General features: G+C 38.0%; 1 long non-coding RNA gene across 1 annotated transcript; it reads left to right on the forward strand.

The window, feature by feature from the left end:
* The first annotated feature begins 16,564 nt into the window (after positions 1-16,564).
* On the forward strand, positions 16,565-54,074 carry LOC130708864 (uncharacterized). The gene is made up of 3 exons (XR_009009286.1): positions 16,565-16,688; positions 28,566-28,943; positions 52,920-54,074. It is a non-coding gene; the product is annotated as an uncharacterized LOC130708864 (long non-coding RNA).
* Positions 54,075-72,089: the final 18,015 nt, after the last annotated feature.

The following is a 72,089-nucleotide window of genomic DNA, read 5'->3' on the forward strand; positions in this document are numbered from 1 at the left end:
ACACTAAGACTTGCTGAGAAAAAAATATTAAAAATTTTTTCTGGCCCCTTGATGCTCGATTGGTACAACGAACTTGGTAAGCAGAAGTCAAAATCCGTGCAAAGTCAGTCCGTAGGCTTGGGGCTGGAAAATGCACCCCCTTCTTCCCCATCTACCCTCCACAGCATTCCTACCTGTAGAGACAAAAGAACTGACTGAAAAGAAAATCTTGTCTCTGAGTCCTTGGCCCCAGTAGATTTTGGGTTCTTTGTCACTACCATCTCCTGAAGGAATGATAGTACTGGTCTCTCACCTAGATTCTCTTTGTTTTCAAAGAATAATCTGATTTTTTTTAAAATTTTATTTATTTATTTATTTATTTATTTATGGCTGTGTTGGGTCTTCGTTTCTGTGCGAGGGCTTTCTCTAGTTGCGGCGAGCGGGGGCCACTCTTCATCGCAGTGCGCGGGCTTCTCACTATCGCGGCCTCTCTTGCTGCGGAGCACAGGCTCCAGACGCGCAGGCTCAGCAATTGTGGCTCACGGGCCTAGTTACTCCGCGGCATGTGGATCTTCCCGGACCAGGGCTCGAACCCGTGTCCCCTGCATTGGCAGGCATATTCTCAACCACTGCGCCACCAGGGAAGCCCGAATAATCTGATTTTTTTCACCTCTTGATTTAAGCCATCTTGCCTATCAGAAAAAAATAAAATAAAATAAAATAATAAAATTTAAAAAATAAAATAAAATGCCTTAGTATGGCCTTCATGGTCCTTGGTCTGTACCCTGCTCCCCTCTCCAACCGCATCTGAGAGCCCTGTTCCCTTCATTGTCAGTGTTCCAGCCACACTGGCCTTCCAGATTCTAGTATAAACCATTTTCTTTCCAGCCTCAGGGCCTTTGGATATTCTTTCCCTTCTTCCTGAAACTCCATTCACTCTTCAACTTTTCCAACTTAACTCTTTCACCCTTCATCTTTCACCTCAAATGCTACTGCCTTAGGGAAGGAATTCATAGTCATACAAGAAACGTTCTCTTTTGTAGCACATTGTTTGTTTCCTGCATAACACTTGATCCCAGTTTGAAGCACTTATTTATTTAACTGAGTGTTGTCACCTATTCCACCTCCAGACAGGAAACTTTATGAAAGCGTAACTTTTTAATGTTTTTGTTCACAATTGTATGCTGAGTTACAAGAAGTTCAGTACACCTTAGATGAAGAAGGGAAGGAATGAATGAATTTATGAATACTTGAAAACCAGTTCTGAGTCCTGGAGCCTATTCCGGACAATTCTTTATTGTTGTTCTATTGATACTTCAGTTTCCTTTATCTCTGATGCATATTTATTCTTTTTTGTGTGAATGTAAGACTGGTACAGTGTGTCTATTTAGCATTGAATGTTTCTTGGAAAACCTTATATTTTGGAAACAAATGTAGAAAAACACATTCAATTGGCAGAATGTTTTATTATAATCAACAATCTCAAGGACACATCCATTTTTGTGAATTGACATGCATTTCTACTTGAAGGATAGAATGAACATAAATGTGACAAGAATAGAATTGGGGATTATAGGCAGAGGTGATGGGAATTCTAGGCTATTCCAAGGTTTTAGGGGACCCTTGGTCCTTATCAAGGTCAATTTAAATACACATTTCTTCTATTTTCTGGGTATCCTTGGTATTTTCCCAGTAGTACCACCATAAAATCTGACCACTAAAATGTCTTCAAAACACGTGAAAAGCCAGGATGAGTATTGTCTACAATTTATAAAAAATTTAGAAGTACTTTCACTACTTTTCCTTCTGGGTGTTAAACATTTGAAACAAACATATTCCAAGAGAGCTTTGAAAAAAAATTTGGAAAAAGAATATGAACAGGGAGAAGGAATCCTCTCCTTCCTTTGTTGTCACTGAACTGCTTATCCTGAATCAAGTTCATAGAAAATTTACTCAATGAAGAAAGTATCCTGAATTTACTGTTTTCCTTTTACTCATTTTGACCTATTAAGACTTTTTAAAAAATCATCAATAAAAAATGTATACCTCTGGATAATTACTCCCTCACCATCTTCAATATTTAGATTTTGTCAAAGAACTCTCCATTTCATTCTTGAATGTGCAGCTTGGCATTTCCTCTTATAAAAACTCAATACAATTTCTTTTTTTAAATTTTTTATTTTATATTGGAGTATAGCCAACTAACTACATTGTGATAGTTTCAGGTGCAGAGCAAAGCGACTCAGCCATACGTATACATGTATCCATTCTCCCCCAAACTCCCCTCCCATCCAGCCTGCCACATAACATTGAGCAGAGTTCCCTGTGCTATACAGTAGGTCAATACTATTTCTGAGCTTATGGGTGATGCTATACATTTATAGGTATTGTTGGACACCTCCTTGCTTTTTGGAAAGTTCCTCGCCTTTGATCCAGTTGGGCAAGTTAGGCCTTCACTTTCTACTCCTCCCTTTTAGTACTTTTGGAATTTATAATGCTAGATTGAACTATATGAAATCATATAAAGCTGCCAATGTTTGAACATTTGTCATACAAAATGACAATTTCATGTGGTTTAACCTAATATAATAATGGCTAACATTTACTGAGTAATTACTATATTTCAAGTATTATATAAACACTTTGTATGCATTATTTTATTTACATTTCTCATTTTACAAACTAGGAAATTAAATATCAGAAGAGTTAAAATAAATTACTTGTAGTAGAATCACTATTAAATGGTGAAACAGGGATTTAAACCTAGATCTACCTCACTAAAAAGCCCAAGTTGTTCAGCACTCACTGTCTCTTCAAAAGGGGGAGCTATCATTAACTCAGATAAAAGTGATAACTTCAGACAAATCTCTCCATGACTCATACACACAAAACCAAATATAATATTATTTCAAGAAGCCATACTTAGACAAATATCTGTATATTTCCAAATAGCTGAACAATAAATTGCATTTTCACTTTTCATTGGAATGGTTTGTCATTTTGTAGATCAAAAAATTTATGTGTTCATTCCTAAAGCAATTTATTTTTCTTAGAAAATAGTGACCTGCAGCCTTTAGAAACAGGGTTCAATCCCTAATAGCTAAAACCATTTTAACTTCCCCTAGTTAGTACGGAAGGAGAATATAAATGTCTGGGGAAAATAACCATTCATGCCACTTACTTGCCTTCACAAATCATCCTAGAAATAAATCTGTGTTCTCTGCTAGAAGTTTTTTAGAAGTCTTTAAAAGTCATCTTTAATAACAGAGAATGGGGCTTATATGTGGCTTTAGTAATTTTTTTTAAAATGTGAAAACTGTAAGTTCAAAACCCAAATCAAATGGCTTTGTGAGCTTTAGAATACGGGATTGTGCATCCATCTGGCCTCCAGGCCATCTCTGCATATAAGACATTAATAACATTTTTAATTTAAGTAATAGATAAATCTGTTTCAAGTGCCTCAGCATCCATTCTCAACATCGCCTGCAGATCTGTTGATCCTAAATAATATTTTCAAGCTGTGGTAAGGTTATTGGTGTTCTGAAGCAATCTGGAAATACCAAGTTCTTATGCCAGGAAGTAGGTCAAACTGTAATCTCTTCATGTTACTGTTTTGATTTCAGAAATAGCTCTGTCCTTCACACAGTGAGAGCCTGTACACTTTACCCTTCTCATGGATTTGATTTCAGCTGCCATTCTGTGTTTCAATGAAAACTTTATTAAATATCTACTTTTAATTAATCTCTCTGGCACTGGAACCTCTCCCCAACGTCAATCTATTTTTAGTTTCTCAGAACAGTTTCACTTTTCTCCTTAAATAGTCATTCTATAATATGCCATTCTCTAGTAATTATTACAAAATAGCATTATACTTGCTCAGCCAAGAGAGACCAGAAAGTGCAAGCTTTTAGAGTCAGAGAGATTTACATTTGGATCTTACCTCTGCCACATGAAGCTACATGATCCTGGGTGAGTTACATTCTATCTCCTGATGTCCTCACTGGTGAAATTGAGCCCTCATGGGTTGTTAGAAGGACCTCACGCTATAAGCAATTGCCCTCAGTGCCCAGAACCCAGTTATTTGTTTTAGATGCTAATTCCTTTCCTTTCTATTCAGTGTGTGCATAAGTCTCATAAACAAATAGATGAAACAATTATTTTCTTTCATCCCTTACTCTTTTACATTCCCTTTTGGAAGATGCTTGTATTTCTTAGGTTGTTTTATTTGAGAATGGTGCAAAGTCCAGTTTGCCCTATTTTACTTTTTTTTAAGATGTAGAAATGCTTCTTTTTAGATGATTCTTCTAACAGTGGGCCAAGCAAGTGCATTTACTCCATAAGTATCTCTATCATTTGGGTACCTGATGGCATTTGTGGCTTTCTCATTTGCTTCTCTCTTCATGATACTGGTGTGGACTAAAAGTCAGTACCCAGACATGAGCAGGGACACAGACATCTGAAAAAAGAGAATGGATTCTCCTGTCCAAGCAGCAAAATAAATCAACAACACTTTACTCACCTACTTTGTTCTTTTAATAAATGGCACAATAAAACCTCTGGCCATGATACACTCATGTCCATGATACTGGATGTGGCTGAATTTTTTCATCCATTCATGCATTCAAAGAATGTTACGCTAAGCAAATGGGAAACCATAAAAGTGAATCTAACCTGAATCCTTGTTCTCAAGGAGCTTCCAGTCTGGTAAAGAAAATGAAACACACGCTCCAATGGTTTTCATGGAAAATAGAATGTGAGAACCCAAGAGAACAACCCAAGGAGTTCTTGATGGTTTGGAGGGAAAGTTTCCTCTTGGTTGCAGAAAGAACATAAATATATCTGGAGGGTGACCCACATCGTTGTTATTTCAGCTTGACCTTGAAACATTATCTTTGTGTTTTTTTTTTTTTTTTTTTGGCCGTGCTGCACGGCATGTGCGATCTTAGTTCCCCAACCAGGGATCAAACCCATGCCCCTTGCATTGGTAGGACAGAGTGTTAACAACTGGACCACCAGGGAACTCCCTTGAAACATTATCTTGAAACAGCTTAGAAGTAGTTTAGAAGTAGTGATCAGTTGAAGGGTTAGCTGAGAAGTTACCCCACCTAGGTGAGTTGTCCTGGGGTTATGTTTGCAGAGCAAGTACTTGCTATTTAATTTACATGGTGGGCCACTGCCCAACTAGTGATAGGCCCAGTGGTGCAGTTAGAAATAGAATGCAAGAGCATGTAAATCTGATGTAGTAAAAAGTTCATATATGCTAATAAGTGCACCCTTGACTCCTGATATTATCTGTCCTCCAGGCACATACGACAGACTTCATGAGTTTGTGGCTCTGAGCTACTCTGATCAAGTAGACTCGATATTCTAATGAGCTAATCAATGACCTAAATTTCAGTGTACATCTCTGAAGAACAGGAAGGGCATTAGAGAAGCTCATCTCCTTGCTTGTATCCTTGGTCTTGTGTTCCCTTTTGCTTATTTGCAGTTGAGTAGTCAATGCTAGTAAACCTCATAATGCTAGTAAACCTCATAATGCGTAGAGTGTTATCAGTCTCCCAACCTGCACCAGCATTTGCATTTATTTCAGTTTAGAAAGTGTGTTTATTTGGGCTCACTTATGGGAACCAATAGGTGTTATGTCTAATTGTGCTTATTGGAACTATCAGTTGGTGCTGTCACTGCCTTTCAGGATGAGCAGGTTTTGAAGAGAATCCCATGTGAAGAGAGCAGCGTAAGCAAATAGCAATATATCAAATCAGAGGCCACATTTGAAGGGAAGAGTGGAAGATCATGCTGAAATGGGGAGTTTAATGAGATCCTAGAAGGTCTGGAATGCCTACCTGGAGAAAAAAACCCAGACTTATTTGCCCTGTCAATAAGGAGTCCCTGGAAGTAAATATACATGGAGTAATATGGTCTTAACAAAGAGATCAGTGTTGTGCTCTGGAAAAAGAAACCTAGAACCCTGCCATGTGCGGGGGTAACACTAATAGCAACAACAACAGCAAGCAGCTCATATCCATCTAGTAAGGGCAGAAGCAATTTCATCATCAAATGACAAATTTTCATGTGGTTCTCTGGACTCATTTGATATTTATAGCACATAATCAAATAAAATTTAAGGCTTTGCAACAAAATTTTATTTTACTAAATAGCTGTCAGATATCAGCATTTATTTACAAAGTCAGACTATTTATACACATACTTTACAAGAGTCAATAATTAAGTCTACATACTCAGGCTTATTTTGATAGTTGTTTCCATGGTGTAGTGATTTTTTTTTTTTTTTAATCTTAGAGCTCTCAGTTCTGTTAGGTGGGTTATTTTTTTTTTTTCCATAATGGATGAATTGTAGGTTATTATTCAAATGATTTAATCATCAAACTAAATTGGCAGTTTTAAATGTGGTAATTTATGATTTAATGACTGTTTTTCAAACAACCAACTCTTTTATTCAATAGTAAGATTACATGAAATGTATTACTGTCATTCCCATTCTGTAAACCCCTGATAGAATATTTCCAACATAATAACATCCAGTTATGCTTTAGGGAGGATTGGTCAGGTTGTGCGCTTACCAGTGTATGCTTTGGAAGATCTACTTCCAAATGGAGCATAAGCCAGAAGATTTATTGTTGGATCAAACACTGGTTTGAAATGACAGAGTTCTGAAGCTGCTCTTTAGATGGATTTGTTGATTTTAAGCTTCTTAAAGAAAGATTGTTTGGGGAGGTCCTTCAAGATGGTGGAGGAGTAAGACGTGGAGATCACCTTCCTCCCCACAAATACATCAGAAATACATCTACATGTGGAACAACTCCTACAAAACACCTACTGAATGCTGGCAGAAGACCTCAGACTTCCCAAAAGGCAAGAAAATCCCCACATACCTGGGTAAGGCAAAAGAAAAAAGAAAAAACAGAGACAAAAGAATAGGGACAGGACCTGCACCTCTGGGAGGGAGCTGTGAAGGAGGAAATGTTTCTACACACTAGGAAGCCCCTTCACTGGCAGACACAGGGGGTGGGTGGGGGGGATGCTTCAGAGCCACAGAGGAGAGCACAGCAACAGGGGTGCAGGGGGCAAAGCAGGGAGATTCCCACACAGGGGACCTCTGCCGACCAGCACTCACCAGCCTGAGAGGCTTGTCTGCTCACCCACCAGGGCGGGTGGGGCCTGGGAGCCGAGGCTTGGGTTTTGGAGGTCGTATCCCAGGGAGATGATTGGGGTTGACTGCATGAACACAGCCTGAAGGGAGCTAGTGCACCACAGCTAGCCAGAAGGGAGTCCGGGAAAAAGTCTGGAACTGCCTAAGAGGCAAGAGACCATTGTTTTGGGGTGCGCAAGGAGAGGGGATTCAGATCACCACCTAAACGAGCTCCAGAGACGGGCGCGAGCTACAGCTATCAGCGTGGACACCAGAGATGGGCATGAAACACTAAGGCTGCTGCTGCAGCTACCAAGAATCTTGTGTGCAAGCACAGGTCACTCTCCACACCTCCCCTCCCAGGAGCCTGTGCAGCCCACCACTGCCAGGGTCCCATGATCCAGGGACAACTTCCCCGGGAGAACACACAGTGTGCCTCAGGCTGTTGCAATGTCATGCTGGCCTCTGCCACCGCAGGCTCTCCCTGCATTCTGTACCCCTCCCTCCCCCAGGCCTGAGTGAGCCAGAGCCCCTGAATCAGCCGCTCCTTTAATCCCCTCCTGTCTGGGCAAAGAACAGATACCAGAGGGTGACCTACATGCAGTGGTGGGGCCAAATCCAAAGCTGAACCCCAGGAGCTGTGCGAACAAAGAAGAGAAAGGGAAACCTCTCCCAGCAGCCTTAGGAGCAGTGGATTAAGTCACCACAATCAACTTGATGTGCCCTGCACATCTCTGGAATACCTGAATAGACAACAATCATACAAAAATAGAGGTGGTGGACTTTGGGAGCAACTGTAGACGTGGGGTTTTCTGTGTGTGACTGACTAGTTTCTGATTTATATAGTTATCTGAGTTTAGTTTTTAGTGCTTGTTATCAGTGGTGGATTTGTTTATTGGTTTGGTTGCTCTCTTTTTATTATTACATTTTTATTTTTTTATTTTAATAATATTTTTAAAATTTTTTATTTTAATAACTTTATTTCACTTTATTTTTCTTTCTTTTTTTTCTCCCTTTTATTCTGAGCCATGTGGCTGACAGGGTCTTGGTGCTCTGGCTGGGTGTCAGGCCTGAGCCTTTGAGGTGGGAGAGCCAAGTTCAGGATATTGGGCCACCAGAGACCTCCTGCACCCAAGTAACATCAATCAGTGAGATTTCTCCCAGAGATCTCCATCTCAAAGCTAAGACCCAGCTCCACTGAACAACCAGCAAGCTCCAGTGCTGAACACCCCATACCAAACAACTAGCAAGACAGGAACACAACCCAACCCATTAGCAGAGAGGCTGTCTAAAATCATACTAAGTTCACAGATACCCCAAAACACAATGCCAGACGCAGCCCTGCCCACCAGAAAGACAAGATCCAGCTTCATCCACCAGAACAGAGGCACCAGTCCCCTCCACCAGGAAGTCTACACAACCCACCGAACCAACCTTACCCACTGGGGGCAGACACCAAAAACAATGGGAACTATGAACCTGCAGCCTGTGAAAAGGAGACCCCAAACACAGTAAGTTAAGCAAAATGGGAAGACAGAGAAACACAGAGCAGATGAAGGAGCAAGGTAAAAACCCGCCAGACCAAACAAACGAGGAAGAAATAGGCAATCTACCTGAAAAAGAATTCAGAGTAATGATAGTAAAGATGATCCAAAGTCTTGGAAATAGAATGGAGAAAATACAAAAACGTTTAACAAGGACCTAGAAGAATTAAAGAGCAAACAAACAATGATGAACAACACAATAAATGAAATTAAAAATTCTCTAGAAGGACTCAATAGCAGAATAACTAAGGCAGAAGAATGGATAAATGACCTGGAAGATAAAATAGTGAAAATAACTACTGCAGAGCAGAATAAAGTAAAAAGAATGAAAACAATTGAGGACAGTCTCAGAAACCTCGGGGACAAAATTAAACACACCAAAATTTGAATTATAGGGGACCCAGAAGAAGAGAAGAAAAAGAAAGGGTTTGAGAAAATATTTCAAGAGTTTATAGTTGAAAACTTCTCTAATATGGGAAAGGAAATAGTCAAGTCCAGGAACCTCAGAGAATCCCATACAGGATAAATCCAAGGAGAAACATTCAAAGACACATATTAATCAAACTATCCAAAATTAAATACAGAGAAAAAGTGTTAAAAGCAGCAATGGAAAGGCAACAAATAAAATACAAGGGAATCCCCATAAGGTTAATAGCTGATCTTTTAGCAGAAACTCTGCAAGCCAGAAGGGAGTGGCAGGACATATTTAAAGTGATGAAAGGGAAAAACCTACAACCAAGATTACTCTACCCAGCAAGGATCTCATTCAGATTCGACAGAGAAATTACAACCTTTACAGACAAGCAAAAGCTAGGAGAATTCAGCACCACAAAACCAGCTTTACAACAAATGCTAGAGGAACTTCTCTAGGCAGGAAACACAAGAGAAGAAAAAGACCTACAAAAACAAACCCAAAACAATTAAGAAAATGGTGATAGGAACATACATATTGATAATTACCTTAAATGTAAATGGATTAAACGCTCCAACTAAAAGATATAGACTGGCTGAATGGATACAAAAACAAGACCCGTGTATGTGCTGTCTATAAGAGAGCCACTTTACACCTAGGGACACATACAGACTGAAAGTGAGGGGATGGAAAAAGATATCCCACACAAATGGAAATCAAAAGAAAGCTGGGTAGCAATTCTCATAACAGACAAAATAGACTTTAAAATAAAGACTATTACAAGAGACAAAGACACTACATAATGATCAAGGAATCAATCCAAGAAGAAGACATAAGAATTGTAAATAATTATGCACCCAACATAGGATCACCTCAATACATAGACAAAAGCTAACAGACATAAAAGGGGAAATCTACAGTAACACAATAATAGTAGGGGACTTTAACACCCCACTTTCACCAATGGACAGCTCAACTAAAATGAAAATAAATAAGGAAACACAAGCTTTAAATGACACATTAAACAAGATGGACTTAATTGATATTTATAGAACACTCCATTCAAAAACAACAGAATAAACTTTCTTCTCAAGTGCTCATGGAACATTCTCCAGGATAGATCATTCCTTGGGTCACAAATCAAGCTCTGGTAAATTTAAGAAAATTGAAATCGTATCAAGTATCTTTTCTGACCACAAGGGTATGAGACTAGGCATCAATTACAAGAAAAATACTGTAAAAAATACAAACAAATGGAGGCTAAACAATACACTACCAAATAACCAAGAGATCACTGAAGAAATTAAAGAGGAAATCAAAAAATCCTAGAAACAAATGACAATGAAAACACGATGGCTCAAAACCTATGGGATGCAGCAAAAACAGTTCTAAGAGGGAAGTTTACAGCAATGCAATCCTACCTCAGGAAACATGAAAAATCTCAAATAAACAACCAAACCTTACACCTAAAGCAATTAGAGAAAGAAGAACAAAAAAACCCCATAAAGTTAGCAGAAGGAAAGTAATAATAAAGATCAGATCAGAAATAAATGAAGAAGAAATGAAGGAAATGATAGCAAAGATCAATAAAACTAAAAGCTGGTTTGTTGAGAAGATAAAATTGATAAACAATTAGCCAGACTTATTAAGAAAAAAAACATCAAGACTCAAATCAACAGAATTAGAAATGAAAAAGGAGAAGTAACAACTGGCACTGCAGAAATACAAAGGATCATGAGAGATTACAACAAGCAACTATATGCCAATAAAATGCACAGCCTGGAAGAAATGGACAAATTCTTAGAGAACCACAACCTTCCGAGACAGAACCAGGAAGAAATAGAAAATTTAAACAGAACAATCACAAGCACTGAAATTGAAACTGTGATTAAAAATCTTCCAACAAACAAAAGCCCAGGACAAGGTGGCTTCACAGGTGAATTCTATGAAACATTTTGAGAAGAGCTAACACCTATCCTTCTCAAACTCTTCCAAAATATATCAGATGGAGGAACATTCGCAAACTCTTTCCATGAGGCCACCATCACCCTGATACCCAAACCAAACATGCTACAAAAAAAGAAAATTACAGGCCAATATCACAGATGAATATAGATGCCCAAATCCTCAACAAAATACTAGCAAACAGAATCCAGCAGCACATTAAAAGGATCATACACTATGATCAAGTGGGGTTTATCCCAGGAATGAAAGGATCCTTCAAATTACTCAAATCAATAAATGTGATACACCATATTAACAAACTGAAGGAGAAAAACCATATGATCATCTCAATAGATGCAGAAAAAGCTTTCAACAAAGTTCAACACCTATTTATGATAGAAACCCTCCAGAAAGTAGGCATAGAGGGAACTTACCTCAACATAATAGAGGCCATATATGACAAACCCACAGCCAACATCATTCTCAATGGTGAAAAATTGAAACAATTTCCACTAAGATCAGGAACAAGACAAGGTTGCCCACTCTCACCACTGTTATTCAACATAGTTTTGGAAGTGTTAGCCACAGCAATCAGAGAAGACAAAGAAATAAAAGGAATCCAAATCAGAAAAGAAGAAGTAAAACTGTCACTTTTTGCAGATGACATGATACAATACATAGAGAATCCTAAAGATGCTACCAGAAAACTACTAGAGCTAATCAATGAATTTGGTAAAGTAGCAGGATACAAAATTAATGCACAGAAATCTCTTGCATTCCTATACAGTAATATGATAAATCTGAAGGAGAGATTAAGGAAACACTCCCGTTTACCATTGCAACAAAAAGAATAAAATACCTAGGAATAAACCTACCTAAGGAGACAAAAGACCTGTAGGCAGAAATCTGTTAAGACACTGATGAAAGAAATCAAATATGATACAAACAGATGTACAGATATATCATGTTCTTGGATTGGAAGAATCAACATTGTGAAAATGACTATATTACTCAAAACAATCTACAGATTCAACACAATCCCTATCAAACTACCAATGGCATTTTTCACAGAACTAGAACTAAAAATTTCACAATTTTTATGGAAACACAAAAGACCCCGAATACCCAAAGCAATCTTGAGAAAGAAAAATGGAGCTGGAGGAATCAGGCTCCCTGCCTTCAGACTATACTACAAAGCTACAGTAATCAAGAGAGTTGGTACTGGCACAAAAAACAGAAATATAGATCAATGGAACAGGATAGGAAGCCCAGAGATAAAGCCATGTACATATGGTCACCTTATTTTTGATAAAGGAGGCAAGAATATACAATGGAGAAAAGACAGCCTCTTCAATAAGTGGTGTTGGGAAAACTGGACAGCTACATGTAAAAGAGTGAAATTAGAACACTTCCAAACACCATACACAGAAATAAACTCAAAATGGATTGAAGACCTAAATGTAAGGCCAGACACTATAAAACTCTTAAAGGAAAACATAGGCAGAACACTCTATGACATAAATCACAGCAAGATCCTTTTTGACCCACCTCCTAGAGAAATGGAAATAAAAACAAAAGTAAACAAATGGGACCTAATGAAACGTAAAAGCTTTTTCACAACAGAAGAAACCATAAAGAAGATGAAAAGACAACCCTCAGAATGGGAGAAAATATTTGCAAACGAAGCAACTGACAAAGGATTAATCTCCAAAATATACAAGCAGCTCATACAGCTCAATATCAAAAAAACAAACAACCCAATCCAAAAATGGGCAGAAGACCTAAATAGACATTTCTCCAAAGAAGATATACAGATTGCCAAGAAACACATGAAAGGATGCTCAGCATCACTCATCATTAGAGAAATGCAAATCAAAACTACAATGAGGTGTCACCTCACACCAGTCAGAATGGCCATCGTCAAAAAATCTACAAACAATAAATGCTGGAGAGGGTGTGGAGAAAAGGGAACCCTCTTGCACTGTTGCTGGGAATGTAAATTGATAACAGCCACTATGGAGAACAGTATGGAGGTTCCTTAAAAAACTAAAAATAGAACTACCATATGACCCAGCAATCCCACTACAGAGCATATACCCTGAGAAAACCATAATTCAAAAATAGTCATGTACCACAATGTTCATTGCAGCACTATTTACAATATCCAAGACATGGAAGCAACCTGTGTCCGACAGTTGAATGGATAAAGAAGAAGTGGAACATACATACAATGGAATATTGCTCAGCCATAAAAAGAAACAAAACTGAGTTGAGTTTTTTGTAGTGAGGGGGATGGACCTAGAGAGTCATACAGAGTGAAGTAAGTCAGAAAGAGAAAAACAAATACCATATGCTAAAACATATGTATGGAATCTAAAAAAAAAAAAAAAGGTTCTGAAGAGCCTAGGGGCAGGACAGGAATAAACATGCAGATGTAGAGAATGGACTTGAGGACATGGGGAGGGGGAAAGGTAAGCTGAGACGAAGTGAGAGAGTGGCATGGACATATCTACACTACCAAATGTAAAATAGATAGCTAGTGGGAAGCAGCCGCATAGCACAGGGAGATCACCTTGGTGCTTTGTTACCACCTAGAAGGGTGGGATAGGGAGGGTGGAAGGGACACGCAAGAGGGAGGGGATATAGAGATATATATATACGTATAGCTGAATCACTTTGTTATACAGCAGCAACTAACACAACAATGTAAAGCGATTATACTCAAATAAAGATTTTTTTTTTTAAAAAATAGAGAACTAACATGAGGCCTGGCCTGAGAAGACCCGGGATGCTCAAAGATAGGAAAAGGTAAGGGGGGTTGTGTCCCAAACCCCTTATCTGAAGCTCTGCATCGTCTTGGAAATCAAGGCTGCTTCTCTGCACCCGAATGACCCACGAGGCTCAGATCCTGCAGGCAGTAAAGGCATGTTCCACTCTTATTACAGCAAAGGTTTTACAGAAGGAGGTTTCTCAGCAGGGTGTCTGATGCTAATTAGCAAAAGGAGTGGCTGCAGGTTCAAACTACTGCCCCCAGGAGTCTTACCCATCAAGGCAATGGTGCTCCTCCTTATAGAGCAACCCTGATTAGCTCCCTCTACATGAACTGTAACAATGAAGTTTGACTGCAACGTAACTCTTGTACCAATAACAACAAGAGCCACATGGCTTACTGAACATTTACTGTTTTCCAGGTACTGGCCATACAGCTGACAAGGCACATCTTATTTCATGATCCCGAAACCGAGCAGGACCCTAAGGGGCCTTTCAGGGACAGACCCCTCCCCCATGTCCTCTGCTGTAGTTCCTCTCAGAAGTACCCAGATAATAGTATTTGATGCACATTTCCTGAGTTGTTTTACAGATGCTAGAACCACCACTAAATGGAAGAAATTAACTACTTGAAGACCATGAGCACATAGCCCCCAGACCTACTGGAGCCTAAGGACTGATAATGTTAACCCCTGTGACACCGCCCTGTTACCTCACCATCAACCAATCAGAGAATTGTGCACTAGCTGATCACATACCCTGGGTTGCTCCCTCCCTCACTTGGCCTTTAAAAATGTTTTGCTGAAGCCCATCAGGGAGTTCAGGCTTTCTGAGCACTAGCTCCCCTGGACTCCTTGCTTGGTGCCTGCAATAAATGCTGAACTTTCCTTCACCCCAAAAAAATAAAAATAAAAAGAGAGATCGTTTTGTCCCCCACCCCCACTGCCCTTTCTGTTTTTCTTTCTGTATTCTTTAGGCCTAGAACAATGCTAGACCAATAGTAGGCACTCATTAAATAAAGGTATGATTGAAAAAAGACTGCTCATATTTTGCAATTGTTATGATGTTGGAAGAGGTTCCTACTTCCAGGAGGAGCTCTGCATGGTAGGATATTAGTATCCTTTGGATCACATTACTCAACTCCTACCCTTCCTTTAATTTAGGAAAGAGGAGATCAGGTTTGTATTAATGAATTTAAAATACAGCTCTGGCATTTTAACTATGAGATCATGGGCTAGTTGTTTCCCTTTCCTGAGCATCACTTTCTTTCGTCCTTAACATGGGGATAACAACATGTCAGAGCTAAGATTACCATCAAATGAAATGAACATATATAAAGTACCAAGTTCAGCATCTTGAATATAAAGGTACACAACAGATCATTCTGTGCCTTAGTAAAACAATGTTTAAGACTGAAATGTATGGGTCCCTGATCCTATATCATTGTTCTACTTCTATCCATGTATAAATTCACACTTGGAGGATGGGATCTACTAGCCTTCTTCAGCCAATGCATGCTGGAGATGTCCCACATAGGCTTTGACATTTTCATAGATGTCCAAGTTTATCAACACCTTGAAAATCATAAAAGCACAATGCACTAGATCTCTTCACATACACTATATATTAGTTGTTTTATTATACCTAAAACTATATATTCTGGTAGCTCTGATAGCTTATCAAATGTTTGCTATTTCCCTCTATGATGATTAACAAATTTTCTTGAACCTCTTTCTAGGTAGCTTTTGATCAGAAACATCTCTAGCAGTATGGTTGGAAGAGAACAGTTACCCGCCCCCCACTCCCCCCACCCCCACCGCCACCAGATTATGCTGTCATTTGAAGAGTGTTACCTGACTAATTACCACTTGAAGATTTCTTCCCATCATATCTGGAGCCATTTTTTTAAAATGTCATCTCCATCCGTTTTTACACAGACATAATGCCATGCATTGTCCTTTGCATGACTATAAAGCATATTAAAATGATGCCATAAACTATTCTCAGACATTAATATGCAATCTCAGATGTCTCCGTAGAAGTAGGGAGGAGCATATTCTTATTTTTGACACTGTTGGCACATTTGTTATATACTCAAAAGCATATGTTTGGTAGTTGTAGCCTAGAACTTTGGGATGTGCTTCACCACATGAAATTGAGTGAGTCAACAGGAATCACACCCATGTTGTAGACTTAATAACAAGAATGCTAAGAAGTATTCATTGTGCCAATACGAGGTACCAAACACAGTATTAAGCACTTTTATGAATTAGCTTGGTTAATTTTCATAAAAATCCAATCAAGTACATTCAATTTTTTCCCCTTTTTTTCAGATGTGAAGGCTGGGTTTCAGACATTAAGTACATAACTTGTAAAGGACACACTTCAACTGAGGTCATTCAAATTCCAAAGCCCAGAGTATAATGCAACATTATAACTTCTGATTTCCATGAAGGTTTGGCAGTGCACACTTGGCATCATGTAAGTTTCCCAACTCTGAATCCATCCCCAACAGGCTGTGATGATCATGAATTTCTGTACAGAGCCCTATTGTACATGAGCGTTCCCAGCCTGTGGTTTTAGTTGTCTGTGAGCAGTCACGCACTGACTGGGTTGGCAAAGAACATTCCTATAGCATTCTCCAGCCCCAGAGAGCTGTAGCTGAAGGACTCCTTCCCAGCTGTAGAAAGGCAATTATTTCTAAACCAGCCCACTCATGTTAAACTCTTGTATGAACATAATAAATGACAAAGGAGTTTGAATCATCTACAGTACATCTGTGGAACTTGAGGAAACTTTGCCACAAGATAGATCAGACAAAGCCAACCAGCATCCCTGATGAAAAGTGATTTCTGCTTTAATTGAAATGAGCACTATGAACAGCTGCCAGGTGAGGTGGGTGAGTGGGAGTGGGAGGCGAATGGGACAGTCTCCACAGCTGAGACCAGATTCATTTATATTTACTTATTTATTTATTTCTCCTTTGGGGGAAAGAAAGGACAGGCAAGTATATATTGCAGAGTAATTTATTGAACCAATGAAAATGTCACGAAAACATTTCAGAATTGGACTGTGTGGGAGACAAACATGACTCTAGATTCTGGAAGAGAGGGTCGATATTCAGTTTCCACATAGGCAAATGGAAATTCTTCACAAAACTTAAAATAAGCAGATAAGGAATATAAGAAAGACAAATCTTTTTTTTAAAAAAAACTCTAGGATGATTAATTAAAGGGGAAGTTAAGTTACACAGTTTTTCCTTTTTTTGGCTAAGAAAAAAAAAAATATATATATAAATTTTTGTCCAGCTGGACTACACACTAGAGAGGTCTTAGCTTAATTTTCCTTAGCTTGAGTGGGTAATAGGAACTTAGAACTACATAGATGGCCATAGATGTCATGTCATCCGACCCGCTCATTTTATAGAAAACTGAGACCCCCAGAGAAAGGAAGAGAATTATCCATTTGTATAAATCCTTGGTGAAACAAGCAGAAATAAATATTAAATAGATTGAGCCAATTGAGATGATACATTTTGGATCACCATGGTGACTTTGTATGTGCCCTGGTTTTCTTGCTCTTCTTCAATTAATGTGCTGAGTGTGAATTATGCTATTTGATTTGACCATAATTCCATTGTTTCTCCAGTCTAAGAGAAGAAAAGTAACCACTCTGGATTAGTTGTGTTTTGTGTTTTGTTTTCTCTCATGCATATTAAGCATTTGTAGCCCTTCTCTTACTATTTAATTTTCCCAGGCTGATGACCTATTATTCCATTGCTTTTGATGAAGTAGAAATACTGGAAGAAAAGCATGAAGTTGTAATTTGAATATAATTATAATTATAGATAATAGTTGGCATGTATTGAGGGATTGCTATGTGCTGGGCATTGTACTAAATAATATATATATATATATATATATATATATATGCACACTAACTTTTTAAATCCTCAGAGCAATTCTATAATATATGTACAACTGGTGTCTCCAGTTTGTAGTTAAGGAATCCAAGGCCCAGAGAGGTTTGGTTACTTGGCTATGGACACACAACCATTTATTTATTGATGATAGTTCAATTTATGCAATTTGACTGCAAAGATTGCATTTTTACAAGTTTGCTCTACTGTTCCACCAGTGTGGACTCATTTTTCAGAAGGAAGAAAAAACTGATGTAAGAAATTAAATCACTTGTCAAGCCCACAGAGTCAGGAAGTAGTGTGGCTGAGATATGAATGTGGGTCTCTCTCCTACTGTGATACTGATCACCATAAGCGACTAAGATCATCAGATGTCGTTGAGTGGACAGAGCAAAAGGGAAAGGCCAGCAGGGTGTGAAGTGAGATCTTACAGGAAGTTGCTTCGGGTGAAGGTGTAGTTCTGGCTTTGGAGGATGGGTCCTAGATTTTGTACCACCACCGCATTGTTACATGCTTGGAAAGGCAATCAGTCTCATGAGACACAAATCGGCTTCAATCTAATCCTAGTTTATTTCGTTTTAGATGAAAGGAGGTTCAGCAGCTATGCCATCTTCATCTCAAGGGAAGCCTGCAGATCTCTAAGTTCACAGATTCTTTAGTCCCCACGCCCACAGAGAGTGAGCATAGCTGTCTCCCTTAAGAGTCAATAAGTGTGTGGGTCATTTTGACTCAGAGAAACTCCTTAATTTTCTAGCAATTTTTTATAACTCTATTTACATAGGCCCGAGGCCTGTGTGCCCAATTCCAGCTGCTCTAATCCAGATGTAGTTCCACACAACAGATGAGGCAGACTCAACATTCCACATTTATCTTAACTCTGTAGTTTCCAAGGAAACAGTACAGAAAGAAGACAAACACTGAGTTCCCAATTCTGTATCAACCCAGGCCGGATACTAAACCTTTACACACTGTTAGCACATCAAAGTAATACTTGGCATAGTGCTGACACCTAGTAGGCATTCAAGAAATACCAGGAAGAATGAATGAATGTGTGAATGAGTGGATATGCCAATAAATACAGCCAGCCTCATGGTTATCATTTCACAGTAACCAAACTCAAGGAACTGATTTATAAATCGATTAATATATAGTCAAGAATGTTTCTGGCAGATGACTCAGCTCTGGATATCTGCACAGGATATTCTTGCTTCCTGTGTATGTTAATCAAGGAAACCAAATTCCAAATCAGGTCTCTGAGTGACCAGGAAACTAGAGCAAACAATAACAAAAAATGTACTCTTTTTTTTTTTTTTTTAAACTTTTTGACTATACCTTTTTTTTTTAATTAATTAATTAATTTATTTATTTTTATTTATTTATGGCTGTGTTGGGTCTTCGTTTCTGTGCGAGGGCTTTCTCCAGTTGTGGCAAGTGGGGACCACTCTTCATCGCGGTGCCTGGGCCTCTCACTATCGCGGCCTCTCTTGTCGCGGACCACAGGCTCCAGACGCACAGGCTCAGTAGTTGTGGCTCACGGGCCCAGCTGCTCCGCGGCATGTGGGATCCTCCCAGACCAGGGCTCGAACCCATGTCCCCTGCATTAGCAGGCGGATTCTCAACCACTGCGCCACCAGGGAAGCCCCAAAAATGTACTCTTAATGGATCATTCCCACCAATTTTAAAAGTTTAGTGAATTTCCTTTTACATTTCTAAATAGGTAGTCATTACCTATAAATGAAATATATCCTTTCCATGAACAATATTCAAGTATTGTTGGCAATTTCTTATTCTTTGAATCTCTTATTTTATTTATAAAAAGTTAGTCACTAGTCATTAACTCAGTAAATCACTATTGAATTCTTTTGGTAAGCCAGACATTCTGCTAGACCCTGAGGACAGAGTGATTAGCAAGACCATTCAGGGCCCCTGCCATCATTGGGAAAATACATTAAGAAAATATATACAATGATGCATAAAAGTATGAAGGTTTTAAGTGCTGTGAGAGAGGTTAGTAGACATACAGGAGCATGCAACGGGAGGATTTGGATTTGTGAGTGGCCAAGGAATGTTGTCTGAGGAGGTGATACATTACCAGATGTTGGAATGGGAAGTAGTAGCCGCTCATGAATTCACTGGGGAAAGAATTCTGGGCTTAGGGAATCGAATATATAAAAGTCTTGTGGCAGGAGAGAAACTATGGTTCATTCACTAAAAGTCTGTCGTTATAATGTGACATCATAATTTATGTGTACAATTTCTAAGATTATAATACATTTTACATGTAAATTTTCAATGTCATTCAACAATTTATTTTTCAAATTGGGAACATACTATGTATCAAGCACTGTGCTATGCTTGATACATAGGGGACAATACATAGGGTACAATGAGCAAGACAGAATGGTTCATTTCTTAAAATTTAATGGAAAATCAAACAAACATGATGATGGTAACTATTGGGGATCACAGGAACATAGATAAAAGTCATATGATCCAGATTGAGGAATGTTAGGCAAATCTTGGAGGAAGTGACCTTTCAGTTGAGATGTGAGGGTGGATTAAAGACTGGGCAACTGGGAAGCTCCAGAAACTCTTGCATAGGCTGAGGCAGAACCCAACTCTTGTGAACAACAGTTTTCAAATCATATTTTAGGTAGATTTTTAAATTTATTTCCCAAGTGAATGTTTTACAGATGGTTAATTTCATGTATTTCATGAACGTAATGTTAATTTTGATAGCTTTAGGCTTGGCTAGAGATCTATTTCTGACTTTGTCTCTAAATACGTAGCCCATAATTTTTCCACTTATTGATATATATGTACACACACAGATATGTATGTGTGTATATATATATATATGTGATATAGAAACAGATACAGATATATAGAGAGAGAGACATATTGTCAAAAAACCATTTCAATCCACATAATGTCTTTTTGAAATAGTCATATTGTTTCTCTTTGAAATAGTCAAAACTTCATCTCGGAAATGTTGAGCAACTGTTGGTTAATGGCAGAGCCAAGACTAGGACACTTGGTCTGGTGTTATAAATGCCTTGTCTTGAAAGGAAAAAGAGCAGCCCCCTTGAAAGAATTGCTATTGATTGGGTTTTTTCTTTGAATTGCTTAAAAACTGAAGTTGCTAGCAGAGATGTTAAGAAGGATTTGCTGGAATCAACTTTGGTGAGATTTTCTTGGGAGAAATTTTGCAGCATATTTAATCAGGCAACCAAGAAACAACAGCTGCTTGTGTATGAAGCATCAGTAAAGCTGCTAAGATTTATATAATCTTTAGTGTTCAACAGATTGCTAGCATTTATAGGACAGTCAATGTTTGCCTATGCTCACATGCAGTCATATATGCTACCTTTCCCACTGCCTCTGAACTGAGGGGTTTCTGAAGAGGGAAATACTTTGGAGCGAGATGGAATAAGGACTAAAAGACAGAAGACTTGGTGGTCAAGTTATTGGAAATTTGCCCAATAAAAGACAATGATAGCAGCTCCTACTTATGATGGAAAAAAAATAGTTATTTAATTTAGCCTGTAGATGTGTCGATATCTATCCCCACAGTAGAAGAATCATTCCTCTGACATTACACCTTGTGGCAAAATCAGTGTAATAATATTTATATATTCTGGTCTAATAAGGGAACATTTCTAACTCTAGATGATTATTAGCCACTTCATTAGAAAGCTGATGGTTATCAAGTGTCATTGGTTCTAATTTCCCCAAAATAGAACAACTAATGAATCCGCACAAAGGAACTTTGAGATGTAGACGTGAAGAAACAGAGAACTGGAAAGGAACTTAGAGATTATTCAGGATATACCTCACATGTAAGAAAAGAAGGTGCTCATGTTTAACAGAGATGAAGTGACTGATAACAGCATGAAAAACTTGACTCTCAGTCCAGTGCTTTCTCCATCATTTTCCTGTCTTAAAATTCCTCAGGCTGACATTGACATTCCCAAGAAAATCTCTCCTCTTCCACTCTAATCTTATTCTGTGGTTTCCTAATGTATCTATCTCCTCCTCAAATGGACTGTTCTCACGCCCACCTCAAAGGCCTGGTTTCACACAGCTTCCTTTTGTTTTTATTGATAGTCCCCTACCTCCTTCACCATTTATTTCAAGATCCAAGTCAAAGCCCACCTCCTTACAATCAGGACTCTGAGTTAAAGATGAGATCTACTTTAATCTGAGTTTATAGAATATACAGTCTTAGTCACCACCATCAGCAGTGGTTTACATTGCTTATTAGAGGCAGTATGATAGAGTGGAAAGAGCTTGGTCTTTGGAGTCAGGCAAGTATAGATTACAATATCTACCTCAACCCTTTGCCCACTGTATATTCTATATATCAGTAAGGACAGGCTCTACTTTTCTGTAGAAGTAAATAAATCCTGAAGCCTCAGTTATTTACAGCAAGAAAGATTTATTTCTTATTCATACTAGGTCTAATGTGGATTAGGCAGTCCTTGAGAGTCAGACAGCTCTTCCAAACAATGACTCAAGGATGCAGGTTGTTTCCATCCTGTGTCTCTCCCATCTTCATCTGTGGCCTCCGAATTTGTTCAGAAGAGAAAAAGAGGGTGTGGAGGTGTCATACAAGCTCATACTACCTTGTCCAGAAAGTGGCTCTTTTCGTTTCCACTCACATTTCATTGGCTAGAACTGGTCATATGGCTCTTCTGACTGCAAGGCACCTGGGGACTGTAGTCTTCCTGGGCACCAGGAAGGAGATGGGAGCTGGATGTGAGTGAGCACTAATGATCTCTCTCACAATAGTCATTTAAATTTGCTGACATGCCCCTGATTGTTTCTATCAGAATAAAATGGGGTAATACATTGTAAAGTGCCCACTATCTGGCACATAGAAGTTTCTCAAGAAATGATAATTGATCAATTCTCCTCTAAAAGAGCTTCTTAAGGCCCAGCACATCTCCCTTGTTTGCTTCTCTTTGGTGTTGAGCCCATGCCTGGCTGAATATCACTAAATTTGCAAATTAAAACAGAATAGTCCTCTGGGAATGCCTCCCGTCATGCCAGCCCTTGACTTGGTCCCATCTTCTCTTCAGATTTCTGTTCCTTGTACCCAAGACATAACATATCTGATTCTGAGACGTTCACTTAATGACTGTCTTACAACCTTGCTTCCAGCGTAAACTCTTGTCTTAAGATTGTACACTTAATTATATATTTTCAGTTTGTCTATATTTGTTCTTATCTGCCTACCTTGGAAACCACAGTTATATATGGGTTACTCTGTGTGTACGACTTTTATGATAAGTACCCTAGGGTTATAATGTCCTAAATAAGAGCAGTGAAATGAGATTTTTTCTTAAAGAAGACATATTTCATATAACATTCCAAATTTTAGGTTTTTTTAATGCAGTATATAGATAAGTTGGAAGTCTATTTGTAAACTCAGTGAGGTTATACATATATAATCTTGTGTTATATATACCTTGTGTTATGTACACTTTATATCATATATACCTATCTTAAAACTCATTAATTACAAATCCACTTAATTGAACCAAATTTAAAGTAGATACATTCAACAATAAATTTGGTTCCATCTACATGTATCCCTTTGTATGTCAATTTCCCTTCAATTTAAAGCATATTAATAAAGCCATAGAAAAATTAAAAATAAAAATGATTAACCAATAATTCTTCCACTCTGATAAACTGTTTTAAAATTATTATTAATGTATTTTAGTTTTCTTGTTTTTCTTCCAGTCTTCATTCCTGAGAAGAAATCAGTTTACATTGTGATCAGAAAGGGGCAGTGGTTCATGGAAGACTTGAGCTCAAGGGACATTAGGAAAACACTGTGCTTTTAACTTCTTTCTTTTTTTACTATCTTTACCTTTTGCATCACTTCAACCTTTTTTTTGAGAAGCCCTTCAGTTGGAGAAAAACTCAGAAATGTCCAGGCCCTTCATGATCTCCAAAAGAGGGAGGGAGCCTTAGCTGCATCCTTGCGGAACAGAATCCTCTCCTCATCTTCACTTAATATTTCTTTCCTTTTGCATCTTTTACTTCCTTGGCTTGTAATCGCCTTAGCTCCTTCTCCCTTTCTGAAATCATTTTGATTTGTTTTTCATTCTTTCCCAGCATCTATGCCTCAGACAAAATGAAGCAGAGTTGGGAGAGGCAGGGGACTGAAGAGACTTGGATTTTAGGTATTTTGCTGTTATAATTTGGACCGAACACAACAGTCCATTTAGAGGCAGTCATTTCTAGTCATGAAGGGGTGTATGTCTCCATTTAGGCCAGAAGATAAGGACGTTCTCATAGCTTAGAGAAATTGCTTTGAGACTTTCCAGGAAATACACTATAAAAAAGAGACATTAACACAGAAAGTGTAGTGAGAGAAACCTTCAGTATTTCTGCTGAATAAAGAGCTCCTGGGCCCAAATGATATCAGTGATCACATTGGTGCCTTCAGTGCAGAATGGCTGAGAGGTGACTAATATAAGTCATGGCCAGAGTCTGTCATCTTTTACCTATTACCACAAAGCCATTGTAATTTATTTCAACATTTTCCTCTATGAAAAGGCTGTTTGCTCCAGATTCTTAACAGAGAAGTCCTGAGGCCCTTACAAAAATTATTTCTAAACATATCCTTAGAAATACTGTTGAAGGCAGATTAATCTTCTACCCAGAATTTTCTGACTCTGACCTTCAGAATTGCTTGGGTTGATGGGAAGGCAGCCCCAGATCTTCTATGCTTCTCTGACTTGAGAGAAAACAGTAAGCCTTCTCAATAAAGGGTATGCCTCCTCATTTCAATACAAAAAAATAATTCAGATCACAGGGTTCTCCTGATTCTAAACCTCCAAAGGCTTCTGTCACACTAAAACTGCAGTCTCTCTACCAGAGTCTAAAGGTTCCACATTACCCAGCCCCTGCCCACCTCACTAAACTCACTTCCCACCACTTGGTCTGCTCTTCATCCACTCTGGTCAGAGCGGCTTTCCAAGTAGGATGACTAATTTAGCCCCGTTTTTCCATGAACATCCCAGGAATCCTCTCAGTCCTTGGCACACTGGAACAATTGGTCATCCCTCTTCCAAGAGTTCTTGGAATGCACCTAGTTCCTCCTCTGGATCTTTGCACCTGTGAGCCTCTCTCCCTGGAATGGCATTTCCCCATATCTTCACAAAGCCCTTCTCTCACTTTTTATGAACTTTGCTCAAACGTCACTCCTTCACCAGTTTATCTCAGAAATAGCCTTTCCTCTTATCACTTGCCATTGCCTAAATCTGTCCCTCTCCTGCACCTTTGAACACCTATTGTTATCTGAAATTGTGCTCAGTTTATGTTTGTTTGTTGTTGCTTTCAACAAGTTTTATGAGTTCAAGGACTTTTAGTAAATTTTGCTCATTTCTGTTTCCTAGCATCTAGAAGAGTGCTGTGAGCTTAGTAGGTACTCAACAAATAGTAGTTGAAAGAATAAGTGAATACAAATTGAGAAATTTCATTTGTAATTTGGTGACAAAAGTCAGCTTCCTGTACTCAGTTTACTTTCTAAGTACTTTGCTGTAAAATTTAGATAAATTACATAATTTGCAACAAATAGGAAACTAGAAATAATCAACAAAACAATATCTCCCGAAGAGATGACTGGTAGAGATCTTTCACAATTTTAGAATACAAAGACTTCACAAATTTCCAATGTGCAATTATTTTTTTTCCTCCAAACTATTTGTCATGCTGGTAGAATGAATGACCTTTATTGTATGGTATTTCTGAGATTACAAATGGCAAGAGTAAAGCCATATAAGGCATCAATACAGTAACCAAAGTTGGTCTCCTATTCTGAGCCATACTTTGACTAGCAAGTAGGAATAAAGAAAAGAAAAAAAAATCATGCTGATTGTATGTAGCCCACTGGGTGGAAGAGCTTGGAAGACAGGGTTAGTGAAAGAAAATTATATACGGATTCTTTTGTTCTAAATGCCTTGGCAAATTTCCTTTGATTGCAAAGCACCGATCCTGATAAATTGATTGTAAAAATGTGATAAATGGTAACGATTAATCTCTTCCTCCCCATGGTCCCATGGCACTTGGTGTGTGTCTTTATCAGAGCACTTAACAATCTATCTGGAACAAGAGATACATGTAAGAGGGTCTTCTTCATCCAACAGATTGTGCAGTCCAGAAAACTAACAGGGCTCTGATTCACTGTTTTAAAAAATATTATATTTACTTTTTTTTTTTTTTTTGCTATATCATTTATAATTGGGAGGCAGTAAGTAGTCAATAAAAGTTGGTTGAGTTGATAAGAGTAATTGGAACCAAGGAAAGAATGGGATCTGTCTCAGAAAGAGGAGAGCACTTTTTATAAATATGCCCTCTGAATTTCTTCCTCCTCTCATTTAAAAAGAAATAAAAATGAAACAAAAACAGGAGGTTTTGAGCCTTCTGGGTTTATAAGCAATATTCAAAAGAGAGTGGCAGGGGAGTCATTAAATAAATAGTTTCAAAAAGTCTTCACCCATTATTCTGGGGTGTATGATATATTTCTATTTCCCTACATCTTTATTGATACTCCAGCTTGACCATCTTTTTAAACTTTTTAACATTAGATGTGTAAAGTAATGATTTCTCTCTTGCAGTTCGAATTTCCTTGATTATTAGTGAGATTAAATGTTTTTATATTTAGTTGTCTTTCTTCTTTTTTTTTTTTCTATAAACCATAGTTTCATATATTTCGCCCCCTGGGAGGCTTGTCTTTTTCTTTTTTTTTTCTCCTGATTTGAAGGAGCTCTTTATGAATCCTGGATGTTTACCCAGAATGTTAATGATGCCTTTAATAACCTATTTTTTAAAATTGTTTGTGTTCATTTTTATGATGGCAAAGGAGGTAATTTACTTCTTCGGCTTTCTAGGTTTTATATTTTTCTTAAGGAAGCCCTTATTTACTGTAAAATTGTAAGATAGTCTCCTGCATTTTTCACAATATTTATGTAGTTTAGTTTTAGCTCTTTGATCCATCAGAAATTGAACTTGGTGTATGTCTGAGTTACAGTCTTACTTTATTATTTTCTTAATAAATAGCCAATTATCTGCACATGATTTATTTAAGAGTCCATCTTTTCCCAAGAGGTTTGAAATGTCATGGATCTGGTCTATTCCTGCAATAATAATATTATCTCTCTTTCTCTCTCTCTCTCTTTTTTATCCTTTGGTAAAAGTGTATTGAATATACTTAATTATTTTTCTTCTATTTGAACTTGAAATAAATTGTCAAATTCTATGGAAGTCCTTTTTACATTTTGGTTCAATGCATTAAAATCATCATTTACCCTGGGGATATTTTCTATCTATAATAATACGTTTTCCTATTCCTAAACTTGGTATGATACTCTATTTAAGATGTTCTGTTTGATAGCTTTCTTAATAGAAACCTTGAACTTTTTAAATTAGATGTGTTCCTAGGCATTTTATTCCATTTTTTGATATTGCAAATAGGATCCTTTTCTGTCCGTCACTTTTTCTAAAATTTGGTTATTTTGGTACATAGAAAAATTATTCATTTTTAAAATATATATATTGAGAGTGAATCTGCCCTTTTAGTTATTATTAAATAAAACAATAGAAAATTCCCTACATTCATGGAGTTTATATTCTTGTGGGAGTGATGCACAATACATAATACACATAATAAATATGTAAATTAAATAAAAGGTTAGAAGGTGAAATTACTATGGTTAAAGACAAAGTAGCACAGGATAGATAAATAAAATAATGGAGGTTTCAGGTATTAGTGAGATGATGCAAGATAAAAGGCAGTGAGGAAGTGATGTTTGAGTAAGGTCCAAAGGTGGTAAGAGAGTTAGCCATGTGGATACTGGGGAAAAGAGTGTAAAGGTTCAAGTATGAGGGTGTGCCCGCTGCAGTAACCAGGCCAGTGTGACTGAGGCAGAGTGAACAACAGGCAGAGAGGAGATGAAGGCAGGTCGTGGGGAAGACCACACGAAGCCTTGGAGAAAGGAACACTGGCTGTAACTTTGTGTGGAATGGAGAGCCAGTACAGTATTTGGAGAGAAAGGTGACATTATCCGCCTTACATTTTAAAAGGATCACTCTGATTGCTATTTGAAGATTTCGTGGTAGAGACCAAAGAATTTGTAAAATCAGGGAGACCACATGGGAGATTGTTTCACTAATGCAGGGAAGAGATGACATGGGTCCAGGCCAGATTGGTGACAGTGGGAGTATTGAGAAATGCCCAAAGTGAGGGGATACTTTGAAGGCAGAGTACACAGTTTGTCTTGCTGGACCAGCAGTGAAACGTGAAAGAGAGGCATCACCGCTGACATCCTCATGTCACTTTTTTTTTTTTCCCTCACAACTTGAAGCTTGACTTTTAATCAACTGAGATTACTCAAGTTTGGAGGTGGGATAGACATTCTGTTTTTAATGTGGTGAATTTGTGATGACTGTAAACAGCCCGATGAAAATGTCAGGTACGTAGTTGGATACATGGGTCTGGAGTACAGCCAAGGATGCAAAATTGGGACACATCAGCATAGATGATGTTCAGAACTGTGAATGTGAATGAAATCTCCAAGGATGTGCAGATAAGAAAGAGAAGTGACCTTAGGAATGAGGTATGAGACATTCTAATGAGCAAAAGAGACCAACAGGAAGTGACCAGTGAGATGGGAGGAAAACCAGCAGAATGTGTTATCCTGGACGCCAAGTGAGGAAAGCGTATCAATGAACAGGAAGAACAATTCTCATATACTTTTGATTTGAAATGTGTTGGAAATTTAAAATCCCTATTTCAAAAGAAACTTTATCAATCTTTTTTTTTTTTTTTCACAGAAACTTCTCATGGTAGAGAAACTGCCAGCAGCCAGATGAAGACACCTGTCCCGATCTGCATGTGGAGCCATGAGCAGTCATTTCCTAACTTGGCAGTGCTCCTTGCAGTGACATTTCCAACACCACCTAGAGGACCAGGAAATTCAGTCAGGTTGGCAACACCAGAGGTGGGCCTGATCAGATCTTTCTCGGCAAGTTCTTATTCAAGAAATAAGAGAAAATGGAGGACGCTGGGCATTAATCCCGAGATGCTATAGAGAATTTTTTTGGAGGTTAACTGCTGATTTGCAAATATGCAAACTTTTCAAGCTTTGGTCTATGTGGATTTGGAAGAAAACTGAAAAAAGATATTGAGGATAGTTTCATTCCTTTCCTACTGTAAGTACCCACACGAAATGAAGAGGAGAATTGAGGAAGTTAATCTTAATGATTCAAACCACTCCCCTCTAGAAAACACATTTTCCTCTATTACACGGGTATTTCAAATAATCAGATCCCCAAATGACTTCAGTTCTCCTCCTTTTCATGGCTTGGTAGCTTTCCTCTTTCTCTTCCTTCCTTCCCACCCTCCTTCTCTTTCTCTCTCCTTCTTTCTCTCTCTCTTTCTCTCTTTCTTAACAAATAATTATTGAATACACAGAATATTCCAGGCCCTAAGGATATACCATTTAAACTTTACAGACACTGTCCCTGCCCTCATGGAACTTAGTCTGGTGAGGAGATCGGGCAAGAAATTGAAACTTACACAAAGTGTTATATAATCACAGTAATAATAATATGTGCTATAAAATGTGATACCATATTATTTTAATGTTTAACAATTCTGTAAGGTTAGGAAGGGCTTTCCCAAAGGAAACAATATTTAAGCTGAGATCAAAAGGATAGATAGCTCATAAAGGAATCCCAATTATAAAAGCTTTCCAGAAAATGGAAACAGCCTATGTGAACACACAGAAGATGAACAAAACAATCTCTAATATACTCTCGATTTAGATCCACAACCATGACTCTAGCAGAGAGTGAAAGATACTCTTTCTGCCATCTCCTTTTGGAATCCTATTCTAGAAGAAAAAGACCTGCTGTTAAACATCACGAAAATTGTCAATGATATAAATAAATAAACCAAATATATTTTTACCCCAAAACTTAGATGACTTGTAAGCTAAAAGAACAAATAGCAGTAAATAATGCTCACAGGGTCTTTAATGTGGCTATAAAAATTAACCTACTGCTCCAATTTATATTATATAAAACATGATTGTTTGGTCCAAACATCATTATTTGCATCCCCAGTGTAGAAGTACATTTGTTAGGGTATAAGTTTGACTGCCATCATAGAGACTCAAAGCAATAGATGTTTAAACATGGTGGAAGTTTGACTTTCTCTTGTCTAACAGTCTGAGTATAAGCATACCAGAATTAGGACGGTGGCTCGGTGGTGTGGAGGGTACAGTCTCCTCATATCATGTTGCTCCATGCTCTCTAGAATGTTGCCCTCAGCTTCATGTTTCAAGATGACTCATAGGAAGAGAAGTTAGAGAAAAGTAAAAATTTTCCTTTTAAGAGGCACAGTCCAGAGTTTTCTCACGTCATCTCTGTTGTTAAATCACTACCTGGATGGACTTTGTCACAGGGCCACACCTAGGCTGGGAAATATAGTTGTTATTGTGGGCAGTCATACGCCCAAGTGAAAAATAGGAAGAAGGTGCTACCTGATAATTAGAGGAAGCAAGCATGCACCACCACGGTGAGAAAGGATAAAAGCGCTATGATAAACTAAAGGATCCAAGAACGAGTGAGACTAGGTTCCTGACCTCAAGGATGCTGGGATCCAATAGGTGAGAAAGACAGCAGAAATGTCGAAGAGAGGCAGTGTTTTGGGAATGAAGAGTATCCATAAATTGATTCTGTTTGGGGAATTATCATGATAGAAAACGTAACAACTGAGCTGGACTTTGAAGTACATGTATGTGTCAGATTTCAACTGGAAAAAAGGGGTAAGAACCTTTCAGGAAGAAGAAACCGTATTACAGCAACTTCTCTGATGAACTTACATGTGCTTACTGTGCTTAATGCTGTATCCACACTTAGTCTGTAGTCAGATGATTTAAATAATAATCTTAGCTGCAAGTCTTAGTCAAAATAATGAGTCTTATCTAGGTTAATGTAAAAGTGAATTCTGAACGTTTTGAATCATAACTAGCGCATTCCTAAGTGTTGAGATTGTACTTGATAGAACTAACAGAAAGATAAAGCTGATATTCTTCTAAGAACTACTAATCCACAAAACATGTAGCCATAAACATAACTTTTCCTTTTATATTCTGAAGACGTACCCAAAGGAAGGTAAAGAGTGAAGTAGGATCTGTAAACTAATCCATCTCAGGAACATCACAACTCATAAAAATTGGATTAACTAAACTCTGGCATGATGAGAAAACAATAATCATAATTTCCATTAGTATATCAATTTGGTTTCTTTGAAGTATATTTTACATAAATTTTCAGTTGACCCTCAATATAAATCTATGATGTAGGTATAGCTAGTATTGTTATCTCATTTTTAAGGGTGAGGAAACCAAAGCTAAAAGATATTAAGCAACCACTCAATATCAAATTGAGTTTCAGAGATGAGACTCAAATCCAAGGCAGAACAAGAACACATAATCACTGTTGTGGGAAAATACAATTTTCCATACATGTATTCTCAGGTGGAGGGCAAAAATCAAAACTAAACATAAAGCATTGATGTTAATCATCTAAATATATTCCCCATTAGCTCTTTCCTAATCTTGTCATCAGAAATAAAAAGGCATATAAACTTTGTTTTTTGTTCTTATGAACACAGTCGCAACAGAAATTTAAGCAAAAATGATGTAGTTCCTGAGAATTCTAGAGAAGTTGGGACCACCTCTTTCGTTGTCTTAATTTATGTAAGGTTTTCCCAAGACTGGCATGCTAAAATATTCTGATATGAGGTTTATTCTATACAGAGATAGTGTGATAATCCATTCAATTTAGTCATGATATTTAAAAAACTGTTGCTACAAGAGGCTATTGATAGAAATGTAGAATAATTTATCAAAATACTGTTAAGTCAGATTAATTGAGGATGGCTATTTTGGTCAACTAGTTAGTCTGAATTTAGAACATTTTAATAAAATATCACTTCTTTACTATTTTAGTAAATAACAATGTACAATCTAATTGGAAATTTTGCTGGGTATATTTTAACAAATGTTTTCAATTTGCAGAGCATGCAAACAATGCCTAAATGTTTTAAAAATAAATCTATATTCTGATGTAAAATATCCATTTACTTAAGAAATCATTATTCTTCAAACTTATAAACACCATAAAGACAACTTTTTAACAAAGGCAAATGTGCATAATTTAAATTACTGAAATGAGTGAAGTTGTCATGAATTGAAGCCAATATATATCATGATGCCTTTGAAATACACAAATCACTATTGGTAAAGTCTCTGTTCATTGAACAACTCTATACACCATCCACACACATATACATGTATGTGTTTGCGTACATATACCAACTTCACAGCTATGCTGAAATGCAGGTTTTATCATTCCCACTTTACAGATATGGGTGCTGAGGGTCAAAAATATTAAGTGACTTGGCCAAAATCCCACAGTTTATAAGTGAGGGAGACACAATTAATCCCAGGTTTGTGTGATCTTACAATCTATATCTTTCCCACTATATCCACAATTCCTTTCTACATATGCATGTGACTGTCTAAGAAAAGTTGTACCCTTACAAGAACATCTGGGTTGATAGCAGTATTCTATTTCTTCACTCAGGTGTTAATTACAAAATTGTTTGCATTATAAATATTACTCTGTACTTTTTCTTTTCTTTTTTTTTTTTGCTTTTGCACTTCTTGGTATGTGATATAATTTCACAATAAAATGATAAAATAAATATTGTGCTTTCTAGAGCAAGATGGTTGTGATGAAGCAATGTATATATTGGTTGGGTTTTGCTTCTAAGTAAATTGAGAATGGGGCCTCAATTTACAGTAAGTCATTGGCTACTGGAGTAGGGCTGCATATTCTGGGAAGATCTCATTTACGTTAATTTGGGAGATGTAGACCTGGGGAGGGGAAAGTGAGGAGTGAGTCAAAGGAAAACATTTATCATCAATGATACGCCTGTTGGTGCATTAGCACTCATTTAATCTTCAAAACAATCCTTAACAGTAGTTATTATGATGCCTGTTTTAGAGGAGGTCAGTACATTTCCCACAGTTAAGTGGCTAACGTTGATTTACATATTACATCTGTCTGACAACCAAGTCTGAGTCGTTACTGAGGGGAGCAAGGATTCAACAGTTCAGAGCAGTCAGATAAACTGACAGTGATGGACACGAGTCGTTGGCCCCCAAAGTATTTGTACTGCATTCTTTTCTGAGATTTTACTTACCGGGGGTCTGAAATACCTGTCATCTAGAATGACAAAATGGGATTAAAACACCACCAATGGCAGAAAAGTTGGCTACAAAATGATGCCAAAAGAAAACCAGTCTCCTGCATGTGGGCTGTCACTAACATGAGATGGAGGATATTGGTCTTTTGGGTAAACTGTCTTCTGTGACCAGCTGTAGGTCCAAACTCTTGTGTCTGGGTGGGCTGGTCATTTTTTTAAAGATCGCTGGCAGTAAGTTTCTTCTTTACGTAAAAACAGGAGAGGATTGCATGTGAACACACTCTGCCTGTAAAGACCTTTACAGACACTAGACATTCTTATTTTAGGATTCCAGTGCCCAACTTGCAACAAGGCCAGCCATTTTAGCTATGCCACTACCTTTCTGAGATTCTTTTCATTTGTGAGTTCTGCCCTTGTTTTATAGAAGGTAATGCTATATTTTAATTAATTTTGGAGCAATCTTGCTGAAATGCACATGCTGGCTAAAATGAAGAGTGGAAATATAGCCTGAACCCTAAATTTCCAATTGTTCATCCAGCTTCCCATTTGCCATCCTCAGTGTGCCAATTTGATTTAGTTCAGGTTTACTGAATCTCAATTTTTGGAGAGAATTTCTGGATCAGAATCCCACCTAATTGGCATGAGGTTATCAACTTCTCTGACCTTTTTTTTTTGTATCAATAACTACTTTTCATTTTTTATTGCTCAGCTGCATTTAAATAAAGTGAGAAAATTAGAATTAATTTGGTTAGGAGGATTTCATTTCAGAAATCCTTCCTTTCTCTTTGCAAGTTTTTTTTTTTGAATTTTATTTATGTACATTTTTATACAGCAGGTTCTTATTACTTATCTATTTTATACATATTAGTGTATATATGTCAATCCCAATCTCCCAATTCATCCCAGCCCCCCTGCCCCCCACTTTCCCCCCTTGGTGTCCATACGTTTGTTCTCTACATCTGTGTCTCTATTTCTGCCTTGCAAACCAGTTCATCTGTACCAGTTTTCTAGATTCCACATATATGCGATATTTGTTTTTCTCTTTCTGACTTACTTCTGACCTATTCTTGTTCATAATTTGCAGTCTTGGTTTTCCTTACTAGAATAGGATCATTTTTCATTATTTATATACATCCCAGTTTGTTCCAAACAGGGTGTAAATAGACTCCCAAGAATATCAATTGAGAGGAAAAGAAATATGGAGGGACGACCTGAAGCATGTCTCGTGTCACGTTATAGCTCTGGCCAAAGGAAAGTGGCTGCAAAAATGGTTCTGTTGTTTGCCACCTCCCTTTGACTCACTGCCGATGGAGAATCACCTTGCAATGTGACTCAGATGTCACAAACTAAAGTTTGGAAAGTTATTTGTTCAAAACGCCAACAACTGGACAGTAAGCTGAGAGCCATAAACACAGATACCTGCAGAACAAATTTGCTTTTTGAATCAGAAGTCGGCGTCCAAGTACCCTGGGCCCGCTGAAGCATCTCTAATATTTACACAGTAATATAATTAGGGAGCCTCCTTACTTTTCTCTTTTCCACTGATTTAGTCACCTATTGGTAACTTCACGAGCTCCAGTAGGGGTCAGGAACCCCCCAAAGCAACTTGTGTTGAAAACACAGAAAATCAAGATGGAAAGACTTCGTGGGTACAGCCTGTGTACACCCAGGGAATTGGGGGAGCAGACTATTCACCATGATATACGTTCTGTTCCTCTGTGCAACCTGGGTTCATATGCCTCCTGGGAGGGCGGCTGAATCACCTTCTCAGAAAGAGTCATGATTTTGACAGACTTTCCTGCCAGGAAGTTTTGTATTTTATTATTTATTTTATTTTATTTTATTTTATTAATTTTTTAATATCATTATTGGAGTATAATTGCTTTACAATGCTCTGTTAGTTTCTGCTGTATAACAAAGTGAATCAGCTATACATATACATATATCCCCATATCCTCTCCCTCTTGTGTCTCCCTCCCACCCTCCCTATCCCACCCCTCTAGGTGGTCACAAAGCACCGAGCTGATCTCCCTGTGCTATGCGGCTGCTTCCCACTAGCTATCTATTTTACATTTGGTAGTGTATGTATGTCCATGCCACTCTCTCACTTTGTCCCAGCTTACCCTTCCCCCTCCCCGTGTCCTCAAGTCCATTCTCTACACCTGTGTCTTTATTCCTGTCCTGCCCCTAGGTTCTTCAGAACCATTTTTTTTTTTTTTTTTAGATTTGCCAGGAAGTTTTATTTTCAACCAACATTTTGTTTTCTTCATTTTCTGGTTAAGTCTCCTTGGATTATTTTTGGGGGCCTGGGGAAAGAGGCTGATCGTCTTAATGGTTATCCCTTCTAGATAGATCTGAAATCAGATTTGACATCATTTTGGCCCTTCTTCTGCTCCAAACTACTTGCACGCATTTTATATGTAGAATATTTTCTTTTTAGTTTGGGACTTTAGTCTTGTTCTCTTAGTAATCAATTTCATTAGTCTTTAAATGAAATACAAGCTTTCCTGAACTTGGTATTGCCAAAGCTCTCTGGGGATATATTATGGCTATTTCTTTAATGAGGTGGCCTTTGCAACAACAGACCCTGTGACTGTTTGTTTGCCTTGTCATACATTACACGTCTCTTCTTACTTCCTGGACATCTCCATTACTGTTTGTGCTCCAGATTTGCCCTTCATTTAGAATTTTCTATTCCTTAGGCATGCCATAATAATAAACTGATTAGTCTTCTTACTAGTCACATATTCCCAAGATGATGAATAAAATTAGAAGAAGACCCATTACTTTTGGGCAAAAAGGAAATTTAGAGAGAGCAGAGAGAAACAACTAACCTAAAGAGAGCTCCCACTGTACGCCAAATCCAGGGAATTGGGGGAGAATTCCTTGATAACACCAAGAAATTGTGGATACAGAGGTGAATAAGACAGACAGTGGACCATGTCATTTAATCCTTGTAATAATTCAAGATAGTTATTATGACCAACTTGTCCCCCATTCTTTCCATTTCATAGTTGAGGAAATTGAGCCATTTGTGCAAGACCATTCAGTCACAGAGGTTAGACTGGATTCCAGATCCGCCTTGTTTCAAAGACAGTTATTTCCGTTATGCCATATGGAGCTCTGTCTCCTCTTACTGCCAGGCCAGCAAAGCTGGGATGAGGTGTGTCTCCAATTCTCCATGGATGCCGTGTTTTCATCCACACTAAAATCTCCTCCATTTCCCACTTACTCCCATATGTTTCCAGAAGCCCTTGAGCAGTTGTTGTGTCCAGTTGCTATCTGCTGCTCCTAGGTTCCTGACCACTTTGTCCTTCTCCTACATTTCAGGCTTAACCACAAAAGTAACCCAAAAAAACTTTCAAGGGTGATCACACCAGGATTTGGGAATTATATAGTAAGAATAAACTGTGGTTTATCTTCTTTGCTAGGATGAGTCAGAGCACCCACTTCTACCAGCATAAACAGAGATGTGGGAGAAACAGTGTGGCAGGACCCAATGAGCATTTGGTCAGTAAATCAGGATCTCTGGCTTCTACAACCAGAGTGTGTGACTGGGGGAAGTCCCATCACCTCCTTGTGTCTCAGGTGAGGTGTTTTGATTACATTACTAATAATCCTAGACCTTCTTCTGAGTAACTATGGTCCTAGACCTGTATCCACAATATAGGAAGTACAGTTGGAAAATTGTATTGAGGATAATAGATTTGTCAAGGAACAGGGAAGGGAAGACACAAAGTAAAACAGAAATGGACACGGAGGGATGGTCTTTAACATTTTGGCGCAAAACTAGAAAGAATATCTCCTTTCCATTTTCTTGGAGCTTTGCAGGTACAGCTCCCTTCCACAGCCCGCTATGGCTCCAGCCACTCTGGGCTTGGTAACTAAGGAGGAAACAGAAGAAAAAGGTTTTGTTATTCCCTTTTTTTTTAATTTTAATAAATGTATTTATTTATTTTTGGCTGCGTTGGGTCTTCATTGCTGCGCGCAGGCTTTCTCTGGTTGCGGTGAGTGGGGGCTACTCTTCGTTGCGGTGTGCAGGCTTCTCATTGCGGTGGCTTGTCTTGTGGAGCACGGGCTCTAGGCGTGTGGGCTCAGTAGGTGTGGCATGCAGGCTCAGTAGTTGTGGCTCACAGGCTTAGTTGCTCCGTGGCACGGGGGATCCTCCCGGACGAGGGCTTGAACCCGTGTACCCCTGCATTGGCAGGCGGATTCTTAACCACTGCACCACCAGGGAAGCCCCTGTTATTCTTTTGTCCAGGGTAAGAATAGCTTTTGAGATAAGAACACTTTTTGTGGTTTTGTTTTGTTGTTTTTTTGCTACCGTTGTCAATTCCATCTTTTTTGTTATTCAGTTATTTTGTGCTGTTTATCATAAAAGGGTTTGGGGAGAGTTTTGTGGGTTTTGTTACATCATGGAACTAGTTTTCATTTAAACTCAGTCAAATAAAGTTTCTCAAAATTGAGATGTGTTTCTGCCAACATATCTTTCTAACTTAGATTATTTATTGTATGTTGTCAGAATAAGAGGAAGATTAGACAGATTTGATAAAGCAGTCATGATCACAGGTAAACATTTGAGCGGGAACAATTTTGCTTTCTCGTTGAAAGTTCAAGTCTTCTTTAGCATGAATCATGAGAGAAAAGACTACATAGACCAAGGGAGGGTTAGCAGGAATTTGTGAGTGGGGACACGTGCTTCCTTTACAAGTGTTTTGCGTTTAGTTATCCTACATCATGGAAAGCCACTGGAACCTTTGGTTACAAGTATATAGAAATGTATACAAATACAGTTATATACGTATATCTGTCTCTATACAGAGACCTACATTTATTAGTCAAACAGTAAAAGAAAAATCTATTCCTGCAAAAAAGGGCTCACGGTAAATTTGTCACAAAGTCGAGGGCTTATTTTGTTGTTTGAATCATCCCTGAATGACCTGTGTACAAATTACAATACCCTAAAGAGTTAAAAGTGTTTGTTTCACAGGAAATTGGAAGAAATTTATGTGCGCAAGTGAAGCTGAAAGGTCGAATGTGTGACTCACATCTATTGACAGATGGAATGAGCATCACATAAGCAGACAGTGACTAGAAAACAAGCCGGTTGTGTGAAAGTATTTTTAGAGACTAATTTGTACCCAGCTGTGTCATCTATGAATGGGAGAAGTTTGAGAAAGTTACCTAGGGGTGTTTGAGCTCAATCAAGTGAAAGTTAATGATACTGATTTGGCTTAAATATTCACTTCGAACTTGGATGTGCAAATGGAGTTAGTATTTGAACAAATTTTCAGGGAAGTTGGATTGTTCTTTTATCAAAACGATATAACCCTCCGTGTTAGGACCTCATTTTAGTGTGGAAACCTGAGGTCAACAGTCCATAAGTCACTGATAATTTCAGAATGCTACCAAATGGTGGCTATAACATAAAAAAAGGTCTCCTGCCAACTGGTATAATGACTAAGTGTGTGATCGCTCAAGACAGACTTCGTGGTGTGAATTCCAGCTCAGCTACTTAACAGAGATATGGTTTGGGACACTTTTACATTTCTGTGCCTTAGTTTCCTTTCCTTATCTACATGAGGTGAGTAATAACATATGTTTCTTACAGGGGTATTCATTAATAAGCCCATTTTAAATGTCATGCTCTTTTCTAGGCAAGGGGATAAAAAAAATCCCTCCTCTCATGCAGCTTACATTCTAGTTGAAGTGGAGTAGACAATAAACAGAAAAGAATGTAAAAATAAGTACATCAGGTGGTGATAGGTGCTATGCAGAAAAATAAAGCAGAACAGTGCTTTATTTATGGAGAGTGCTATGCAGGTGGCTGTGGCGATTTTAAGTCAGTTTGAGAAACTGACACACGCTAGATAAGTAACAGTCAAGTCCATGGGAATTAATATTTGCTTCCTTAGTCAGCCTAGCCAGTTAGGGTGCTTCATCCCCCAGGTGAGAATGGTTGATTAAAAGGATGAGCAGATAAAGCCAAAATGCTCCAATCTAGGTGAATTCGGGGGAACTGTATTGGAGATACTGGAAAGATGCTGGAGAATGTGGATGTGGCATGACTCATGCCTGAAGATTTTGGCAGCCATGTTAACACCTTGTGGAACCTACAAATAAATGCAAGCAGAGTAAAAAATGGAGATTATGTCCTTATGACACCTTTTGAGTTTCCACCTCAAGTCTTACCTACCTTTGGCATTTTTGCTTGTATAGCCTATAGGTTTCCTTTATTCATTACTTTGGTTTGAGTTGGGCTTTCTGTCATTTGCCACTAAGAGTCCGGACAGGTATAAGTATAATGAAGGGTGGGCAGGATTTCCTGACAGATAAAACATGCATCTCAATCTTGCCATGGAGATAACTGACATTACTAGCAAGGAAATGGATTCTTTTTTTTTTTTTTTTTTTCCCCAAATAGGTGAGTCTATAGTATGGGTGAAACTTCTTGGCTTTTTCCCCCTGGATCTCCCAAGTTATATCAATGGTCATATCAACTTAAAGGGGACTCTAAAATAAGAAAATATTTGTGCTAAAAGGCAATTAAAAATGATTAAGTCCAACACTCTCTGGGTTTGGATAAGGAAATTAAGACTTAGATAAATGGAGAGATACTTCCCCCAAAGTATAAGGCTACTTTGTGCAAAACATACCTAGGCTTTCTGTCCTCAAATGCATTGCTTTTTCCACTTTAGCATTAATTCTGCCTCTGTTTTCTTCCATATTCACCTGCCTACCAAAGGAGTATGATAGCATTTCCTTTGCTGAATTCTATTTCCATAGAGGCAGGAACTTTGAAGATGCAACAAACACAGTGAGTAACCACTTGCCGTCACTTCTGTTACTTGTTACTTTATCTTTCGTAAAATTGTCTTAATGAATTTTCATCTTTGCCACCAATTTTGTGGTTTAGGAAGCTCATCCTGTTTCTAAACAATAAGATATTTAAGTCCCCATCTTTAAGGTCCATAAATAAAACAATCACATTCATTCTTTTATCATTTTGAATATGAAATGGGGCACGTTTGATAGAGAAGCAATATGAATTACATTCATCTCTTAAAAGTTGTCTGTCTTTGCACATACTTCTTAATATTTTTGAGGTTCAGTTTCCAGCAGAAATAATCATTTTTTCTCTGTCAACCATCCATGGCTGCTCTGGGTTGCAAAAAAGAGATTCCGTATAAGAAATAGCTTCCAGTGCTAGATAAACACAATGCCTCATTATTACTAATCACTGTAGAGTTGCTAATTTCTCACCACTGTTTTGAAATTACGAGTAGCTATTGAGGTCTCGATGATACCTGAGTACCACAGCAAGAGACCTTAGAGGTGCCAGCATGCAATGAAATCTCCATGCTTATGAAGTTCTGATGAAGAAAGCACCTTAGCCATGATCTTTTCTAGCATTTTTTTAAAAAAAAATATATGTTCCTCAGAGCGTTCGCAAGTTACTACAGGAGGTAAGAGGAAGTCCAACTGACAGAGCCTCAGGGCCCTCTGTTTCCCTCTCAACCTAAGTAGTTCACTTGTATCTACATTTTTTTTTTCCTTATTTTTTTTTCCCCCCTGAGATACAATGAAAAGAAACAGCTTCCGGATATTCTGACTGACGTCTCTCCCTACCGCCCCTCCCCCCTCCCCCCCCACCCACCCCCACCACGCACACAAACCCACAAACGATAAAGTTTGAACACTCCAGGTGGTCTCCAACCTCTTCAGTTAATAGATGATGAATTTGAAGCCCAAAGGGATGAGTGATTTTCCAAGGTTACCCACCCCCACTTCCGGTCAGGGGCGATGTAAGGACTAAATCGCGGTCCTGAAACCTCCACCATCACCATCTCATCATTCTGCCCCATAGTGTGACTGGGAAGATTTTCCGATTCAGCGGTGTCACGTTTGTCTTTGTTTTACTCTGTCTGGGGGTAGGCATGGTATATGAACTGTATTATCAGCTTGATCCACGTGGCACTAACAACAATCCCCAAAGTATGGCTTCAAATGATTCTCCTCTCCAAGTTACTGGCTTTCACCAAAATAAACGTACCTCGTTATCATGCAGGTTGAGGCTTCAATCTAGGTTTTCTACTTAGGAAATACTTTTCCAGATTAAGACTCAGGTACCAACGATTATTCTGTGGATCATCAGCAATTTCTTCTATTTTATACAAAAGCTAAAATCAAATAGAACTTATTTTTTTTACAGCCCCTCTCTAGTAAGGCAACCACAGAATTTATTGCCCAAATGAGGACAGTTTTGACAGCTAAAAGAAACACAATTAATAATTACTCTGGGAATACTGATGTGTAAATTGGAGTTCTTCTAGGCAAACTGGGAAGTGAGATCACCCTATTCATTAACCATCCTATAGATGTGTTTGAGCTCAGTGAGGGTGAACTATTGGTTAACTGAACATGACTTTCAGTCATAAGTATTTAAGGATTGGTACTAATTGCCTTTTTTTTTTTTTCTCAGAAAGAATGGTAATATTAGCAAGATCAGATTCAAAATTAAAGCACAAGAAGAATAAATGAATTTATCTCTCTCCTCTCCCCTCCTGCTCCGTCCCACTACCCGCTCACAGGTGTACTGTGTGCGCACACACACACACACACACACACATTTTGGACACAAACTCTAAAAGCAATTCATTCTTAATAAGGAAAAGGACTACTTTCTCTTTAACAAAATTCTATCAAAGAATACCCCTGAGACAAATTATATAATCAGTTTAAACATGGCTAAGAGACTCTTGATCATTTCCCCACACTTCCTCTTTCAAAGAGAAAACAAAACAAAACAAGTCCAACTATTTTAAATGGTAATAAAAGACACTTGACCTTAGTGAAGAAAATAAGGCCTAGAGACTTTTAATGTTTTTGGTTTTATAACAGTGACTTAGAGTCAAAGACTATGGAAACCTGCTTTGGCTAAGATTTCTGGTCCATAGGGTTCACCATTATTTTGCTTATAATGACTGATTTCACTTAAACTATTTCATACTTTTTAACATGAAAACGAAGTAAAAAGGTATTTTTAAAACTTCTTAACCTGTTATAATATATCTGCAGTGTTGCTCATGGTAACTTTTGGTGACTGCCTTGATAGAAAATATATGGGGATAGGAAAATTTATTTGCATAAAGAGATAAAGAAAAAAAAAACATGTGAAATACTGTAGGTGAATCACTTCTCACAGTCATTCTCTACAATTGAACTTTCAGTGCAAACGTCATGAGAGCAAGGAACTTACCTGTTGTGCTTATTATTGCAATCCCTAGGTCCGGCACGGTGACTGGTATGTAGTAGGCAGTCAGTATATATCTGATAAACATAAAGGCATGAATGAATGATCCTCATTAGCTAATTCATATTTACCTTTTACAGATATCACTGTGTCAGTTGGATCTAGTGTAGAATTGATCTCATATTTGCAAAGACCAACTCTCCAATTCTTCAAAGTCATGCATTTCCAGTTTATTGGACATTTCTTCTAATTGTAGGACAGCTACTTAACTGGCACATTTCAGCCTAGGATACTCAGGCCACACTTTTAAAACTTTTTCTCATGTGGAAAAGTCCATTGGGAACATTATCGACTATATGTGGCATTCACCAATGTTCCTCACCTTTAACTCTCTGGACAGGGTTCATTTATGGCCCAAGGTGCCAAAATTTGCCATAAGATCCTCATTTATAAATGCTCATATAGAGCATGTTTATACTATTTCAGAAAATGGGAGATCCGGTAGGAATGGCCTTTCAGAAAAATAAAACAGGAGCTATATTCTCCATCTTTTTAACCTTGTTTTTTTAATGACTTTTAGTTACTTTCAAAGATCTGCTTTTATCCTTCCCCCAGCCCCTTTCCTTATACAAAGAATACAAAGATTCTGGCTTTGTATGCAGAAATTTGGTTTTATCATTTAAACTTAAGGCATCCTGAACAAACAATGGACACATTCAGTTGTCTCTGCATAAGCAAGGATCTTACCCTATTTTAAAAGTAAAATAATTTTCACCGACAAATAACCTAATTTAACCAGTTTATAAGCAACAATCTTATGTAATTAAGTATCTTGTTTAGTTTTTCTTGTTCACAATTTGCAATATTTTCCAGAAGTTCCTTACTATAGCTTCGGGAAGTGGCTTTCAACCTTTTTTGACTAAAAATTGGAGAGACACACGTTTAATTCACAGCCAGGTACACACACACACACACAATTAAAATAAAAGTTTCTTGAAGCAATACTTATCTGATTATATGTAATACATTCTCATATTTCCCATTTTATTCTAACATATATTTCAATTATTTAAAAACATTAGACCTTAAATTTCTATCTACTAAATTGGTTTATGATCCACTAGCGAATTATAAAGTGTACATGTTTAGAGAAATTTTCAGTCATGACACAAAAAAGTTATTACTGTTTTTATTTTGTTACATTTATATATTATTATATTAATATATTTAAATGCTTATTATTATTGTTATTATTATTATTAAAGTCCTTCAGTCTTGCAAAAGAATCCAGCATGCCATAATGCCCATAAACAAAACATGTGATGAGAAATACAAGTCTTAAATTTTTAGTTGCCTCTGCGGTGGACATAGTTTTCCAACATGGCCATAACGAGATAGCTCCTTCTCTTACATGGTGATACAGATGTTTCTCGTATTAAGGTATGGCGTCTCTGGCCCCTTGAATCTGTGTAGGTCTATGTCTATGGTGAGAGTGACACTACATGACTAGTCATATAGGGTGATACGGTTTCTCCCTGGAAGCTCACTCTTAGTCCCTAGGCACCAGGTTGTGAAGAGAAAGAAAGATGACATAGAAAGGCCACATGTAAGTGATCTGGGTGACAGTCCCCAGTGAAGTCCAGCCACAGCTGACATCAAGGTCTAAACCTGTGATTAAGTGAGATCTCAGATGATTCCAGTCCTAGCCTTCGAGTTACTTCAAGTTTTTGAGTCTTCTCAGCCGAGATCTCAGAAATTGTTGAGCAGAAATAAGCCATCTATGCTGTGCCTTTTCCAAATTCCTGACCCACAGAATAGATGAACATAATAAAATAATTTTTGTTTTATTCAATTAAGTTTGGCTTTGTTTTTTATGCCGTAATAGCTTACTGTAACAACTTCCAATTCTATTCTATCTTCAAAAGATTTCAAATTGATGGTTTTTCCAAAATAATGCTATTGGAGTGTGTAAGAAGAGAATTACTCTTCTGTACCAACCTCTAGGAGTAGATCATAAATAAACTAAGGCCCATCATTAACTGTAAAATATTCCTTTTCAATTGTTGAATTTTATCATTTGAATTATATAGTTATCTTTGAAAGGACCTTCTAGTTTTCCTGGTAAAAATGAAACCATAGAGACAACAGGGTGCATGTAATGTGTGGTGAAGCCAAGTCTACTACTAGAAATAAAATGTTTCTGTACTAGTATATTCCTAGTATGCACATCTAGGAAACACAATTGGTTAATTCAAAATCAAAAAACTGTGTCTATACACACTTTGAAGCATAATCGTTATTAATTTAATAATGGCTTGGGTTTGACTGTATGAGGGCTTAGACTGTGTCTGTCTTATTCTCAGCTATATGCTTAGTAACTAACACAATACATATTTATTGAGTGAATAAGGAATATGCTGCCTGAAGCAACCCACAAACCACTTTTCTCTCTCCTTTTCTTCAAGGAAGTGTAACATGGATGAATTGTAAGCTTTATTATAAAAATAAAAATGCCTAATCATTTTCATGTGATAAGTAATTCTAAAGAAAGCAGGATATTTTTGTAAAAAGTGAGTAGATTTCCTTATCTTTAGATGTATAAACAAGGCCTTAATTAATTTTTCAGTGATTATGAGATTTATTTTACTTTATATTACTTTGCTTAGATTTTTTTCTCTCTGTAAAGAATAATCTATAAGGCTATGCATCACTTTGACGCCTACATGTCTTCAAGAAAATAATCATAGCTTAATCCTTGTGACTCCAGATTTAAACAAAACATTGCTCGTTGCTACTTTATTTTTTTTTAAATCATGAATTTGATAGCAATTCTTTATATAATAAGTTATAAGTATAAACACTCACTTTTGGAATATACAGAAAGTACTGTATTTTATTATTCCAGTTTCCTTATAGTCTCTGGTGTTTTCAACTCAATTCCTTCTATGCAAATATATTGTACTTTTTCTTTATGTTGAAGAATATTTTTGAATATGATGGGAAATATGAAAACACAAGATGCTGCCTTACCGAAATACTCTATTTAAAGCTTCTTTGTGGATTTAAACACTGTATTCACTGTACAGTTTGCGTGTTAAAAAATTCTGTTTATAGCGACTATACAAGGCTATTTTAACAACTAGGGTTCTTTTTTTCTACTGTAAGTTTTTGAGATGCCCAGTATCCAGGATCAAACGATCTTTGAATAAAGGATATGTCTAGCTGACACCATGCAGTTTGATTTTTTAATTAATTATCTGGACAACTCAATGGCAGAGACAGTCATTTTAATAACATATCAGGTCAGCTTGCCTAGCTCCTGGTTTCTTTGCCCAGGGAGTTGAGGGAAGGGAAAGATGAAAGGCAAGCTTGAAAGAAATTTAGTCAACTAAACTATGATTGTTGATTAAATAACTGTTTTAAATGGTTGGAGTCAAATTATTTGCCTGCTTAAACATAGTTGAAAATAAAATTTGGACGTCAGCCCTTTAAGCATTGCCTGTTCAGATGCACGGTGACCTAATGCATATGCATAACTAGTATGACACTGTTGAATGGAGTAAACAGCCTCCAACATTTTTCAGAATAGGTTAGTGAGAAATAAACCTTCAAATTATACAGCATGAAAGTTCCATATATAACAGAGGAAGTTAATAACAAGAATGTTGTTATGTTTCAAAAGGCTAAGAAGGGGGAAGATTAGGGGTGACAGATAGAAGGAAGCACTTTGAATAGGGGAGGTGGAAGCTTCCATCCTATCAAGACAATTTTAACTCCTCCCTAGATTGGGGGGAGACAGATGATGGGGTGGCTGAGACTGGTGGCGTGTCTGAGACCCCAGATAAGGGAACAGCTGTGGGACATCAAGTTAATAGGGGCATTTCTTTAAGGGTCATATCAGAGCCAGCGTAGAGCAGTAGTTTTAATGAGCCAGATGGCTAGGACTGGTCATTGAGAACAGCATCATGTGGCCATAGGAGCAATTTTAACAATGACAACCTCCATGGATTAAGACTGCAGCCTTCTCCATATTTAAATTCCTGTAGGTAGATAGAGAGCCCCCAAATTACTCAAATTGAAATTCCTGTATTTCACTGGTGAAAACTCTGAGGCAATTAAATCTGATTTAGAGAAAAAAGAAGCATGATAATCTCTTGCATCTTCTGATTGTGAACTATAATTCATAGCTGATAAATATGTATGTATAGATGTGTATATATATATATATATATATATATATATATATATATATACATCTAAAATTATACCCCTCTGGAAATATGACAATGAGGTAGAGAGGTAAATAGATAGGTATCCCTGACCTTAAGTAATCATTATTAATAATAAATATTCTGGGCTTCCCTGGTGGTGCAGTGGTTGAGAATCTGCCTGCCAGTGCAGGGGACACGGGTTCGGGCCCTGGTCTGGGAGGATCCCACATGCCACGGAGCAACTGGGCCCATGAGCCACAACTACTGAGCCTGCGCGTCTGGAGCCTGTGCTCCGCAACAAGAGAGGCCGCGATAGTGAGAGGCCCGCACACCGCGATGAAGAGTGGCCCCCGCTTGCCGCAACTAGAGAAAGCCCTCGCACAGAAACGAAGACCCAACACAGCCAAAAATAAAATAAATAAATAAGTAAATAAAGGAGTTCCTTTAAAAGAAAGAAAAAATAGTAAATATTCTTCAGAATATAAATGAAAACGCATTCCAGCTGATAAATTTGATCATTTTTCTTATGGTGAATGCTAGTTCATTTTATCCATAACAAAACTAAAGATACGTATTTCTTTAGATTCATTTCTATAGACTGTAAGAAATTCTACTTATTCCAACTCAACCATCTCAAGGGAACTTGCTCCTATAATTTTATTGCTCTAGGAGAGATATAAGTCCCCTATAGGCTACCAAGAAATTAGAATTTAAATGTCACACCAAATCTACAAAAATATAATAATTCTGTTGATTGATATATGCATCAAATGTCATATGTCAAATATAACATAAATACATTTTTCAAACTTTGGTTTAGAGGAGGACTTAAAGGTTTTTTGTGTGTGTTTATGATTATATTCTCAACAGAATGCCTTATGTATATGAGTAAATTAATACACAATTATTGTACTTTAAAAGAGAAAAGACTATTCTCCACATTTCCAGATTGTTAAAAATGCATGGACCCATTTTATGATAAGTACCACTGGCATGCTGAGAACTGGCTCTTTACAATTCCTCCTTTTTCACATGTACATTATTTGACAACCTGAAGCTTCTTTCTGCCCTAGGATTTGGGATTTCCACAGTTCAACTTGCAAGTGAACATTTGATACCTTAGAGGCAGGTGTTTATTTTCTGGCCAACAAAATACTTTGATCAGTGCCACCATCTTTGTCTACAGTGTTTACAACTATTTAAATGCTTTATTTATGTCTTTCCCTTAAATTAAAAATATAAAATAAAAAAAGAAGGATGAACTCGAGGCCAGTGACAAAAAAGTAGGTTTCCTTAACTTAGTAAAATTGAGACAAAGGGGGAAATCATTAGGTTTTGGGAAACAGGTAAGTCTTTAGCCTCAAACCCTCATTGAACTCAAGCTGGTTGACACTTACTGTGCTCAATGGAAATGAGACATGAGAAAAAATGAAAACACATGAATGAAGAATTGTTGCTAAAAGCTGAAGTTAGGGAGAGTTTATGTTTTAATCCTATGCATGTAGACATTCTCTAATAACATGCAAGTCTTTTGCCTATTTGACTTTATTACATGCTTTTGAGACATGGGAAAAGTAGAAGCTGCCAGTTTCTAAATGTATCTGCCTTAACCTAACATGTGAAATGTAAACAGCACAAACTTTGAAGTCAGGAAAAACTTGGTTACAAATCCTGATTCCTCTACTCAAGTGTAAGCTTGGCCATCCTAGAGAGCGGCTCAGTGCCAGCTTTTCAAGGAATTGCAGGGGTTAAAGAAACATTTCAAAGTGGCTGGCATGGCACTTACTTGCGGGTCAAAAACAGTATTCTCTTTGCACTTCAGGCTAACTTGTGTTCCATTACGAATAGATTTATCTTTCTTCTGCTTTTCTGCCTGTCTCAATATTTCCATATTATCCATTTTGAAGAGCTTCAATATCATCCCATTGCAGTTTTAAAATCCATCTCGGACTCCACACACACACAAATACCTTATATATAAGTGTGTGTGTGTGTGTGTGTGTGTGTGTGTGTGTGTGTGTATATATATATATATATATAAAATATATATATTATGTAATATATATATACATCTTTTCATTTATTTTCCAGCTTTATTGAGATATAATTGACAGATAACATTAAGTTGAAAGTGTCTGTGTTGTTTTGATACCCTTAAATATTGAAAAATGATTCCCACCATAGCATTAACTAATACCTGCATCATGTCACATAATAACCATTTCTTTTTGTGGTCAGAACATTGAAGATCTACTCTCATAGCAACTTTCAAGTATGTAATACAGTATTACTAATTACAATCACTATGCTGTACACTAGGTCCCCAAAACTTATTCATCTTGTAACTGGAGGTTTGTACTCTTTGACCAACAATATAGATACATAATTTAAAAAATTTATTGTTGAGGGGCTTCCCTGGTGGTGCAGTGGTTGAGAATCTTCCTGCTAATGCAGGGGACACGGGTTCGAGCCCTGGTCTGGGAGGATCCCACATGCCGCGGAGCAGCTGGGCCCGTGAGCCACAACTACTGAGCCTGATCCTCTCAAAATTCTTTTATTTTATTGTTGGGTTATCTTTGAAAGTTATATGTTTACATAATTTATCTTACTGAAAAGACGATTAGTTCTCTGAGAGCAGTGATTATGTCTTAGGCAGTGATTTGTTTTAGGCCTGTTGGCCCAGCCAGCATTAAACATGGCAGTCAGAGAGCTCTTCCGGCAACCAAGGACTTGCTTTAGGAGGCAGAGAAAAGATGTTCTGTGTACACAAATTGTTATTTACCCAATAGTAGTGATTTGGCCAGATGGGCATGTGGATAATTCTATGCATTAATTATTGAGGACTCCTCAGAGTGTGTTAACCATCATTTTGGGTATAGTTTCTCCCCAATCTAAACACCAGTCTGCATAGCTCTGGAGAAAGAAAAGGAGGGCAGAGAGGCTGACTTGGCTAATTCAGTGAGAAAAATTACAGTTAAGAAAACTCTTTTCAAACACCCTAGATTTTCTGGCTTATTTATCCACACAGCCAATGTTCACAGGAGACGCAGCTGGGAGTCCATTTCACCTGCGCCGTCCAGGGGAGCTGGACAAGGAGGCAGGGACGTGAATTTAGATCTGATTCTCCAATGACTCAGCCCCAACCTCAGCCTTGGCTTTTGTGGTGATGCTTGAGTGACTCATTTTTCTGGCACTGTCTTTGTTAAATCCTGGGATCAGAAGTGTCCTGTTTACATAGCCTCACATGTGGCTGTTCGCTCAGTTTTTTGTTCTGAAAGAGATGGAAGATGGTTGCCTCCATCCCTGCAACTGTTTGGTGGTGTTCTTTGACCAGAAAAATGACTCGTTATGCCCCCCTTCTCACTCAGAAGTGTACCCTCTTCTTTCCAAGCAGCCGACCCTCTCTTACAGCTTTCCCCCTAATCTCTCAAGGTTCCAAAAAATTTTCCCTTCAGAGAAAGTGTTGAAGGTCTGGATTGTTTACATTAGTTCCTGTAGCCTTCTTTTTAATATATAGTTCTTTCCTAAGATATAGGGGTGGATTTTAACACAATTTCCAATTCTTTAGTCTGAACAGCATCATTTTTTTAGAAGTGATTCTTAGGCTTCAATTCAGATGTCATATAAACTTTGGACCTTTACGAAAGTGATAATTCACTCTGGAAATGAGTAATAGGCTGGCAGCAGGGGGGGTCTCAAAGGACAGTACCATCAGACACTCTAGTCAGAAAATATTTAGGATCTCTCCCCCTCCCCACCCTCGACAACCTGTTCTCCCTAAAGCATTCAGAATTTGCAGTCCCTTTTCCCCACACATGCCTGCCCTAATGGAAAGAAAATGACAATCAGTAAAGAGCTCAGAGCCCCATCCACCTATAGCTAACTGCCTCTGATCATCCTAGCTCAGCCTCATACACACGGGTCTTTGGGGACTTCCTCCCTATTGCAATGTCATTATTTGGGTCCCCTGTCACAGTGCTTCCAAGGTAAAGAATAGCTTTCTTCCCGGTGCTTTGGACAAGCTGTCCTGATTCAGCAGGAGAAATCTGAAAATCGTGATGTGTGTGCACTTCCTAATCCATTATTCAAATCCATAGACACCCCTAGCACTGAGAAAGGAGCCTCCCCCCTGCACCCTCTGGAGAGAATCACTCATTCAAGTGACTGATGTAAAAATCAATCCCTTCACTCTTTTCTAAAGGATGTCATTTTCCCCTCTTCTGGCTTTTTTTTCATTCTGATGATTGCAAACTGCAATGGTTAAAGATACCACTTAAAGAGCATGATGTGTTTGTGGCTATGGGACATTCTAAAATCCACTCTCCTCCCCAAGCCCCACCCCACCATTGCCACCAGTGGCCCTTTGATTAAAATGCTCTTTCTGAATAAGACAGTGCAAGCGTTAAGGACAGCGTGGTTTCAGCATTTACAATCTGAGGAATAAAGCTACAAGTGTGTGATCACAGAGCAACTCTCAAAAACCCCTGCACTGAAAAAAAAGAAAAATAGATTATTTATACAAATCATGTTTCTGCTTAATTTTCTCTGTAAATATAGCCCATGGAGGATAGTAATGGTTAAGTATGATGTCACTGTCAGGGTATTCACATGCAGGTAAATCACACACACACTTACATATATACAGATTTGGCAATTGCTAGGATGCTGGCTGGTGTACTTTAAAGGGTTACAAAATAAAAAAGAAAGGGGGGAAGCTAGATTCTGCAGTCAGAGGTTCCTCACCTCCTCCTTCATCTTTGGGATGTGCATTTTGCCCAGTTTCCACAGTGGGAGCTACTTCAAGGAGGCAGCCCTGAGAGAGCACTGTGGTGGTGAGACCATCTGGACACAGTACATGTGACTTTAAGGCAAAAATGACTGAAAGCAGATTGGACCGATTAAGAAGCAGTTAGGAGACCTTCAAGATGGTGGAGGAGTAAGATGTGGAGGTCACCTTCCTCCCCACAAATACATAAAAAATACATCTACATGTGGAACAACTCCTACAGAACATCTACTGAACGCTGGCAGAAGACCTCAGACTTCCCAAAAGGCAAGAAACTCCCCAGATATCCGGGAGGGCAAAAGAAAAAAGGAAGAACAGAGACAAAAGAATAGGGACGGGACCTGCACCAGTGGGAGGGAGCCGTGAAGGAGGAAAGGTTTCCACACACTAGGAAGCCCCTTCGTGGGCAGAGACTGCGGGTGGCAGAGGGGGGAGCTTCAGAGCCACGGAGGAGAGCGCAGCAACAGGGGTGCGGAGGGCAAAGTGGAGAGACTCCCGCACGGAGGCTCCGCGCCGAGCAGCACTCACCAGCCCGAGAGGCTTGTCTGCTCAGCCGCCGGGGCGGACGGGGCTGGGAGCTGAGGCTCGGGCTTCGGCGGTCGGATCCCAGGGAGAGGACTGGGGTTGGCGGTGTGAACACAGCCTGAAGGGGTTTGCTGCACCACGGCTAGCCGGGAGGGAGTCCGGGAAAAAGTCTGGAGCTGCCAAAGAGACAAGAGACCATTGTTTCGGGGTGTGCGAGGAGAGGGGATTCGTTCCCTGTGTGCCGACAGAAGGCAGAGCACGGCCTAAATGAGCTTCAGAGACGGGCGTGAGCTGCAGCTATCAGCTCGGGCACCAGAGAGGGGCATGAAATGCTAAGGCTGCTGCTGCAGCCACCAAGAAGCCTGTGTGCAAGCACAGGTCACTATCCACACGCCACCCCACCCCGCCCCCACCTCTCTCCGGAAGCCTGTGCAGCCCGCCACTGCCAGGGTCCCGTGATCCAGGGACAACTTTCCCAGGAGAACACATGGCGCGCCTCAGGCTGTTGCAAAGTCATGCCGGCCTCTGCTGCCACAGGCTCGCCCCGCATTCCAATTATAACTATGGTACCCCTTCCTCCCCATGGCATGAGTGAGCCAGAGCCCCCTAATCAGCTGCTGCTTTAAGCCTGTCCTGTCTGGGTGGGAACAGATGCCTGAGGGCAATCTACATACAGAGGTGGGGTCAAAACCAAAGCTGAACCCCAAGAGCTGTGCAAGCAAAGAAGAGAAAGGGAAATTTCTCCCAGCAGCCTCAGGAGCAGCGGATTAAATCTCCACAAGCAACTTGAGGTACCCTGCATCTGTGGAATACCTGAATAGACAACAAATCAACCCAAAATTGAGGCAGTGGACTTTGGGAGCAACTGTAGACTTGGGGTTGGCTGTCTGCGACTGACTTGTTTCTGATTTTTATGTTCATATTAGTATAGTTTTAAGTGCTTGTTATCATTGGTGGATGTGTTTATTGGTTTTGATACTCTCTTTTTTTATTATAAACATTTTAATTTTTTTTGTTTTAATAGTTTTTAAATTTTTAAATTTTAATTATTTAATTCTGTTTATTTATTTATTAAAAAAATTTTTTTTCTTTCTTTTTTTCTTCCTTTTCTTCTGAACCGTGTGGCTGACAGGGTCTTGGTGCTCTGGCCTGGTGTCAGGTCTGAGCCTCTGAGGTGGGAGAGCTGAGTTCAGGACACTGGACCACCAGACTTCCCGGGCCAACGTAATATCAAATGACAAGAGCTCTCCCAGAGATCTCCGTCTAAATGCTAAGACGCAGTTCTACCCAAAAGCCAGCAAGCAGTGTTACTGGATGCCCCATGCCAAACAACTAGCAAGACAGGAACACAACCCCACCTATTAGCAGAGAGGCTGCCTAAAATCATACTAAGCTCACAGATACCCCAAAACACACCACCAGACACAGCCCCGCCCACCAGAAAGACAAGATCCAGCCCCACCCACCAGAACACAGGCACCAGTCCCCTCCACCAGGAATCCTACACAGCCCACTGAACCAACCGTACCCACTGGGGCAGACACCAAAAACAACAGGAACTACGAACCTGCAGCCTGCAAAAATGAGACTGCAAACACAGTAAGTTAAACAAACTGGGAAGACAGATAAATATGCAGCAGATGAAGGGGCAAGGTAAAAACCCACCAGACCAAACAAACGGAGAGGAAATAGGCAGTCTACCTGAAAAAGAATTCAGAGTAATGATAGTAAAGATGACCCAAAATCTTGGAAATAGAATGGAGAAAAACAAGAAACATTGCACAAGGACATAGAACTAAAGAGCAAACAAACAATGATGAACAACACAAGAAATGAAATTAAAAATTCTCTAGAGGAATCAATAGCATAATAACTAAGGCAGAAGAACAGATAAGAGACCTGGAAGGTAAAATAGTGGAAATAACTACTGCAGAGCAGAATAAAGAAAAAAGAATGAAAAGAATTGAGGACAGTCTCAGAGACTGCTGGGACAACGTTAAATGCACCAACATTTGAATTATAGGGGTCTCAGAAGAAGAAGAGAAAAAGAAAGGGTCTGAGAAAATATTAGAAGAGATTATAGTTGAAAACTTCCCTAACACGGGAAAAGAAATAGTTAATCAAGTCCAGGAAGCAGAGAGAGTCCCATACAGGATAAATCCAAGCTGAAACACACCAAGACACATATTAATGAAACTATCAAAAATGAAATACAAAGAAAAAATATTAAAAGCAGCAAGGGAAAAGCAACAAAAAATATACAAGGGAATCCCCATAAGGTTAACAGCTGACCTTTCAGCAGAAACTCTGCAAGCCAGAAGGGAGTAGCAGGACATATTTAAAGTGATGAAAGGGAAAAACCTACAGTCAAGATTACTCTACCCAGCAAGGAACTCATTCAGATTCGATGGAGAAATTAAAACTTTTGCAGACAAGCAAAAGTTAAGAGAATTCAGCACCACCAAATAAGCTTTACAAAGAATGTTAAAGGAATTTCTCTAGGCAGGTAACACAAGTAAGGAAACGGCCTACAAAAACCAACCCAAAACAATCAAGAAAATGGTAATAGGGAAATACATATCGATAATTACCTTAAATGTAAATACATTAAATGCTCCAACTAAAAGACACAGACTGGCTGAACGGATACAAAAATAAGACCCCTATATATGGTGTCTACAAGAGACCCACATCAGACCTAGGGACACATACAGACTGAAAGTGAAGGGATGGAAAAAGACATTCCATGCAAATGGAAATCAAAAGAAAGTTGGAGTAGCAATTCTCACATCAGACAAAATAGACTTTAAAATAAAGACTATTACAAGAGACAAAGAATGACATAAAATAAAGACTATTACAAGAGACAAAGAATGACACTACATAATGATCAAGGGATCAATCCAGAAGAAGATATAACAATTGTAAATATTTATGCACCCCACATAGGAGCACCTCCATACATAAGGCAAATGTTAACAGCCATAAAAGGGGAAATCAACAGTAACACAATCATAGGAGGGGACTTTAACGCCCCACTTTCACCAATGGACAGATCAACCAAAATGAAAATAAATAAGGAAACACAAGCTTTTAATGACACATTAAAGAAGATGGACTTAGTTGATATTTATTGGACATTCCATCCAAAACAACAGAACACACTTTCTTCTCAAGTGCTCATGGAACATTCTCCAGGATAGATCATATCTTGGGTCACAAATCAAGCCTTGGTAAATTTAAGAAAATTGAAATCGTATCAAGTATCTTTTCCGACCACAACACTATGAGACTAGATATCAATTACAGAAAAAAAAATACTGTAAAAAATACAAACACATGGAGGCTAAACAATACGCTACTAAATAACCAAGATATCACTGAAGAAATCAAGAAGAAATCAAAAAATACCTAGAAACAAATGACAATGAAAACATGATGACCCAAAACCTATGGGATGCAGCAAAAGCAGTTCTAAGAGGGAAGTTTACAGCAATGCAATCCTACCTCAGGAAACATGAAAAATCTCAAATAAACAACCTAACCTTACACCTAAAGCAATTAGAGAAAGAAGAACAAAAAAACCCCCAAAGTTACCAGAAGGAAAGAAATCATAAAGATCAGATCAGAAATAAATGAAAAAGAAATGAAGGAAATGATAGCAAACGTCAATAAAACTAAAAGCTGTTTCTTTGAGAAGATAAACAAAATTGGTAACCCATTAGCCAGACTCATCAAGAAAAAAAGGGAGAAGACTCAAATCAATAGAATTAGAAATGAAAAAGGAGAAGTAACAACTGACACTGCAGAATTACAAAGAATCATGAGAGATTACTACAAGTAACTATATGCCAATAAAATGGACAACCTGGAAGAAATGGACAAATTCTTAGAAAAGCAAAACCAGACAAAGATGTCACAAAAAAAAGGAAACTACAGACCAATATCACTGAGGAACATAGATGTAAAAATCGTCAACAAAATACTAGCAAACAGAATCCAACAGCACATTAAAAGGATCATACACCATGATCAAGTGGTGTTTATTCCAGGAATGCAGGGATTTTCAATATACTCAGATCAATCGATGTGATACACTATATTAACAAACTGAAGGAGAAAAACCATATGATCATCTCAGTAGATGCAGAAAAAGCTTTTGACAAAATTCAACACCTATTTTGATAGAAACCTTCCAGAAAGTAGGCACAGAGGGAACTGTCCTCAACATAATAAAGCCTATATATGACAAACCCACAGCCAACATCGTTCTCAATGGTGAAAAACTGAAACCATTTCAACTAAGATCAGGAACAAGACACAGTTGCCCACTCTCACCACTATTACTCAACATAGTTTTGGACGTTTTAGCCACAGCAATTAGAGAAGAAAAAGAAATAAAAAGAATCCAAAACAAAAAAGAAGAAGTAAAATTATCACTGTTTGCTAATGACATGATACTATACATAGAGAATCCTAAAGATGCTACCAGAAAACTACTAGAGCTAATCAATGAATTTGGTAAAGTAGCAGGATACAAAATTAATGCACAGAAATCTCTTGCATTCCTATACACTAATGATGAAATATCTGAAAGAGAAATTAAGGAAACACTCCCATTTACCACTGCAACAAAAAGAATAAAATACCTAGGAATAAACCTACCTAAGGAGACAAAAGACCTGTATGCAGAAAACTATAAGACACTGATGAAAGAAATTAAAGATGATACAAACAGATGGAGAGATATGCCATGTTCTTGGACAGGAAGAATCAACATTTGAAAATGACTATACTACCCAAAGCAATCTACAGATTCGATGCAATCCCTATCAAAGTACCAACAACATTTTTCACAGAACTAGAACAAAAAGTTACACAAGTTTTATGGAAACACAAAAGACCATGAATAGTCAAAGCAATCTTGAGAAAGAAAAACGGAGGAATCAGGCTCCCTGCCTTCAGACTATACTACAAAGCTAGAATAATCAAGAGAGTTGGTACTGGCACAAAAACAGAAATATAGATCAATGGAACAGGATAGAAAGCCCGGAGATAAACCCACACATATATGGTCACCTTATCTTTGATAAAGGAGGCAAGAATATACAATGGAAAAAAGACAGCCTCTTCAATAAATGGTGCTGGGAAAACTGGACAGCTACATGTAAAAGAATGAAATTAGAACACTTCCAAACACCATACAGAAAAATAAACTCAGAATAAACTCAGAATGGATTAAGGACCTCAATGTAAGACCAGACACTATCAAACTCTTAGAGGAAAACATAGGCAGAACACTCTGTGACATAAATCACAGGAAGATCCTTTTTGACCCACCTCCTACAGTAATGGAAATAAAAACAAAAGTAAACAAATGGGACCTAATGAAACTTAAAAGCTTTTGTACAACAAAGGAAACCATAAACAAGACCAAAAGACAACTCTCAGAATGGGAGAAAATATTTGCAAATGAAGCAACTGACAAAGGATTAATCTCCAAAATATACAAGCAGCTCATGCAGCTCAATATCAAAAAGACAAACAACCCAATCTAAAAATGGGAAGATCTAAATAGACATTTCTCCAAAGAAGATATACAGATTGCCTACAAACACATGAAAGGATGCTCAACATCACTAATCATTAGAGAAATGCAAACGAAACCACCATGAGGTATCACCTCACACCGGTCAGAATGGCCATCATCAAAAAATCTACAAACAATAAATGCTGGAGAGGGTGTGGAGAAAAGGGGACCCTCATACACTGTTGGTGGGAATGTAAATTGATTCAGCCACTATGGAGAACAGTATATAGGTTCCTTATAAAACTAAAAATCGAATTACCATATGACCCAGCAATCCCACTACTGGGCATATACCCTGAGAAAACCATAATTCAAAAAGAGTCATGTACCAAAATGTTCACTGCAGCTCTATTTACAATAGCCAGGACATGGAAGCAACCTAAGTGTCCACCGACAGATGAATGGATAAAGAAGATGTGGCACATATATACAATGGAATATTACTCAGCCGTAAAAAGAAGCGAAATTGAGTTATTTATAGTGAGGTGGATGGACCTAGAGTCTGTCATACAGAGTGAAGTAAGTCAGAAAGAGAAAAACAAATACCATATGCTAACACATATATATGGAATCTAAAAAAAAAAAAAAAAAGGTCATGCAGAACCTAGGGGCAAGACAGGAATAAAGACACAGACCTACTAGAGAATGGACTTGAGAATATGGGGAGGGGGAAGGCTAAGCTGTGACAAAGTGAGAGAGTGGCATGGACATATATATACACTACCAAATGTAAAATAGATAGCTAGTGGGAAGCAGCCGCATAGCACAGGGAGATCAGCTCGGTGCTTTGATACCACCTAGAGGGGTGGGATAGGGAGGGTGGGAGAGATATGCAAGAGGGTGGGGATATGTATACATATAGCTGATTCACTTTGTTATACAGCAGAAACTACACAACATTGTAAAGTAATTATACTACAACAAAGATGTTAAAAAAAAAAAAAAAGAAAGAAAGGAGGAAAACAGTTACACTCTTACCTAGCCCTGGAAAATACCAGCTGCTAATTAATGTGCAACCAGGGTGGGTTTCTTTAATACAAATCTAGAGCAAACCATCTATCTCTGTCTCTCTCCAGCCCAGCTTCCGCAATGGAAGAACGTGTTAGGACTCAAGCACACATGGCACAGATCTCCTGTTTAAGAACCTAAGGCTTTGTCTTGACTGGATTTCTCTTCCCACTTATCCTGGCCCCTTTACCCTGACCACTTATTTTACTAGAAAAGACTATCCTTCTCTAAACAGATGATGGAGAGTCACATGTCTGCACCTTTTCAGTCCTGCTGGTGCTTTTTACCTGATTCATTTATTTATATTTTTATTAGGGTGGCCAGTTTTTGCTGGAGGAGGTGTGCTGCCTTCTCAGCTAATAATAATATTTCTTTTTTATCCATTGCCGCTACCATCTCCTGTTGAAATAATTAAATGTCTCACCTTCACTGCACTGACAAGCACTACTCTGAGCTGATCGGACAGGGTAGATGGCTCCAGGCAACTCCCAGGGGAAAGGAAAATCTCATATGTAATATTTATTTCCTGGGTATTGAGAATTCAGCAGTTTTCTCCTCATTTCACACACAAGGTTTTGATGAAATGAAACAATCATATTTCCTTGGGAGGAAAATGAAGACAGTGATAAGATCTGAATGTCATAATTATACTGGATTAAAGGGCTTTTTTGCAGTGAGCTAGAGAAAACCAAAATGTAAATATAAGGGTAACAGGTAGAATTAAGATGGGTATATTAAGAATGTGTAAAGTGAGGGTGTATAAGTGTAAAAACAGACACATGCACAGTCATGTTTTACAACCCTCTGTGCATTATGGTCAGGCTTTGCTGCTGTTGTTTCCCCCCTCCCCCAGTATCAGCTGAATGCCAAGGTCAGCTTGCTTAGCTAAATAGGTCTTGCTTATAAACTTATGTGGATGTATCATTATTTTTGTGACTAATTTTTTTATAATCAATAAATAATTCAATGTATCTTTTTTCCTTCTTTTTTTAAGTGTTTCATCCACTTGATTATTAGTTCAACCTGAATGTAGTGTAGAATTTTCTAATTTTCTGTTGTAACATCTTACCACAGCATTTTCTTTAGTATCTGATTGTGAACCTAATTCTCATCTAACAGAGGGGTTAATGCTAATCAGAATCAACACGCACGCACACACACACTAGTCCCTGATTTTGCCATGCTCTTTAACTGGTGAAAAAATAACAGTCATGGACATTGTAAAATCACTCAGCTAAGTTTAGCATCTTTTTGTGGCTATTGTCTTCCTAGAAAATTTTCAAAAGCTCCCTCCTCCCCTCATTGCTCCTGTCTTCTAGGCTTATGAGGAGGTGAGATGTGTTTCTTACTACTCAAATTTTCCGTATCAAAGTTTCCGTTTTTTAAAGAAAAGAAAACCAGGATTGCAAAGACAAGGCCTTAGGGAAAGTTGCTACCAATAAAAGGTTAGAAGAAAACTTAAAAATCATTTCAGAGGGGCTTCCCTGGTGGCGCAGTGGTTGGGAGTCTGCCTGCCGATGCAGGGGACACGGGTTCGAGCCCTGGTCTGGGAGGATCCCACATGCTGCGGAGCGGCTGGGCCCGTGGGCCACAGCTGCTGAGCCTGCGCGTCTGGAGCCTGTGCTCCGCGACGGGAGAGGCCGCGATAGTGAGAGACCCGCGCACCGCGATGAGGGGTGGCCCCTGCTCGCCGCAACTAGAGAAAGCCCTCACAGGGGCGAAGACCCAACACAGCCATGGATGAATGGATAAATAAATAAATATTAAAAAAAAAAAAAAATCATTTCAGAAACAGTTAACCAGCTAAATCTGGCAATGGTGTATGGTCAGTCTCATGCCTTGTTAATGGGAATGAAAATTGTTACAGCATTTCTGAAGAAAAATGTGGCAATATATTATCATTGTATTTGAACTTGCATATCCCTTGAGTCAGCAATTCTCCCCCGGGAATCAATCTTAAATGGGAAAGGGGCCTTTCGGTGTACCAAGATATGCCTATAAGAATCCTACAGTAGTTTAATCTTATAATAATGAAACAATGAAAAGAAACTCAATATCTAGTCAAAGGAAATTAATTATTTAAATTATGGCAGTTTCATATCATGCAACATTATGAGGCCTTTGAAAATTATTCCATGAAAAATACGTGATGATGTAGAAAGATAAACACAGTACACCTTATTTAAGAAAAACAGTTCATGACAGAATATTACTGTTTAATCCAATTTTGTTAATTCCAAATATTTCATTTGCATAAAGAATGTAACAGAATGATATAAACCCAAACAAAATGTTAGTAATGGCTATTTTCAATAATATATGTATAGACAAAATTAAAAAATTTTTTTTCTTTAGGTGTGTCTATAGTTTAAAATGTGTAAATAAAGAATTTAAGAAAATGTTATTTTTTGAAAAGGAACTAGTTAAGTAGCAAAATGGTTTATAGCTTTAGCTTTTTAAGACACAATTATTTGTTAGTATAACACATTTGTCACTTTTTTCATCGTAAGTACACATGTAATTATTTTAATTGCAGTAATTGTACACTTCATCATCTAGCTTCAGAATATATCAACATACATTTTAAAATGTAATGTTAAAACAATAAAGGAGAAAATGAAGCTACGGCGTCAATTATTAGCACTTGACCCTAATTAACTGAACATTACAGGTGCTCCCCAAGTTGCACACATTTATGTATGTTTTTCAATATTGGAAATACATTTCTAAGTCCCCTGTCCTCTAAAAGAAGTGACTGCACAGGTTTCTAATTTCCTAGATCTAGTTTCTTTTCACTCATGTAACTGTGAGTATGCTTTTAAGACATGGCTCCTGCTTTGCTTCTCGAAGGATTAGTGGTTACTATCCCAAGCAATGGGAAAATCATATGTACGACATGAAGTATGATGGGGACAAATGAGTTAGGACTCTGCATCTCATTTTGTACGTTTGATTTACGATTGCTATGGGGATGTGGTGAGGGAGGTGACTGAAGGAGGATCGGGATGGGTGACGTCATGTAGCTACCAGCAAACCATGATATTTCTGAGTTTAGACCTTATGAAGGTAATGATTGGTTTAAAGTCTCAGAGTAGTAAGATCATATTTATGTTCTAGGAAGATCATTCTAGCTACAGCTAGGAGGATCGTTTGATGACTGAACTGAAGAAAACCTATAAGGCTATTAAATAGATAAATATAGCATAGAAATGACGGGACCCATTTAAGGTAATAAGGATTGAGGAAAGGATACAGCTTTAAGAGAAATTAGAAAGTATAATGATTTGCTTTTGCATCCTTCTGATGTAAGGTGATGAAGGAGAAGATCAGTAATGATTGCCAGCTTTCTGGCCTAGGTAAATAGCTTGGGTAGATAGGAAATTTTCCCACAGTTCAACAGTTTCATAAGTAACACTTTTTAACCTCTTGATTTTCTACTGTACCTTTCGCTCATACCAAGAGGTGTGTAAATTCCACTATCTACTTCATTCATGGAGAACGTCATAAACTATTGCACAATATTTGTGCTCCATAAAATACTTGAAGTATCAGTGCCTTCCAAAAAGCATTTGCCTCACCTCATTCACTGTCCTATAGTAGCTACTTCAAACTTTCCCTGCTTCTCTCAAGTTGCTAACCCAAAATTTCTCAAAATGTATGCCATATAACGTTTCATAGAATGCTTTGCAACCAAAGGGTTCTATGGTAAATTAAGTTTGAGAAACACTCTATACACAATGAAATATGGTAACTTTTGCAGGCATTCTTCTGTTGTAAATATTGGCTTATCCCAATGTTTTTCAAACATTTAATTTCAGTACTTATATATGTATGTACATGCATAAGTATATATGTGTATAAATATGCATGTATATATTTAAGTAGTGTATCAGTCAGGGTTCTCCAGAGAAATAGAACCAATAGGGTGTGTGTGTGTGTGTGTGTGTGTGTGTGCGTGGAGAGAGAGAGAAAGAGAGAGATTTTTAGAAATTAGCTCACTCAGTTGTGGGAGCTGGCAAGTCCAAAATCTGCAGGGCAGAATGGCAGGCAGGAAACTCAGGCAGAATTTCTCTGTTATAGTCTTGATGCAGAATTCCTTCTAATTCAGGGAAATAGTTTTTGCTCTTAAGACCTTCAACTAACTAGATGAGACCCACTCACATTATTGAGGGTAATCTTCTTTACTTACAGTAAACTGATTGTGGGTCTTAATCAAATCAACCAATACTTTCACAGCAACATCTAGACAAACAGTTAACTATCACAGTATATAGAAATGTATACATGATTTATGTCTGCTTCGTGGGATGTATTATTTTGTAGAGCATAATTTGAAAAATATAATTCAAACCCAACTACACACATTGCAAAAGTCAGTTTCACCTGTTCAGGTAAACACGTGCATTAGAAACTTTTTAGTTTCCTCGTTAACTTCAAAATATTTCTCTATATTTATATTCTCATTTGTCTTTTATTCATATCTCGATATTTATTTTCTCATTTGTCTTTTATTTATATCTCTATATTTATATTCTCATTTGTCTTTTATTCATATCTCACCTTCCCATTTCCTCCTACCTCCTTGGAAATTTCTATAGGGAGTGAGTAGGTCTATTTTGAAAAATGGCCTGACACGAACTCTCCTATGACCAAGTGATTTTCTAAGTGGTCAGCCTGAAATCTTTAGCAAGCAGGCCCTTTCCTACAAAAGGTTTTTCATATTTAACTAGGTTAAAACTGATGAGACTTTTCTGATGATCCCAGATATTTTCCATTAATTGTTGTAGAGTAGGACCTAGAGGGAGTGGACCAGGATAAACTCAATGTCCCAGTTATCAATTGCTGATAACAAACCACTCAAAAACTTGGTGGCATAAAATAAAAAAAATTATTATACCCACAGACTCTGTGGTCCAGAATTCAGACTCATCAGAGTAGGGATGTCTTGTTTCTGCTCCACAGTATCTAGGACAGCAGTTATAAAGTCTAAGGGCTAGGGGTGACTGACATGGCTATGGATTGAAATATCATGGAAGATCCATGTCCAAGTTGGCTTCTGCACTCAATATGTACATGCCCTATGTGATAGGATTACCCAATGCTGTAATTCTCAGCTGGGTAATCTGTTGACCAGAGCAACTACACATGACCTCTTCATGTGGCTTGGGATTCTCAAGACATAGACAGTGGGTCTTAGATGGAACATCTTGAGAGAGAACATCCAGAAATTAGCATTCCAAGAGACCAAGGCAGAAGCTGCACAGCCTGTGACTTAGCCTCACAAGTCATATGGCAACACTTCTGCCAAATCTATCAGTCAAAACAATCACAAGCCCACCCAGATTCAAGGGGAAAGGACATAGACCTCAATCTTGATGGGAGGACAACCAAAGAATTTTGATCCATGATTTAAAACTTCCACATGGGGGGCTTCCCTGGTGGCACAGCGGTTGAGAATCTGCCTGCCAATGCAGGGGACACGGGTTTGAGCCCTGGTCTGGGAAGATCCCACATGCCGCGGAGCAACTAGGCCCGTGAGCCACAACTACTGAGCCTGCGAGTCTGGAGCCTGTGCTCCTCAACAAGAGAGGCCGCGATAGTGAGAGGCCCGCGCACCGTGATGAAGAGTGGCCCCCGCTTGCCGCAACTAGAGAAAGCCCTTGCACAGAAACAAAGACCCAACACAGCCAAAAATAAATAAATAAATAAATAAATTTAAAAAAAATTTCCACATGTATTTTCATTGGCATTAAGTTCAAGGTCAGAGTATAGGTTGAGCAAATTTGCAGGAGAAAAAGGTTGTTGAGAGACTCTAAAAACATGAGGATACTGGATGCTTTTAGACCCATCCAAAAACCCTAAATAAGTTCCCCAAATAATACTAAACCAGTCTTAAACGCTAGGATTTCAACATAAAATGTAGCATTTACAAAGTCAATTATCAAATTATTTGACATTTAATGAACTCACACATCTATGCAGTAAGTTACAATACCATAGAGTACCAGGTACTTTTCCCCCCTACCCTTCAAGGATATTTCAGGAATTAAGGAATGTTTAAGTAAACAAACAATTAAATGATAATAAAGATATGAAAGGTATTATATAAATTGGAACTAATTGGTGGTGTCCCCAGGCCTGGCAGAGGGAAAAACTTGGGATCCACGAAGAGTTACATCTTAAGGGAAAAGGTGGGGAAGAGGATAGCAATAATGCAAACATGTTAAACAATAGAGCAGGAGACGGGAAAGTAACAACTGTGTTATGACTGCAGAGGACTCAATATCCTCTTGCCTGAACTTGAGGGCAACTGAAATATTTTTCCTACCGTGACCATGTGAATCCATTAGAGCTGATTTTCATTTCAGATAGTAAATAGTCAATAAAATTTTGCAAGTCTTTATGGTGACTTAAAAAATATTGTAGGTTATCTGTACTGGATTAAAAGTTGGGTTTCTCACACATGAGTCTTAGCAAGACAACATAGTCTGGAGTTTTGGGGCAAGATTTGGTCCTCAGTTCTTCATTTATAAAATAAGAATAGTGATGGTTCTCCCATGAGAATCCCTGTAGCATATGGAAAAGATCCTGGCACACAGTATATATTCATCAAATATTGCCCATGTATGCATCTCAATTCTCTTTTTCAGGCTTTAGTTTCCTTATCCGTGAAACGGGAGAATGTTATCTCTAAGACTTGTGCTGGTTCCAGAGGTCTAGGAGAATAGCACAGAGAAGTAAATCTTGATGAGGATAGACCAGTGGGTCTCAACTGGGGTGAGAAGTTGAGACATTTGCCTCAGGAAGACATTTGCCAATATCTGAAAACATTTCTGACAACTGTCACAACAAAAGGTGGGGAGAGGAGGAGGAATGCTACTGACATCTAGTGGACAGAGGACAAGCATGCACAGGGCAGTCAGTCCCCACAACAAAGAATTCTCCAGCCCTAAATGTCAATAGTGCTGAGGTTAAGAAACCCTGGTTAGAGGGCTCTTGATGGGGAATATTGACAACGTCCAAAGCAAATTTGAATTTACAAATCTGTGACTCATTCTTCTTGGCATAGTTTCTAAGTCCAAAAAGCTGAATGAATCTCAATTCCAGTTTGAGTTCAGCTTGTTTCCAGGTTTTCTCTTTTCACATTGAAGCTTCACTCTCTGCCACTAAGAAGGCTAGTGGTGGTGTTCAAAGAGGCGTTAACTGAGTCCTCTTTATGTGCTTATTAATTTGTGAATGAAGTAGATGAAAACCAACAAGGCAGAAAATGGTTGTTAATGTAAACGCCAATGTGCTTAATGATCCGGGGAAACAAGTGCAATTGGTGCTTGTCAGATGAAAATTATTCTGCTGGTTGACCTGTCCATAAACACAAAGAGGCTGAGAGACTGTGGAAGGCTGGCCAAATACTAGCACTAGCTGAGGAATGACTTAATTAAATGGATGAAGGGAAATCCTGAGTAATGAATCTTTAAAGTGATGAAAATCCTCTGTTCATTTGCTGGTTTAGGAAGCAACCATGGAGTTCTCCTAAATGGAACTTGCTTGGTATGACTACTCGCTGTATGTATCTTCCAGCAGGATGTCTGAGGACAAAGGACCTGGGTTTGATTTCCGGTTTCACTACTGACCAATTTCTTTTTTCCATTGTAAAATGAGGTCAGTCATGGGTCATAACCATACAAGGTCATTGTAAATATCAAAGGATGTAATAAACGTAGAATGCTTAGCACTTCCCATGTTCCTCACTCATAAAAAAAAAGTTAAATAAACAATACCATCTCACACTTATCAGGCACTTGATCAATGTTAATTCCACCCCTCTCTCTTAGAAACCTTGTTCCACCAGGTCTCAAATTATTAATTTAAGAATTTCAGATCTGAGTAAATCATTCGAAATTATGCTGGAATAAGGGGCGTGTTGCAATATTATCATTCAATAGTCTTTTCTTATTTCGTCTATTGAGGAGTATGTGTACCTTGCTCACCTACTATGTATTGAAAAGATCCTTAATAAATAATTGAAACATAAATGTTTTCTAAATTCTGTTCTGTGAAGGCTCAGGAACATGATCTTACAGCACTGTATTGGCATAATGGAAAATGCATAGGTGTTGAAATTCGAGAGGTGAAATTTCAAATCCAGCTTCACGTTTAATTAACTCTGACTGTAGGTCAAATTCCTTATGTTCTCTTAATGTTTTATTTGTACATTGTGGATAACACCTACTTCATATTGTAATTTAAGATATTACATTAGATAAGGTATTGGGAGTGTTTTATACAGTAGTAAGCACAAATGCTTAAATTAACTTGCTTTCTCTCATTGATGGTTGTGAAACACACAAACAAATAATGTATATTCACTTTCAGTCTGTATGTGCCCCTAGGTCGGAAGCAGGTCTCTTGTAGAAAGAGAAAAATATCGTATAATATCGCTTATATGTGGAATCTAGAAAAATGGTACAGATTAACTTATTGGCAAAGCAGAAATAGAGTCACAGATGTAGAGAACAAACTAATGGTTACCAAGGGGGGATGGATTGGAAGATTGGGATTGACATATATACACTACTATGTATAAAATAGATAACTAATGAGAACCTGCTGTATAGCACAGGGAACTCTACTCAGTGCTCTGTGGTGACCTAAATGGGAAGGAAATCCAAAAAAGAGTGGAGATATGTATATCTATAACTGATTCACTTTGCTGTACAGCAGAAACTAACACAATATTGTAAAGCAACTATACTCCAATAAAAAAAAATCAAAAAAACTAAATCACTGTGCCAGCCAAGCCAAAAAAAAAAAAAAAGTAATAATGCATACTCATAACTTCTGAAATAACACCTGATACAAGGTACGGGTTCAACAAGTATCAATTCCTTCCTGCCCCCCATCTCTAGATGTTATTTAAAGTGTGTTCTAATTACTCTATATATTGTTAAGTAGTCTACAAGACGAAAGTCAATCTATAGCTGGGTTTATACTGTGCCAATGTGGCCAACTTAGAGATCTGGTGAATCCAGAGATAAGACAAAACAAATCTAAAACCAAAGGGCTATCAATTGACTAAACTTTTCATGTTGCAGCCAGATGTTTTCACATCCTATTGACTCAGCAGAGTGTGTTCAGTTTTGTTTAAAATCATTTTTTCTTAACTTTTTATTTACTCTATAACACCAGAATAATTGTGATTTTTTTCTTTTTGAGACTTGTAAAAACAACAACAAAAACCCCCATGCAACTAAATAAAGCGGAAAAGTAAGTAAAACCACATATAAACCAGCAAGAGGACATGGCAGAAGAATTCAAAATGCCTCACATATGAGGAAATGAAAATATGGGGGGAAGCTTTTATATGTTTACATTATATTTCCTGAGCATCTTAACAAGCCCAGTTCACTCAGAGACAGAAGAAAGCATGAGATTTGTTTTAGACAATTGCAACCAAACGCTGAAATATTGCACCGTTAGAAACGTGAGACAGCCTGCAAGGAACGAGCTGTCTACTCTGGCCAACAGGAGAGGCATAAAGCAGATGATGGAACATTTGCATTGTATATTTTTTGGCGGGTGGCATCAACTATGCCAGAGGCATCAACTAAAATGCCCCATGTGTAAATGGTTTTGTATCTCTGTCTCTGTCTTTCTTTTTTCTCCCTCCCTCCACTTTTCTTTTTTCGTTTGAGGCTGGGGAGAAGGTACACAATCTGTCCCAGCATCTGTCACTCCACCTCCCCTTTGTTCATTGTTTTTCTGTTTTCCTCTAACCTTGTGAGATGTAAAGCCATTTTTTCATCCTTTCTCAATACTGGAAATAATTTATTCTTATTAACCCACTCCATTTATGTTAAAGAACAGACCCTCAGCAAGATGTCTTTACTTCCTACCTCTTTTCTCTTATTAAGACTCATTGGAAATGAGATGGAGTAAGGACGGCTGTGCTCAGAATCACCAAATGGAATTACATACACTTAGAGTCATATAATAGATCTCGTGGGAAATCCTGGCTTCATCACTTAGGAGTTCTGAAATTCAAGTAACTTTCTTGACCAGCCAGAGCTTTGGTTTCCTTACTGGTTGACTGGTGGTAATAGTTCCTATATCTCGGTTTTATTATAAAGAATAAAAGTGAATGTCAATCTCAAACTCCCAATCTATCCTTCCCTCATTACCCCCTGGTAACCATTTGGGATTGACATATACACACTGCTATATTTAAAATAGATAACCAGAGGACTTCCCTGGTGGTCCAGTGGTTAAGACTTTGCCTTCTAATGCATGGGGAGCAGGTTCGATCCCTGGTCAGGGAGCTAAGATCCCACATGCCTCGTGGTCAAAAAACCAAAACATAAAACAGAAGCAATATTATAACAAATTCAATAAAGACTTTAAAAAAATAGTCCACATCAAAAAAAACTTAAAAAAAAAATAAAATAGATAACCAACGAGGACCTACTGTATAGCACAGGGAACTCTGCTCAATATTTTGTAATAACCTAAATGGGAAAAGAACTTGATAAAGAATAAATACATGTATATGTATAACTGAGTCACTTTGCTGTACACCTGAAGCTAACACAAGAGTGTTAATCAACTATGCTCCAATATAAAATAAAAAAATTTAAAAACTGACTGTAAATAGTCTGGGTTTGTACCTATGATAAATCAGAGGCTTAATAAAAATTCTTTATAATTTTTATCTGATAATAAATGGCCAAAATATTTTCATCTTTACCTTTAAATAAATCCAAAAATATTTATATTGCAATGGATAGTGGCTCTGGTCACTGAGGAGTTGAAAAGACAATGGCAATAGTCATCTAGGTGTGTAAAAGTTAAGGAATTAACAACCCAGACACATTTATTTTCAGGTTATGTTATATATTTTAACATTTTACTATCCATATTGGTTTAGTTATTTGCCCGAAGAGGAGAGCAAATATTACTCTCTCTTTCAATTCTGCACACCACTCCTCCCATAAACATTAGAGAGAAATTTCCAGGTACGTATAGCAGATTTTTAAAGATGAATTATTTTATTAATTGGCACAGATTACATCTAGGGGAGGGAAGCGTCTTTGGTAGGGACAGTGTCTGACTAAGTGAGCTTGAATGTGGAATTGATGTTCTAGGGCCACAGTTTTATAAAGTACTTTAAATAGTATACTTAAAGTACTCTGTCTAATAAATACACATAAAATTCAGAGAGAAGAAGGTAAAAGAGGAGAAGGGATGGGAGAGAGTAGAGTGGAAACCAAGCATAAGACAGGTGGATGATCCTGCAAAGCAAGATGGTCCCTAAGAAATTTCTGGTGAGGGATTGATGGAAGAACTTTTATTAAAAATAACCCAATATTTAATTTTACTTTTTCTTGATTGCTTAAGGAAAACCATTTCAATTATTCCAAAACCTCAGCAAAATCTTCTATGCACCACATGCCTTTTGTCAGAGATGTGTACAAATACATGCAAAATAAACCACATGCCTTTTGTCAGAGATTTGCACAAATACCATAAAGAGGCCAATTTCTACTTCTGAGTTGGCATTAACCAAAAAGAAGTATGAGATAACTCATAGAAGTGAAAGAATCTAGTGGAATCAGTAATTGCAAGACAGGCAATACCATGAGAAATCTTAGAGAGGGCATTAGACTTTGCAGAGGAAGTGAAATAGGGATTCAGGTCATTTTAATTTGAAACCTTAGCTGGCATGCAGAATACAGACACAATTCTTGGGAAGATGGTAACCCATGGAGAGTGGAATGACCCACTCCAATTCAGATGAAGACATTTACAGTGGAAAAATCTTGTATATCTTCAACATTAAAAACCACTAATCTAAGAGAAATCATTTTTTTTTCCCCATAAAGAAGTAATTCAGTACTGAGTCAGAGACTTTGTCTGAACATGGGCAAGTTCCTTAAAATTTACTGAGTCTAAAATCTCTTCTTCCAAGGGAAATACCATTCCACATTTTCAAATGAGAATGATTATAGTGCATAAATCTAGGACTATACACAAGATCATTTGTGAGAAATGTTTAGTGTACTACCTGGCACACAGTAAAAGTTTAGTAAATTTTCATTTTAGAAGAGATGATTATTTTTAGTTGTATCTTAACAAATGATATCCAAACCCATCTTAGGGAAGAACCTGTACATATTTAGGAAAATATCTTGAAAAATTCTAGAAGTAGAAAATGAGATCTTTAGGACATGGGAGTCTCAAATAACAAATACTATTAGAGGCTGTAGTGGTGGAGTTGGGTAATTCAACAGCTCTGTAAAGCTACTGGAGACTGAGATTCTTTCCATTTTTCTTCCTGGCAACTCCAAGATGTTGGTAGATTTTTTTAGGTTTCATAATGGCTGTTAATTTTTATCAAATATTAAAATCTCCTTTAACTTCCCTGTACTCTGAGCAAATATCTATATCAGTTGTGTTTTCTTTTAAGCAATATTTCATTTAAATTGAAACAGACTATTATGAACGTGCAATAATTGAAGAGTTTATTTTGCATGTCAAAATGATTGTTCTCGGTACCGTTTATCCAAATTTGAAAACATGAGATTAAAATGTTTCTCTGTACCTATGAAACCTCCAAAATGTTACATTTGCTTTCCCAAATTTGAAGGTCAAAATCAAGGGAAAATACGTGGCTAATACTCTGGAAATTATTAAGTTTGGTTGTAACCAACTTCAGGAAGATTTTAATTCAAGGTCTTCTGGAGAAAGAAAACAACAAAACAAAAACACAAAACAAAAAGTAACCTGACAACGCATTGTGATTCACAGTAATAAGGCCAAAGGAACACCATAGGAAACACCCCTGTAGCTTAATTAATGATCAGCCCTTGCACATAAGTCAAAGATGCACTCAATTGCTCCAAATTAGAAATAACTGACGTCAAGAACTGGCTTGATTTCTTACTGGTTTCACACCCTGTTGCCTGCAGTAACAAAGTAATAACAAATTCTGTTCCTCCCAAGGCACAAACTTTATTTTGTGTTATCTTCTTTCTACTTGTATGCTTCCCTAATTTATGCCAAAGGCAAACAAATATGTCCAGAGAGACTTTAACAGCAGGGATGATCTCTATGTTGTTATTAGCTAGAGATGACAATAGTGTAGTAATTAATCTTGCATCATTCAGTTCCTGTTCTCTACACAACTTGGAGTACATGATGTTATACTTACTACCACAAAGGAAAAATAGTTATTTTATATACAATTGAGCCAAGAACTTTACACTTTTAATTCTTATTTTTATTTTTTAAATATTTATTTATTTATTTATTTATTTATTTATTTATTTATTTATGGCTGTGTTGGGTCTTCGTTTCTGTGCGAGGGCTTTCTCTCGTTGCGGCAAGCGGGGGCCACTCTTCATCGCGGTACGCGGGCCTCTCACTATCACGGCCTCTCTTGTTGCGGAGCACAGGCTCCAGACGTGCAGGCTCAGTAGTTGTGGCTCACGGGCCTAGTCGCTCTGTGACATGTGGGATCTTCCCAGACCAGGGCTCGAACCTGTGTCCCCTGCATTGGCAGGCAGACTCTCAACCACTGCGCCACCAGGGAAGCCCCTAATTCTTATTTTCTTGATTTGTTGTTTTCTTTGTAATGGTCCTGCTCATCTCTTTGGATATATCAACTATAAGAATAAAATAGTGATTTATTTCAACTTGAACTTTTGGAAT

Source organism: Balaenoptera acutorostrata, chromosome 9 (assembly GCF_949987535.1).
Source record: "Balaenoptera acutorostrata chromosome 9, mBalAcu1.1, whole genome shotgun sequence".
Classification (NCBI taxonomy): Eukaryota; Metazoa; Chordata; class Mammalia; order Artiodactyla; family Balaenopteridae; genus Balaenoptera; species Balaenoptera acutorostrata.